Source organism: Cervus canadensis, chromosome 11, assembly GCF_019320065.1.
Source record: "Cervus canadensis isolate Bull #8, Minnesota chromosome 11, ASM1932006v1, whole genome shotgun sequence".
Taxonomy (NCBI): domain Eukaryota; kingdom Metazoa; phylum Chordata; class Mammalia; order Artiodactyla; family Cervidae; genus Cervus; species Cervus canadensis.
Genome location: NC_057396.1, coordinates 76,288,578 through 76,360,423, shown reverse-complemented (window position 1 = coordinate 76,360,423; position 71,846 = coordinate 76,288,578). Strand labels below are relative to the sequence as shown.

Sequence of the window (71,846 nt, the reverse complement as noted above, 5' to 3'; positions counted from 1 at the left end):
CACAGCAGACACCTAGATCATCACATGTGCCATAGAGAAGTGGAGTGTTTTTTCTTGCAATAATATATATTACAAAGGGAGGAGGCCTTTACTAGAGATAAGGAGTGCCCCTGCATTATGATGAGGGAATCAATGCACCAAGAAGATACAAGAAAGCCTGAAATGTATACACCCAGCAACAGAGGCTCACAGTACATGAGACCAAAACTGATAAAACTGAAAGAAGAAATAGGGAAGCACACAGGGATAAAGAGTCCAGCACTTCTCCCGCAGTAATCTGTAGGATAGGCAGATAACCTATAAATACATATATGAACTTACTGTGTATGAAATGAACCAACTTGAATAAATCGACATTTATAGAATACTTCCCACAGCCATGGCGGGGAACTTAATATTTTCAAGTGCATATAGAATGTTTAGCAAAATAGACCATATTTTTAAAATTTTTAGAAGAATTGAAATATAGCAAGTATGTTCTTGAACAATATAGACTTAAACTCAAAAAAAAAAAAAAAAAACCCCAAAAACCCTGAAAGGTATCTGGAAAATACCTGAATTTCTAAAAGTATAAAACACACTTCTAAATAAGTCATGCTTTAAATTGCAAGGAAAATTAGAAAGCATTTTAGTTGAATGAAAATAAAAATACAATGTATGAAAAGCTTTGGGATGCAACTAAAGCAGTTGATAACAGAGAAGCAGATAGCATTAAGTGCTTAAACTAAAAAGGATAACAGTCTAGGGGCTTCTCTGGCAGTCCAGTGGTTAAGACTAGGCACTTCCAGTGAAAACAATGTTCAATACTATGAACTTTTTGAAGTCCATTAATTTCACATTGTATATTCTGTGAAAAGCATGACTCACCAAAGGTCACTGAAGAAGAAATATGCAACCTAAATTGCCCTGTATCTATTGGAGAAATTGATTTTGTAGTTTGAAACCTTCCAACAAAGAAAATTCCATGCTCAGATATTGTCAGTGGCAATTTCTACCTCACACAAAAGGAAGAAATAATATCACTTCCACAAAAACCCTTGCAGAATGGAGCAGAGGAGAAAACACTTCCCAAATCATTCTATGAGTCCAGAATTAACCTGATACCAAAAAGAAAACTACAGAACAATATTCTTTGTGGACAGAGATATCCATTAACAAAATAATATCAAGACAAATCCGTCAACATATCAAAAGGATAATACATCACAACCAAGGTAAGTTCATCTTGGAAAGGCAAGGCAGATTCAGCATTCAGAAGTCAATCAGTGCAATTCAATGTTATCAACAGACTGACGAAAAGCCGTAGATCTTCTCTCAATAGATGCAGAAAAATGTTTGACAGAATGTAATATTTCTGATAAAAATAAAACTATCAGCAGACTAGAAATAGGAGGGAATTTCTTCAACCTGATAAAAAGTGTACTGGAATAATCTATACCTAAGATTATACTAAATAGTGAAAGACTTAATGTTCCTCCTACGGTCAGTAGCAAGGCAAAGATATTCATTCCCACCACTCCTGGTGGGAATGGTACTAGATATTCTAACCAACACAGTAAGATAAGAAAAAGAAATAAGAAAAATATATATTGGAAAAAAATAAAATAGTGCTTATTCACAGATGGTATAATTGTCTAATGAGAAAAACCTTAAGGAATCTACCAAAAGGAAACACAGATTCCCAAAGCTCCTAGATGTATAACTAAGTTTAGCAAAGGCTTTAGGGTGAATATACGAAATACAAAAATTGTTTTTCTGTGTACTAGCAATGGACAATTTGAATTAAAAACCAATACAATTTATACGATACACAAAAACAATAGACAACAACAACAAAAGGCTTAAGTATAAGCTCTGTTAGCATACAGGGCTTGTCTCTAAAATAAATGCTTTTTCTTTTATTGATGAATCACAGCTTCAGACTTCTCAGAGCAGCATGAATATGACGTATAATTTAGTAGAGTTGATTATACTGATCATGCTGATGGGAAACACGGAAGGGATAGCATCATACTACATCCTTTTTTGGCCAGGGTGGGTGAGGTTGGGGGTGGGGGCTTCCGCTGTGACTCAGCTGGTAGAGAATCCGCCTGCAATGCGGGAGACCTGGGTTCAGTCCCTGGGTTGGGAAGATGCCCTGGAGGAGGGAACAGCCACCAACTCCGGTATCCTGGCCTGGAGAATCCCATGGACTCTATAGTCCAAGAGTCACAAAGAGTCGGACACGACGTTTTCCCTGGTGCCCCGACATGTTGGTCAGGGTCTTGTGTAGACTGAGCCACAGGCGCCTGGTGTAGCCCAGGGCACACCACACCGAGGTGGAGGGCGGGGAGCTGTTGAGAGGACCACAGTCAGAGTCAGGCGGCTTTGATCCCACAGACTCATTGTTTTCTGCGTAACACTGCACGAACCTCAGTGGTCTTGCGTGTACAATGAGTAAAACGAGGAAGTAAATACTCTTGGTAGACAGTCCTCAGCCTTAAACGGGGTTGTGTGTGTGTTAGTGACCCAGTCCTGTCTGACTCTTTGAGACCGTGTGGACTGTAGCCTGCCAGTCTCCGCTGTCCATGGGATTCTGCAGGCGAGAATAACGGAGTGGGTTGCCATTTCCTTCTCCAAGGAATCTTCCCAACCCAGGGATCAAACCCAGGTCTCCCACATTGCAGGCAGATGTTTCACCATCTGAAAGACCAGGGAAGTCCTAAGCAGGGCTATCATTACCTTGCAGAGATGTTTGGAGGATTAAATAAGATATGATAAAGTTAATAGCCAATACTTCTTGAACACTTACTGAATATCAGGAATTACACCACGTATTCAACATAACCTCAGAAGTATTTTATCAGGAGGAGGAGGGGGGGGCACTAAATCAGTTAGGTGCCTGAGTTATTTCTATCTTAAGTGCCTGCTTTGAAAAATTTTCCAAGTTAGATTGTTTTCTTTTATGCTCTGTGTCTGGGGTTTGAATTGTTATTTACTTCGTGTGTTAAGAGGATCCCAACTTTTTGGAGATAATTCTTGGCACTACTAATCTTAGCCCAACTCTACTGTAAGGCAAAATAACTCAATATGAGATCCTCAGTTTTAATGAGGTTCTTTTCCTCTCTACTCACCTGGTTCTTTGATGACATAGCTTTTTTCCCACAAGCAGAATTCCAGGATATTTGTAAAATTTATTCTTGTTACAAATGTATGACCTAAAACTCATTGACTACTTGCTAATAAGTCTCAGATGAGAGAAAAATTTGTGTATTGCAGCCTGAAGGACTGCCCATCTATTTCCCAAGCAGAGGAAACCGAGTAGATTCACCTCACATGTTAATTTCAACTCCTTCACTATGTAGTGGCTACCTGAGTCACTAGGTTCTGGTTAAATGACACTATCATGCACACAGAAATGTGTATATAAATGCCACTGGTTCCAAACGTCACGTTGAAAAACATGTATTTTGTTTTCCTTAAAACTGCATTTAATTTCTATGTTGTGCACCTGCTGATGGCAGAAACCTAATTTATAAAAACTCAGTTGAGTCAAAGTTTGAAAATCAAAGTCAGAGTTTGCCCCCTCCTCTCTCCCCTTAGTCTGACATTGACATTTCATGGCAAGAGTACGGAAGCACAGGGTGAGAGGTGGTCCTTTGTCATTCAAATAGTCACCTTTCCTTTGGGCACTGGTCTTTGGCATTCTTCCGTGCCATCTGCTAAGGCATCTTGTTTCAATGCATCTAGGTCCTACGGTCCACCCTTGTATGGATTGCTGTTTTTCCTCTCCCCAACCACGTGGCTCATTCCAGTTTGGACAATCTCTTTCTCAGCCTCTTCAATGTTGTGAGGGCACCAATGTTTGAACAAGTGGTTGCAAAGATTTAAAAAATTGCCCAATAGGCAATGCCCTTGGACCTTGGCCACCAAAGCTTGTGTTGTTAACACAATGCTCTGTCTCTACTTTTTACATAGATGGGAATTCATTGAACCTTTATGGAGGGTAATTCGGAGGCATGTGCAAGAAAAATAAAATATTTAAACAACAGTTGATGTTTGACCCAGAAATTCCCCTTGTAGAATTTGAAATATCAGACATATTTACCAAGATTTATGCAGAAGCAATGTTCATTGAAAAATAAACTGTTGAAAATTAGGAAACACTGAAATGACCAGCAATAAGGCAGAGTAAACTTGAAGTAGTCCTTCTATATAATGGATATTATGCAACCATTAAAAATGATTATATAGATTTGTGTTTATTGATGCAGAAACATGCTCATGGTATAGTGTGTATGTGTATGTGGCGGTGGGGGGAACAGATGTTAAATTAATATGCATTAGGTAATTAATTTCATGTTTAAAAACTGTGTGTATGTATTAGTCACTCAGTCGTGGTCCGACTCTTTGTGACATCATGGACTGTAGCCCATCAGGCTTCTCTATCCATGGAATTTTCTGGGCAAGAATACTGGAGTGGGTTGCCATTCCCTTCTCCAGGGGCTCTTCCTGACCCAGGGATCAAACCCGGGTCTCTTGCATTGCAGGCAGTTTCTTTACTGACTGAGTCATCAGGGAACCCTGAAGACTATGTGTGTGTGTAAATAAATGGAATAAAATGGAAAGATATGACACTAAATTCTACAATGTGTTAACAGATGATTTTAACTTATTCATTTTATATATCTGGATTTTAAAATATAACAATAAAACATTTGATCTTCCCTGGTGGCTCAGATAGTAAAGAATACGCCTTCAAGGCAGGAGACCTGGGTTCGATTCCTGGGTTGGGAAGATCCCCCAGAGAAGGAAATGGCAACCCACTCCAGTATTCTTGCCTGGAGAACTCCACAGACAGAGGAGCCTGGCGGGCTACAGTCTATGAGGTCAGAAACAGCTGGACATGGCTGAGCAACTAACACACACACACAACATAATATTCTCACTGTTTGACCCAAAGTCTATTTCCATTTGGAATAATAAGGTAGAACCTGAAGACCCTTAAGACCAAAATAAAGGCCCTTTTGGGTACTTAACCTGATTTCATAGAAATGAACCTTGTCCTGACCAAACAAGGTGCTTCACCACCCCTTCCTGATAAGCTGACCCTCTCACTTTCTCGGGACACTGCAGGTTTATGCGACAGTCTTCCACATGAACCAGGGAAACCCCTTTGGTCTAAAGGCCCTGGTGGACAAGTGGCCCGATTTTAAGACAGTGGTTATCCGCCCTCAGGAGCAGGTAAGGGGCCAGGGGTAGAATGAATGTGCATCTGTGTTTGTATTGGCTATGTGCCTGGCAATGTCGTAGACCCTGAGGATACAGAAACGAACAGGGCCCTGTGCTCAAGAACTTAGAGTCTGGAGGGAAACAGACAAGCAAAACAAATACAACAAGGTGTGAAAATATACTGTGAATATTTGAGATACAGGAGTAGCACTGGCCAAGAGATAGACGATTGATGTCAGGACGCAGGGCAAGGACCAGAGAGCTTTCATGGAAGACATTTTGCCAAAAGTGAATTTTGAAGAATAATAGTTTTTGACAGGTTGACAAGAACAGAGGCTGTGTTCTAAGCTGAGAAAGGAACATCCCAACATGTGTGAAGGTAAATATAATAACGTTGTGTGAGAAGCCGCTTCAGTCAAGTCATGTCCAACTCTTTTCGACCCCACGGACTGCAGCCCACCAGGCTCCTCTGGCCATAGGATTCTCCAGGCAAGAACACTGGAGTGGGTTGCCATTTCCTTCTCCGATGATAATGTTAAGGAAATAAAAAGAACAAATTATGATGCTTGTATTTGGGAATATATTTTCAGTACTAGACTTTTAAAAATCACTAAAACTAAGTTGCTAATCTGTTTCAAATATAAATATGTTGTAAGCATATTGAAAATAAAGTATAAAAATTCCCACATGCAAAAATATGTAACTGTATAGTATCGTTTGATGAATTATTTGGAAGTAAAATTTAAATGTGTAGTGATTTTTTTTAAAAAGTACCAAATTAAACAGAATACATAAGTAAAGATACTTTAATTATTGAAATCGAAAAAGAATAACATTCACTTTTTTATGTAATCTTTAGAAAACAAATTGCTGGTGCTATGAATGGGGAGAGCATTTCTGGTCAACGATTTCCAGCTATTCTGTCCTTGTTGGGTAGATTTCTCTGGTTTCTTCTCTCAGCTTCAAAATAGTCTCATTTTTCATTTGTTAATTTTGAGACAATCTTTTTGGGCAAATTTTGTGTTTCAGCTTTGTTGGAAATATGAATTATTTTTTAAACAGTGCATTGCAGTTTACATTTTAAAGGCATCCTGGGTCTTCATTCTGTACAGCTTTATGACATGTGAGAATTCTAATGCAAGGTTACCTGTGTCTATTTCAATATGGTCCTCATAATGCATTTGTTCCAAGGCTTTGAAACAGAGTAACTTTTACTCTTGCAACAGAAGCTTGTCTTTAACAAAAATTCATTCTTTCTCCTGAGGATTGTAGAATCACTGAAGAATGCACTCTAAACTGGTAAGTGTTTGGTTGATTTGAAATTGTCATGCAACATAAAAATACCTTCATCAAGTTTTCCTTACTTGTAAGTGGAAGCATTCATTAAATCCCTGACTTAGTTGTGTGGTGAAAATGATTCAGGAATGATGATAGCACACCAAGAAGAAGAGCGATATTTAGTTTGTAAAATAGCACTGTATAATGAAATACCAAACAAGTATTCCAGTCACTGGATATGAACAATTTGATTTATTTATATTACCCAAACAGGAGATGGCAGATGACTTTGATCACTACACCAACACCTACCAAATCTTTTCTAAGGATCTCAAGAACTGTCAGGAGTCCCTTACCACATCAGATGTCATCAACTGGAAACAACATTTGCAGATCCAAAGTACGTAAGGGGTCTGGGATCTGTCCACTGCAAGGACTGCTCATAGCTATACCTGGAGCGTCACTTTATCCTGAGTACAATCCCCTACGGTCAGTATTTCCTACTAGACCCCAGACACTCAGCTTGATGGTCACTCCCTGTGTCGGCTGACACCATCTCTTCAGTGGAGTTGAATTCAAGGGGATCCTCCCGACCCAGGGATCAAACCTGAGGCTCTTGTGTCTCCTGCATTGGCAGGTGGACTCTTTGCCACTGAGCCACAATCGGAATGATAAGTTCTTGTGCCATAGACCACGTCCCCAGTCACAGGAACATCTGTCACTGTTGGAATCAGACTCCCTTGGGTGACATCCCTGTTCTGCCTATTGCTTGCTTTGTGATCTTGAGCAAGTAGTATAACGTATCTATTATTCAGTTCCCTCACATATAAAAAAAATGAAGATAATAGAAGTACCTAAAATTGTGGCTGGGCTTCCCAGGGGGCACAGTGGTAAAGCATCCGCCTGCCCAAGCAGGGGATGTGGGTTCGATCCCTGGGTTGGGGAGAGCCCCTGGAGGAGGAAATGGCAACCCACTCCAGTATTCTTGCCTGGAGAATCCCATGGACAGAGGAGGCTGGCGGGCTGTGGTCCGTGTGGTTGCAAAGAGTTGGACATGACTGAGCATGCGTGCAATACATATGGGTAATGTAAGGATTAGATGCGGCATTAGACCAATAGGGCATGTCATCCGTACACAAGCAAGGCTGGCCACTATTTTTTGATTTATTTTGCTGCGCTGGGTCTTTGCTGCTGTGGGCCCATCTCTCGCTGCAGCAAGTAGGGGCTGCTGTCCGTTGCACTGTGCACGCTTCTCATTGCAGTGGCTCCTCTTGTGGGCCACAAGCTCTAAGAGAGCGGGCTTTGTTGCTCCGAGGCACATGGGATCTGCCCGGATCAGGGATCGAACCCATGTCCTCTGCAGTGGCAGGCGAATTCTTAACCACTGGACGACCAAGGAAGCCCAAGTTTGGCTACGATTTTTTTAAATACCACGTGTCCTTGATTCCACAGTATTTCTAGTCTTATCTCTGTATTGGGTAAGAGCAAACAGCTTTAGGCAGTGATGTGGCCACGGTCTCACGGTCACTTGCAACACCAGAAGCAAAGTTGCTGACTTTAAATCCTGGACTTGTCTGTTGGGAAGCTTCCTGAAGCATCTACAAGGGCAGTTACTCCTCTCCTAACTTTACCCCTCTCTAGGTTCACAGTCCAGCCTGAATGAGGTGATACAGAATCTTGCAGCCGCTAAATTTGTTAAGGTCGAGCACACACAGTGCATTCTCTACGTGATGCCTGAGACAGCGAGGAAACTGCTTCCTTCCCTGCCAGAGACAAAGAACTTACCTGTTGGATATGGTGCACCCAAAGCCATGTGAGTTTGCTGCAATCCATTTCCAGAGCAATGCTTTCAGCGTGTAATGTGGATTACGTCCATTCACCTGCTGGAAAGCCACTGAGGTGGCTCAGCTTGCTGTTCTTGTTCAGTCCCTAAGTCGTGTCTGACTTCTCGACACTCCACAGACTACAGCACGCCAGGCTTCCCTGCCCTTCACCATCTCCAGGAGTTTGCTCAAACTCATGTCCATTGAGTTGGTGATGCTATCCAACCATTTCATCTTCTGTCGTCCCCTTCTCCTCCTGCCCTCAATCTTTCCCAGCATCAGAGTCTTTTCAAATGACTCAGTTCTTCGCATCGGGAGGCCAAAGTACTGGAGTTTCAGCTTCAGCATCAGTCCTTCCAATGAACACCAGGACTGATCTCTTTTAGGATGGACTGGTTGGATCTCCTTGCAGTCTTAGGGACTCTCAAGAGTCTTTTCCAACATCACAGTTCAAAAGCATCAATTCTTCGGCACTCAGCTTTCATTATAGTCCAACTCTCACATCCATACATGACCACTGGAAAAACCATAGCCTTGACTAGATGGACCTTTGTGAGGAAAGTGGTATCTCTGTTTTTTAATATACTGTTTGGGTTTGTCATAGCTTTTCCTCCAATGAGAAAGAATTTTTTTTTTTTTTTTTTGGTGACTGCAGTTACCATCTATAGTGATTTTGGAGCCCAAGAAAATAAAATCAAAGTCAAAGTCCTTTATGGACTTCCAAGGTCCAAAAGACCTGGAACGCATCACCTCCTGGACTTTATCCTGTCACTCTTGCTTACTCCTACCAGCAGCTCTGACCCTTTTTATGCAACTTGATCTCACACACCCACACATGGCTTTGGGCCATTGCATTTTCCCTTTGTCTTCCCACAATGTCCTTCCCTCTGATCCTCATATACTTGTCTCTTTAATGTCATTCATACTCTCAAATGCTGTTTCTTCAGAGATGCCCAGTCGTGTGGCCCTCTGTGTGTTAAAATGACTGGAAAAGCTTCACTCGCAGTATCATACATTACTTCCCATGGAGTTCTCCAGGCAAGAATACTGGGGCGGGCTGCCGTGTCCTTCTCTAGTGGATCCTATTTTGTCAGACCTCTTCACTATGACCTGTCCGTTTTGGCTGGCTCTGCACAGCATGGCTCGTAGGTTCATTGGGTTACATAAGCCCCTTCGCCACAACAAGGCTGTGATTCATGACGGGGTGTGGTGGCGGCAGAGGATGATGGTTAGACAGCATCGCTGACTTAATGGGCATGAATTTGAGCGAAATCCACAAGACAGTGGAGGACGGAGGAGCCTGGGGTGCTCCAGTCCATGGAGGCACTAAGGCATGTACGTGACTTAGCGACTGGGCAGCAATCCCGTTACACCTGGACACACCTCCACATCCACAGTCTCACTGGATTCTGCTGTCACCCCGAGGTAGACGAGATAGGAGATCTTATCCTTATTTTCCTGACAGAAACAGGCTCGGATGATGACATAGCTTGTTCGGGTCACATGGATAGTTAAGGGTGTGATGGGATGAGTACAGATCCCCTCGTTCCCCATCAGGAGACCCCTCCCAAACCCCTTTACAGCCTGAAGAGGCTTCAGGTTCAGTGTTCTGTGCCTCGGGGGCTGTCTGCACTCCACACCACTTCCCCTCTCTGGACTCCCGCCCCCACAGTGGCCAGGGCCCTCTGACACCAGCGGTCTATGATTCCATGGTCCCTAAGCTCCGGTTTTACCCGGGTGCTGGCATGTGCTTTCGGGCACTTGTCTTTTCCGTTTGCCTATTTTCCTTATCGCTAAAATGGGGTGTTATCAATTCCCTCTTTAAATGCTGAGTCACTGCTTTGCCGACAGCAACCATACTTAACTTTTAGGTACTTCTTACTGCAGGTAGGCACAAGTCCTGGGTTCTTATGGTGTAATTGCTCTTATATCAGTTTTTGAGGAAAGTGCAATTAATAGGCTCACTTTATAAAGGAAGGAGGCAGAGAGACATTATGTTGCAGGGTTAAAGTCACACGCTTTTGAATTATGAATCTGGGCAGCCTCGCTGCAGAATCTGTGCCTTTGCCTGCGCTCTCAAATGCATCATCTGAAGACAATATGGGGGCAAAAGAATATATAATACTTCACAGTATGTGTGACTTATGAGGGTTTTTTTTTCCTCTTCTCAATAGTAACGAGGAGATGTTTAAGCTCTCATCCATGGATCCTACACATGCCGCTTTGGTGAATAAATTCTGGCATTTTGGTGGCAATAAGAGGAGCCAGAGATTCATCGAGCGCTGTATCCGGGCCTTCCCCACCTTCTGCCTGCTGGGGCCCGAGGGGACCCCTGCGTCCTGGTCCCTGATGGACCAGACGGGAGAGATCCGGATGGGGGCCACCCTGCCCGAGTACCGGGGCCACGGGCTCATCTCCCACACGCTGGCTGTCCACACCCGGGCTCTGGACCAGCTCGACGTCCCTGCGTATAACCACACAGACAAAACCAACAAAATCATACGGAGAATCAGTGACAACCTGCGTCACATCGCCATCCCCCGTGGTTGGAACCAGTGGAACTGCGTGCCCCTGTGAAGCGGGCCCCCACCCGAGACTGCGCTGGGTGGGCTGGACACGTGGCCAGAGAGGCAGAGGGCTGCGTGGGAAGGAAGACAGACTCGTCATCAGCGGGGAGGCAGCGTGGGCTGTTTGGGGCTGGGCAAGCGGTGAGCGACCCGCAGAACCCCAGAGTCCCTGCTCCCTGCTCACCCGCGGACTTCCCTTCGGGTCCCGCAGACCTTCCTGTTTCCCCCACATTCCAACCCTGGCAACCTCCACTCTACTCTGTGCTTCTATGCATTCAACTTTTTTTCTTTTTAAGACCCCATGTAGTAAGAGGGAGGCGACCTGTGTATAATTATGGCTGATTTGTGCTATTGTATGGCAGAAACCAACACAACGTTGTAAGGCAATTTTCCTCCAATTAAGAAATAAATTTAAAAAATAAAGTTAATGCTTTGAAGAAACGTTAAAAAAACGTCTAAGTGATGTCATCTGGCAGTATTCCTGTTTCTGTCTGGCTTATTTTACAGGCTCATAAGTCTCTTGTAACACATATGGCTGGTAGGAAAGTACCCACAATCAATACAGGATGAACGCAGCTCCCTATTCTAGCGGTGCCCTATTGCTTCCAGCACTGTCGTATTTATCTCTGTTTAGGGTCTATACGGGGCTTCCCCGGTGGCTCAGTGGTAAAGAACCAGCCTGCCAATCCCTGGGTCGGGAAGATCCCCTGGAGAGAAAAGGGCAACCCACTCCAGGATTCTTGCCTGGAGAATTCCATGGACAGAGGAGCCTGGCGGGCTATAACCCATAGGGTCGCAAAGAGCCAGACACGACTGAGTGACTATGCACAGCACAGCACAAAACTTTAAAACAACAAACACATCTCTAGTGAATCAGTGTAACACAGATACGATTATCGGAGAAGAAAGATACTGGGGATGTATCAGTGGTAGAAAAAAAAAAATTCTCCAGGCCGATACATCGAGGAAGAAGTACTTCCTCATTTCAGGAAGATGAACTGAAACTCTGCTGATCTACGACAGGATTTCTTTATCACATCTGTGATCATCATGGCATCACTGGAATTTTCTGAGTACCGAAGACATAAAACAGCGCAGATTCCAGTAACAAATTACATTAACTGCTTATTTTGAAGGATATTTTCACTGAATGTAGAATTTTTTCAGTGTTTCTCCTGAAGCCTTTTTTATGTTGTCAATCCAGTGCTTTCTTTTGTAGTGATAAGAAGCCAACTGCAATCCTTGTTGTTCCCTCAATGAAATATGTCTTTTGTGTCTCTGACTGCTTTGTCCCCCTACTTTTAAATTTTATGTATTTATTTTACTGTGGTTGAAAAATAATATGAGATCTTAACAAATATTTCAGTGTATGGGGCAGCATTGTTGTCTGTGAACACAGTATTGTAGAGCAGACCTCTAGAACTTTTTCATCTTACACAGTGGATGCTCTATACTCAGTGGTAAGCAGCTCATCCTGTTTCCCTCTGCTCTTAACTACCACTCCACTTCTTGTTTCTATGAGCAGCAGGACTTGAGATCCCTCATATAAGTGGAGGCATGCAGTATTTGTCCTGCTGTGACTAGCTTACTTCACTCAGCAGAAAGTCCTCAAGTTTCATCCACATTGTCATATATTGCTGCATTTCCTCCTTCTTTAAGGCTGAGTCATATTCCATTGTAGGTATATGCCACATTGTCTTTATGCATCGTCCTGACATTTAGGTTGCTTCTGTGTCTTGGCTATTGTGAATAATGTTGTAACGAGCATGGGAGCAAAGACAGCCATTCCAGATCTTGGGTCCAGCTCTTTCGTCTGTAGACTCAGAAGCAGGACTGCTGGCTCGTGTGATAGCTCTAGTTTTACGTTTCTGGGAAACTGCTGTATTGCTTTTCATGGCGTCTGCTCTATTTTGCCTTCCTGCCAACAGCGCACAGGTGGTTGGATCTCTACGTCCTTGGGAAGACTTCTTAGTGTTTGCTTCTGAGCAAAGCTGGAATTTGGGGTTTGGGGTGCCTGCTTGGCGTTAAACTGTGGGGCGGCCCAGTGCACTAGCGGGAGTGGTGTGGTGGGCCAGTGAGTGTGCACTGGCTCCAGCCAGCGCCTCGTTCTCAGGGTTCCGAACATGGGGCTCTTTCCTCTCGATACTCAGACTCAGGCAAGCTGCAAAGAGAAGTCCCTCCGACTGCTGCTGAGAAGTCGGACCCCTGGCTCTGTGGTCCGGCCGTCTCCTCTCCCCAGGACAGGCGGGGAGCCGGGTCTTCCCCCAGCCCGGGGTGCTGGGCCGCCCGGTGGGGAGGCGATGGCGAGAAGGTGCCGCGTGTCTCTCTGTTGGCCTCAGCGTGCTGGTCTCCCCTCCCCTGGGGCGCGGGACCCTGTCGACTGCTCTCTGCGTTCCTCACAGGGGAATCGGGCTGTTCTTAGCTTCGAGTTGGTGTGTCTACGGTTGGGAGAGTACTTTATAAATAACTGCATTTGTATTGTATCATCTTTATTAGATTCCACGTATAAGCAATATCATATTGTGCTTGTCTTTCTCTGGCTGGCTGACTTCACTAACTGTGATAATCTGCAGGTCCATCCATGGTGCTGCAAATGGTATTATTCCATTCCTCTTATGGCTGAGTAGTACTCATATATATGTATTCCCCATTATATGTATGTGTGTGTGTATATACATATATACTCTACATTATATGTATGCATGTATGTGTGTATATATATATACTCCAGATTATATGTATGTATGTGTGTATATATATACATATATACTCCACATTATATGCATGTATGTGTGTGTGTGTATATATATATACTCCACATTATATGTATGTATGTGTGTGTATATATATACACCACATTATATGCATGTATGTATATGTGTGTATGTAAATACTCCACATTATATGTATGTATGTGTATGTGTGTGTATATGTATATACTCCACATTATATGTATGTGTGTGTGTATATATATACATATATACTCCACATTATATGTATGCATGTATGTGTGTATATATATATACTCCACATAATATGTATGTATGTGTATATATATGCACTCCACATTATATGTATGTATGTGTGTGTGTGTGTGTATATATACACCACATTATATGCATGTATGTATATGTGTGTATGTAAATACTCCACATTATATGTATGTGTGTGTATGTGTGTGTATATGTATATACTCCACATTATATGTATGTATGTGTGTATGTGTATATATATACACTCCACATTATATGCATGTATGTATGTGTGTGTGTATCTATATACTCCACATTATATGTATGTATGTGTGTGTGTATATATATATATACTCCACATTATATGCATGTATGTATGTGCATGTATATGTATATACTCCAGATTATATGTATGTATGTGTGTGTATGTGTGTATATACATACTCCACATTATATGCATGTATGTATGTGTGTGTATGTGTATACTTCACATTATATGTATGTGTATATATATATACTCCACATTATATGCATGTATGTGTGTGTATATATATATATATACACTCCACATTATATGTATGTATGTATGTGTGTGTGTATGTATATGCTCCACATTATATGTATGTATGTATGTGTGTATATATATATACTCCACATTATATGCATGTATGTGTGTGTATATATATATATATACACTCCACATTATATGTATGTATGTATGTGTGTGTGTATGTATATACTCCACATTATATGTATGTATGTGTGTGTATATATATACACCACATTATATGCATGTATGTATATGTGAGTATGTAAATACTCCACATTATATGTATGTATGTGTATGTGTGTGTATATGTATATACTCCACATTATATGTATGTGTGTGTGTATGTGTATATATATATACTCCACATTATATGCATGTATGTGTGTGTGTATATATATACACTCCACATTATATGCATGTATGTATGTGTGTGTGTGTATGCATATATACTCCAGATTATATGTATGTATGTGTGTATATATATACATATATACTCCACATTATATGCATGTATGTGTGTGTATATATATACTCCACATTATATGTATGTATGTGTGTGTGTGTATATATATACTCCACATTATATGTTTGCATGCATGTATGTATGTATAGATATACTCATTATATGCATGTATGTGTATATATATACTCCACATTATATGTTTGCATGCATGTATGTATGTATAGATATACTCCACATTATATGCATGTATGTGTGTGTATATATATATATATATATACACTCCACATTATATGCATGTATGTATGTGTGTGTATATATATACTCCACATTATATGCATGTATGTATGTGTGTGTATATACGTATATATATACTCCACATTATATGCATGTATGTATGTGTGTGTATATATGTATATATATACTCCACATTATATGTATGTATGTATGAGTGTGTATATACATACTCTACATTATATGTTTCCATGCATGTATGTATGTATAGATATACTCCACATTATATGCATGTATGTATGTGTATGTGTGTATATACATACTCCACATTATATGCATGTATGTATGTGTGTGTGTGTATATATATATATATACACACTCCACATTATATGCATGTATGTATGTGTGTGTATATGTATATACTCTAGAGTGTATGTATGTATGTATGTGTATGTGTATATATATATATACTCCACATTATATGCATGTATGTATGTGTGTGTATATGTGTATACTTCACATTATATGTGTGTGTATATATATATACTCCACATCTTCTTCATTTCATCTGTCAATGGACATTTAGTTTGACTCTGTGTCCTGGATACTGTAAATAGTGCTGCCATGAACACTGAGGTGAACGTAGCCTTCTGAAGTAGAGTTTTTGTCTTGTCCGTGTATATGACCACGATGGGATTGCAGGATCATATGGTGGCGCCATTAGTTTTTTTAAGGAACCTCCATACCATCCTCCATGGTGTCTGCATCAATTTACATTCCCACCAAAGTGTAGGACGGCTCCTGTTTCTCCACATTCTCTCCAACGTTTATTTGTAGACATTTTGATGATGGCCATTCTGAGACAAAAGAGCTTCAGTGGCCTTCAACCTTGGAGGAAGGGTAACGAATAATTTAGTAAACTTCAACCCCAGGAGACAAGATGGAGCAATAATATTCTAGGAAGGCAGAGGTAACCATGTGTAAACTTGTGCTGTGCTGGTCTATGGACTGAAGGAGTGTACAAGCTTTTCCGACTTCCTAGACATTAATCACCCTTGTCCTTGCTCCTCTGATCAGAGCGACTCTTTCCTTCCATAAAGAAAGTGTCCATGAACCCATAAACAAGGATAAGAGTGATGAGGACAAGGACCCAGACAATGTCAAACGTCCTTCCCTGGTTGTTTCAGCCAGGGGACTCTCTTTTCTATGAACCCTGCTTTCCTTCCTGAGGATGGTAGGACACGTGTTCAGGTGGGATCCAGGGCACTGTGGAGGGAAAGGCTCTGGACTCACATTCCATCTCACTCAGCCACGCTGAGCCTTCGTGTCATTTTCTATGAAAGGGAAACTCAGGCCCGAGTTGAACCATTGTGGGGATGTTCAAGTGTAGCCTCAGCATGGAGGGGGAAGAGAACACAGCTCATCCTAGGAAAAGGATCCTAACGGCTTTAGGATTCTTGCAAATGATCTTCTGCTCTGCATATATGTAAAGAGAGAGACCAAATTATGCAAATCCCACTGGAGCCCTGTCTTTCCTAACATCTTACTCACTGCAGGTACTTCAGAGTGGGAAGGGCTTCCCTGGTGGTTCAGGGGTAAAGAATGCACCTGCCGATGCGGGAGACGCAGGTTCGATCCCTGGGTGGGGAAGATCCCCTGACGAAGGGAATGGCGACCCACTCCAGCTTCTTGCCTGGACAGAAGAGCCTGGCGGGCTGCAGTCCATGGGGTTGCAGAAGGGTCGGACACGAGTTAGCAACTGAACAACAGCCACAGCAGAGCCCGGGAAGGGGAGGAGGGAGGTGCTGTCTCCTGAGTGTGACCCGGGATCTGGCCTATTGGCTTCATGCAGCTTGGATTTCAGAGTAACTGCAGGGCCTGAGGGCAAAGAGCAGCATGGTGTTTCAGAAAGAGGAGCTCACATGCACATTCAGAACCCCTTCCTGCAACAGGAGACCCAGAGAGCAAGGGCTGGGTTTCATGAGCACTACACCTAACTGTTTGCCTCAGTGCCAGGTCCACATCGCAAGCCTCCGCTCAGCAAGTTCTGGAGAAAACATCCCTAAAGGCACTCAGCAAGACACCGCTGAACTGACTGCATCAAAGAGAAATTTCATCGGCTAGAGAGTGCTCCTCTTCAGTTGTTCCTGCAAAGCTTGGTGTGAAGACAGCTTTCCAGGTAAGTACCCGTTCCAAAAACAAAAAGGATAATCATTGCTTTGTGACATCTTCTCCACTTACATGAGTAAGACAAATCAAAGTGCTCATATTGTATTATGCTCAGAATATGATGATAACTATAGGAAAAGGAATAATTTCAACTTAAGAAAAGTGTATCCGGCACCTATTCTGTAAAACGCAACTTGTTAGGTACCATGAAAAAAATCTTGCATTTTCCAGATCTGAACTAATAAAGGAATGAGGAAAGATCTGGGCATTTCCCGGAGGTGTGTGGGTAAAAGGAGCACTTAATATCTGAAGACGCTCTAAACATTACCCTGTTTAATCCTTCTGGTCATATTTTAAGATAAGCAGCTTTTTGTCTCCTTGAATGATATGAAAGTTATTGTGCTTCATGTCAGAGAGGAAGTGAGCAGATGAGAAAGGACAAAGAGTGCAGGACTGATCTGCTGCTCATTTCAACCGTGGAATAAACTTGCTCTAAAGAATTCACTTACTTTGCTACTACCAGAGTCCATCTTTTTGTGTTCTCTTTTGAATTTATGCCTATGTATGTGGCATATGAACTGCTTTATGTCCTACATTTTCTCATTTTAACTGTTTCTCAGCTGTCCCTAAGTATGAAGAATGAGGTGACTCTCATGGAGTTGTATCATAGTTTATATTTCCTTTCTCTGTGGCTGGACACTGGGCTTTTGTTCAGTCTTTGCTTATGTTCATGTAGCTTTATCAGTTTCTGCTGAGAGCTTTTTCTTCCTTTTGGATTGTTTTCTTTGGGTTAATTTCTTCTTCTGGGAGTAACTAAGTCAGAGGTTCGGATTTCACTCCCCAGGACGTCGCCTGTTACCCAGTTCTGCCAGCTCACAGTGAGCTTTGCCAAAGCCCTATAGGGTGTCCAGATCCCTGTTTCGGCTGTTTTCAGCCTACTTGATTTATGAATCTCAGGCTCAGTTCTTTTCAGTACCCCCCAGTTTGGTTGTTGGTTCCCGTGTGCATTCTTGAAGGATGGTTCTAAACCCTATGCTTTCCAGGTAATATGTAATATTACATCCCACAGATTTTTTAAAAACTTTATTGAAGTATAGTTGATTTACGAAGTTGTTTTAATTTCTGGCGTACAGCGAAATTATCCAGTTATACATATTGAATACATATATATTTTTGTATATTCCTTTTCGCATTCCTTTCCACTATAGTTTATCACAGGACGAGGATAGGGCCCTGTGCGGTATGGTAGGGCTTTGCTTTTTACCCTGACATCCTGTATGTGAGCGCTCACCTCTGCTAATCCCGCACTCCCAATCCTGCCCTTCCCGGCCGCCACCGCCCCGACGAACACAGGTCAGTTCTCGACGTCTGTGGGTCAGCTTCTGGTTCATACCTATGTTCCCTCGCGTCACACTTTAGATTTCACTTCCGGGTGATATCACACGGCGGTTATCTTTCTCTTTCTGACTTCCTTTACTTAGTATGATAATTTCTAGACCCGTCCATGTTGCTGCGATGGTATTATTTCATTCTGTTTTATGACTGAATAATGTTCCACTGTATATATATGTGTGTGTGTGTGTGTACATATATCATATCGTATCTTCCTTATCCATTCACCTCTTGATGGACGTTCAGGTTATTTTCACGTCTTTGCTATTGTAAATAGCGCTGTTATGAACATAAGGGTACCTGTATCTTCCTGAATTATAATTTTGTCTGAATATATGCCCACGAGTGGGATTGCTGGATCAAAGAGCAGCCCTGTTTTTAGTTTTTTGAGGAACCTCCATACTGCTTTCCATAGTGGCTGCATCCATTTACATTCCCACCAACAGTAGAGGGGGGCTCGCTTTTCTCCATACCCTCTCCAGCATTTATTATTCATAGACTTTTTAATGATGCCTATTCTGACCTCACCCCACCGGGGTCATCTTATACTCGGGTAACTTCCTTGTGAGTTGCCTCGAGATAAAAGGTAAGATTAGCCTTCAGGAATGCTTCCTTTTTACAGTCCGAAGATCTCCAAATAGGGCTTCTCCGGTGGCTCAGTGGTAAGATTCTGCGCGCCAATGCAGGCGACACGGGTGTTACCCCTGTTCCCGGAAGACCCCACCTGCCATGGGGCAACTAAGCCCGTCACCTCTGCTACTGAGTCTGTGCTCTGGAGCCCGGGCCACAACTACTGAGCCCATGCGCCCTAGAAACCATGCCCTGCACCAGAGAAGCCACTTCAGGGAGAAGCCCGCGCGCTGCAACTTGAGAACAGCCCCGGCTCGCTGCAACTAGAGGAAAGCCTGAAGAGCAGCGAAGACCCAGTACAACCAAAAGTAAATAAATAAAATAAATAAATAAAAATCCTACCATACATGACAAGAGTCTGGACTTTTCTGCAAGACATAACTTAGTACAAAGCAACTGGAAACCTTTCCCACATCCAGCATATATTATGTACTCAATACATATATGTTGATTGGATTAATCAATCTATCTATGTCTCTGGAAGGTGGAGTTACTAAACAGGTAAATACAGCATCTCTTGCATCAAATCATCCTCATCACCCACTTACTGAGAGCATATTATGTGCCAGATGACAGAGGATGAGATGGTTGGATGGCATCACCGACTCAATGGACATGAGTTTGAGTAAACTCCAGGAGTCAGTGATGGACAGGGAGGCCTGGCGTGCTGCAGTCCATGGGGTCGCAAAGAGTCGGATACGACTGAGCGACTGAACTGAGCTGAGTGCGATAAAGGTAACAGATAGGATAATAAATAAGATGAGGTTCCTGCCCCAGAGGAGAACACAGTCTGTAAAAGCAAACTCTAGCCCAGAGTAACAAGTTTTGTAATGCAGGTATGCAAAAGCATTTACAAGAGCAGAGAAGAGGGAGGGATTGTTCTGTCTGAACTAAGAAATAAACAGGGATCATCCTCCAGTAGAAAGCATCACAACATTGTCAATCAGCGATACGCCCACAAAAATTGTTAAAAAGAAACACAATGTGAATGAATGAGCCAGTTCTTGGACACATGGATCAAAACAGACATTTCATTTTTAGGTGTTGAAAATGGGACTATGTATTTGTGTGGTTTCTCTATATCAATATGTATATATTGGTTTATAACTAGAGATGATTAGACTAACGCTGTACACGCGTGAGAAATCAGAGAGAGACGCTGAAGAGGGCGCTGGCCATCAGCACAGAACCTGCTGCTCTTGCTCCTCAGTCTCCTCCAGCCCCTCTCACTCACGGCTGTTTCCCAGTTGTCTCTCTAGGCTCAGGTGTCTGCACGATGTTCCCATTGCAAGGCGCCCAGATGCTGCAGATGCTGGAGAAATCCTTGAGGAAGAGCCTTCCTACGTCCTTAAAGGTGAGAATGGCAAATTCTTGGGGAGCTTTCCCCTTGGGGAGTGAGGACTAGGAAGTTCCTGCGAGCGAAGAAGAGAGTCTAGCGTTTGCTGACGGCCTGCTCTGTGCCAGGCCTTAGAGCATGTTTCCTCGGGTTTAATGTGCATAACCTCTCTGCAAGATGATCGCTGTTATGCCCACATCACTGATGTGAGGATGAAGGCTTGGTGAAGTGATTTTGCCCGGTACCCACAGATAGTGAGCTGCAGTGCTATGGTATGAACATTGCTTTTTTCTCCAAGCTGAATCAACAAGTATTCCCTTGCTCCTTTTCAAGAAACATTCCATAACAGCACTGGGAACTTGCCCAGAGCTCTCTAACAAAATTAGCTAAGACTGCATGTTAATTTTTAACTTTTTCTCCCTGAAAGAACAGTTGCCAGATCAAGAGCCTCCTTTGAAATTACCAATTGATCAATTTCTATTTGACTTAAATTTCCCAATTTCTCTGAACATACTGCACATCAGACTATTTTGATAGTCAGGCTGGCACTGAGGATCTCTGTTCACCTAGTACAATTGATCAGAAACGTTAGGATTGAATAGGGCATACTCATAAACGCCCCCATCCAGAGCTGTTCCATAGCAGCTCTGCTGATTGGCCGAGGTCCTCGCCTGTGTTTTTTTTTTAGCAATGAAAGGGATGGTGTCCATTCCAGTGGAATTTAGATGCAACCACGGGTCTGTGTGGACAGGAGTTTGAGCAAACTCTGGGCCATCGAAAAGGACAGGGAGGTCTGGAGTCCTGCAGACCACGGGGTTGCAAAGAGTCAGACACAACTGAATGACTGAACAACAGCGTGTGTGTGTGTGTGTGTGTGTGTGTGTGAACAATCGTTTTTCCCTGAAATATTTTTTGTTTCTCTGGTCATATTAGAGACTAGATTTCTACTGTTTCATAAGACACTCCCACAAGATACATCCATTTGAGATTAGATAAATGCATTTTTCACCCCCCTCACTCTCTAATAGATTTTTCTGCTCCTTCTTTCAGTATAAAGGTGGAAAATGTTAGCAGTATTTTATTTGTAGAATATATGGCTTCATTTATTAGAAATAGACTAATGAGGGAAGTCCCTGATGGCCCGGTGGTTCAGACACCACACTCCAAGGCGGGGGGCCCAGTCCCTGGCCGGGGGACTGGATCCCATGTGCCCAGCTAAGGGGCACAGGCAGCAACTGAGATGCACACGCTGCAACTCAGACCTGGGGCAGCCACGCAAATCAGTATCAATAAAAGAGAAAGAGACTAATGGAACAAGGCACCCTGTCTTTAAATCACTGCCTGAAAATGACTCCAGATCAACTAATTTAAAACTAAAAGCCACCCACTTCAGGGGATCCCACTAAATACAGAATCTCTGTTACCTAGTTTTAGTAACTTCTTTCACTTGAGAAATCCTTAAGATCTGGGCAACCTCTCAGAGAAACGGTCAATTTTTCTTGGCGGTAACATCAGTTATACATCTTAAGAACACTTGCCTAAGATATTTTTTATGGTGAGTAGCTATTTTTGAACATGCTTCAGCCTAAAACTTTCTCCTCAAGTTAAGTGGACCCCAAACATTTTGAGAAAACTGTTGGTGGGTCCTAAGGGCCCTTATTTGGAGCATCTCTGTGTTAAGAAAAGGTGGTCCTCTTAGGTCCCCAGCTTTCATGAAGAAATAGCATTGGTTGTGTATTAGAGATGCACATTTTACCCTAGCTCAAATCTACAGTAGTTGCTTGCCGGGTACTTTTAATGGAACCGTAACCGAGAACTCAATACTTGAGTCTCAGTTCAGAAAATGTCCATCTGTCCTTCTAAGTGTTGGATATTCAGTACATTTTATTGCGTGTGTCAACTCCAGCTGAGTCAATTTAGAGTAGTTGCCTGACTCACTGTGTTCCGTGTTCAATAGAAAAAAGGTTTTAATTAATTCAGCCAGAGGAATAAGAAACAGTAACAGTTACACATATTTTCAGACCTTGTAATGAGAAATATATTAACATAAAACGGTTTTACAGACTTCCCAGGTGGAGCTAGTGGTAAAAAAATCCTGCTGCTAATGCAGGAGACGCAAGAGATGCAGGTTTGATCCCTGGGTCGGGAAGATCCCCTGGAGGAGGAAATGGCAGCTCACTCCAGTATTCTTGCCTGGAGAATCCCATGGACAGAGGACTACAGTCCACGGGGCTGCAGTCAGACATGACTGAGCGACTAAACACAATCACATAACATAGTTTTACAGCCCCAAATGCCGACGTGTAAAAACACCTATATTTTGCCAGACTCCACTGAATTTTAATTTCAAGCCTCCATTCATGGCTGAAAACAATAAATTCAGGTAAGATCAGTCAACACAGATTTTTCTCCTCTTTCTCCATGATCTGACATCAATAGTTCACATGAGGTGGAGAGTAGGGAAAGATGTTGAAAAGTCTGTGGTCATCATTAACCATGGTAGAAGTCGCTCAACTGGATAACTTGGTTTTTTTTCCACCTTTGGTCTCTGGCAGTTTCCATGCTGGTATCTGCAGAGGTTTCATGTCCACAAGAGTCACGAGGCCCATGGTAGAATTTATTCACTGCTGCATTCCCCAACCCATGATCCACGGGTGCCCACATAGATTCTCTTCCTGCTTTCCCAATTTGGAACAAGTCTGTTGTTCCATGTCTAGTTCTAACTGTTGCTTCTTGACCTGCATACAGGTTTCTCAGGAGGCAGGTAAGGTGGTCTGGTATTCCCATCTCTTGAAGAATTTTCCACAGCATATTGTGATCCACATAGTCAAAGGCTTTAGTGTAATCAATGAGGCAGAATTAGATGTTTTCCTGGAATTCTCTTGCTTTTTCTATGATCCAATAGATGTTGGCTATTTTATTTATATTATATGGGAAGAAAAATTTCTCCTTTCAGGTGAAAAAAAAAAAAAAGGTTTCACATGGAGATTTTTGACATAGATGCCCTATTTGTCTTTTTTCCACTATAAAATTTCATGATTTCATAGAAATAAGCCTTGTCCTGATCAAAGAAGGTACTTTGCCATCCCTTCCTGATAAGCTGACCCTCTCACTTTCTCGGACACTGCAGGTTTATGGGACCGTCACGCACATGAACCATGGAAATCCATTCAATCTAAAGGCCCTGGTGGACAAGTGGCCTGATTTTAATACAGTGGTTATCCGCCCCCAGGAGCAGGTAAGGAGCCAGGTGTGGAATGAATGTGCCATGTTTATATTTGCTGTGTGCTTAGCATGTGCCTGGCAATGTGGTAGACACTGGAGGTGTGGAGATGAAATGCAGTGATAGTGAACAGGTCCCTGTGCTCAAGAACCTCAGAGTCTGGAGGGAAATGTAGATAGATAAACAAATTATAGTTTAGCATAAAGCGTGCAAGAACAGAAAATGTACAGCATACAAAGAAATGAAAACTGATGCACCATGGAGGTTGCAGACGAAAGTTACAGAATCAGGTGAGAGAGAGGTCTCAATGGATGTTCCATCGGGACTGGGTTTTGTTGATAAATACGTCTTTGTTAGGCCGGAAAAGAACGGAGGACATTCTAACCAGAGAAAGTAGCAAGGACAAAAATAGGAAGGTATAAAACAAGACAGTTAGCTAAGGTGATTATAAAAGCAAACTTATATTAGAATTTCTGTACGCATTTTGGAAAAATATTAAAAAGTAGTAAAACTAAAAAGTTAATATTTTAAGACAAAGCATTCTAGGTTCATTTTTAAAATATATAGTAAAATTATAACTTTATAGAAATATACTTTTCCTGAAAATAATATTATTTAAAAACTGGAAACAAAAATATATATTTAATGAATACATTTATATTGATAATAAAAACTGAATTGAAATAAAATTATTTGATCTTTTATCTTCAATGGGATATTAAGAAACAAAATTTGTTAGTGGTATCATTGCTGAGTTGTGAATTTATTTTTATGAAACATATTCCAAACATTTTTAAAATTCTATAATTCTGCACTAGCTGTGGTTATGTTTTTCTGTGACTTTTTCTTCCAAATAATCTCACCCCCTTTTTAATAATTTGACAGGATTTTTCTACATAAGTGATTTCATTGTTTTTCTGTAATTACAGCTTGTTCAGCTAGTGTATTATGTGAGTAAGCATTTCCAATAGATTTTCCTCTTCTTTATCCTGATTAAATACAGATAGAAATTTCAACCCAGAATTATCAATATCTAAATTTAATACTGTCATCCTCTAGTTGGAACATTTAACAAGTATTTGAAATATGAAACATTTATTCTTGCAACAGAAACTTTTCCTTGTCAATTGCTTTGATCGCTGTTGAGGAAAAGAAAATATAGAAAAGTGCTTTCTAGATGGCTGTGACTTTGTTTGAGCTGAAATTTTGACACAATGTATAATATTCTTCAGTTTTTCATCATAATTTGAATACCTGAATCTCTTATTTTGATCTCATAACTTAAATGATTCAGAAAAATTTGTAATGCGCAAATACAGACAGCAATATTTTAGTGCTTAAAAATCCAGTTTAGTTGATTTTAGGAAAAAAAGTATTACAATTATGAAAAATGTGAAATTAATTTTGTCCCCCATTTCTTTATGATAACAGGACATGAACGATGACCTTGATCACTACACCAATACTTACCATGTCTACTCTGAAGATCTTAAGAATTGTCAGGAACTCCTTGACTTACCAGAAGTCATCAACTGGAAACAACATCTGCAGATCCAAAGTAGGTGAAAGGGATGGAATCCGTGCTGACTCACGTCTCCATCCTAGCGACTTCTTCTTGTCATGGACATCTTCTCTTCAAGCGCCAGACCCTCAGCCTGCTCTCAACTGTGCTGTTGTTCAACCACACCCGTACCTGTGCTGGGGAGAGACACCCTCCAAGCGTGTCTGGGCTTCGTAGAGAGGACTGTACATAATCCCCGGATAGCCGAGCCTCTGTGCCACACTTTGCAGACCCAAGCGGGATGTCTTAGGATGGTTGGGTATCAGAGCAGATTTCCCCAGGGACTTTCCTGTGGCTCAGCCAGTAAAGAATCTGCCTGCAATGTGGGAGACCTGGGTTTGACCCCTGGGTTGGGAAGATCCCCTGGAGAAGGGAACGGCTACCCACTCCATTATTCTGGCCTGGAGAGTCCCATGGACTGTATAGCCCACAGGGTCGCAAATAGTCAGACACGACTGAGCGACTTTCACTTCACTTGCAGACATAACCAAGGTGGCTTAGGGTGGTTAGGGTATCAGAGCAGAGCTTGTCCCAGGGACTTCCAGTCTCAGATCACCTCTCAGGTCACAGAGAGCAGCTGTCATGGTTATGAGCATTCCCTCCAGAGTCAGACCACCTAAGATGGCATTTGCCTGTGACTTTGTTACGTGATCATAGCCAGAGACCATGACCCGAGATCATGATTTATGTATATAGAAATGAGGACAATCAGTTCAGTGCCATTCAGTCGCTCAGTCATGTCCGACTCTTTGCAACCCCATGGACTGCAGCGTGCCAGGCCTCCCTGTCCATCACCAACTCCCGGGGTTCACCCAAACCCATGTCCATCGAGTAGGTGATGCCATCCAACCATCTCATCCTCTGTCATCCCCTTCTCCTCCTGCCCTCAATCTTTCCCAGCATCAGGGTCTTTTCAAACGAGACAGTCCTTTGCATCAGGTGGCCAAAGTATTGGAGTTTCAGCTTCAACATCAGTCCTTCCAATGAAGGACCCAAAACACAGCAGTGTTGAAAAGATTCAATGAAATCTTGAGCAGGAAGTGCCAAGTACAACGCCTGGATGTTTCAGTTCATTTCACTGCCCATAATTCTGTGAACTGACAGATGGGCTGGGCTTGGCAAGGCAGTTGCTCTCTTGGTCTCCTCTGGGTTTACATACGCATCTGCAGTCAGCTGATGGGTGGGCCGCGGGCTGGTTTCTCTAGCATGGCCTCACTTATTATGTCTGACTGATGGTCTGACTGTCGGCTGGCTCCTGGCTGTGGCCATGTCACGGTAGGAGCACACGTCCTCAGCAAGCTAGCCCAGGCTTATTCATGTGGTGTTGATCTCAGGGTAACAGACATGCATAGACATGGTGAGCCCCAATGTGCAGACATTTTTAAGCCTCTCCCTGCATCAGTATACTCTCCCCCATTGATAAAACCAGTCGCATGGTCAAGGTCAGATGCACGGCAGGAGGGGACTATCCCAGGGAATGGATACAAGGACGTGTGGGCAAACTGAGGACCATTCCTGCAATCATCTCTGCAGTCATCTACCACACTGGAAACGCAGTAAGTTCTCCATAGACGGTGGCGACGATACTGATGATGACTTATCTTCTCTGATCATCAGAACCACATGGTTCTGTAGCTCAGGAAACTTAGGTCTTGGCATGACTGTGACTGAATGAATTCCTAGACATGTTTTCAATTTTGTAAAAGCAGAAAAACTGCACGAATCCTGACTACATAACCCCAGACACGCAGCAGCCACACCGCAGTGTGAGCGGTCCAGACCTGCCCAACTCTCTGTGACCCCAGGGACTGTAGATGTCCAGGCTCCTCTGTCAGTGGAATTCTCTAGGCGAGAGCACTGAAGTGGGTGCCATTCCTTTCTCCAGGGGACCTTCCCAACCCCGGGATCGAATCTGGGTCTCCTGCATTGCAGGCAGATTCTTTACTGGCTGAGCCAGCAGGGAAGCCGCCCCAAGCCCATCCCCAAAGTTCTCCGTCTATAACCCCTCAGAACTTCCTACTCCACTGGAGAGCTTTTCCCTAGAATGGACTTAAACCATGGCATGCCTCCTTATAATCCCATCCAGGTACGCAGTCCAGCCTGAATGAAGTAATACAAAATCTCGCAGCCACGAAATCCTTCAAAGTCAAGCGATCAAAAAACATTCTCTATATGGCATTTGAGACAATCAAGGAACTGACTCCGTCCCTGCTGGATGTAAAGAACTTACCAGTCGGCGATGGCAAACCCAAGGACATGTGAGTTTGATAAAAGCTGCTCTGCACCACTTAGACCACTCATTGCGCAAGTAGCCTCCAGCCTTCTCTGCCTGCTTTTACCCTGGCTCCCCACAATCCATCTTCTTCAAAGCAGCCAGAACAAGCTTTTTTTAAAAATGTAATTCAAGCCGTGTTTCTCCCCTGCTTAAAATACGCCACCAGGCCCTCTCCTCCGGAGCGTATCAGGCCTCTGCCGCCCTCTCTGCCCTGTCTGGCCCTTCTAGCTCACTCAGTCCAGCAGCATGGCCTCTCTCTAGTCCTCATCCTGACAAGCTCAGCCACAGTCCGGGACGCTGTGCCCCCTCTCTCCTCCGCCTTCCCTGTCTCTCAGGCTAATAGAGGTGGGGACAGGTGCAAACCGCTAAACTCACAGACTGCTTTTCTCTTGGAACACCCACAGCGACCCAGAGATGTTTAAGCTCGCATCTGCGGAGCCTAGCCACGCGGCTTTGGTGAACAGGTTCTGGCTTTTTGGCGGCAATGAGAGGAGCCGGAGGTTCATCGAGCGCTGCATCCGGAACTTCCCCACCTTCTGCTTGCTGGGGCCCGAGGGGACCCCTGTGTCCTGGTCCCTGATGGACCAGACAGGAGAGATGCGGATGGGAGGCACCCTGCCCGAGTACCGGGCCAAGGGGCTTGTCACCTACGTCATCTACCAGCAGGTCCAGTGTCTGCTCGAGCGGGGCTTCCCCGTGTATTCTCATGTGGACCCCAAGAACCAGATCATGCAGAAGATGAGTCAGAGCCTCAATCACATGCCCATGCCCTGCGACTGGAACCAGTGGAACTGTGAGCCTCTGTGACTGGCCCTGAGCGCCAGCCAGGGCGGGGGGGCCTGAGGGTGTGACGGGGGGCAGAGCACAGTGGAGGGAAGAATAAATTGTGTCTGTGATCGCCGTGAAGGCGTGTGTTTGTGATCACCATGAAGGCGTGTGACTGCGATCACTGTGAAGGCGTGTGTCTGCGATCTCTGGGAAGGCGTGTGTCTGTGATCACTGTGAAGGCGTGTGTCTGTGATCTCTGTGAAGGCGTGTGACTGCGATCTCTGGGAAGGCGTGTGTCTGTGATCACTGTGAAGGCGTGTGACTGCGATCTCTGGGAAGGCGTGTGTCTGTGATCACTGTGAAGGCGTGTGACTGCGATCTCTGGGAAGGCGTGTGTCTGTGATCACCGTGAAGGCGTGTGTCTGCGATCACTGGGAAGGCGTGTGTCTGTGATCACCGTGAAGGCGTGTGGCTGCGATCACTGTGAAGGCGTGTGTCTGTGATCACTGTGAAGGCGTGTGTCTATGATCACTGGGAAGGCGTGTGTCTGTGATCACGGTGAAGGTGTGTGTCTGTGATCACTGGGAAGGCGTGTGTCTGTGATCATCGTGAAGGCGTGTGGCTGCGATCACTGTGAAGGCGTGTGTCTGTGATCACTGTGAAGGCGTGTGTCTGTGATCACTGGGAAGGCGTGTGTCTGTGATCACTGGGAAGGCGTGTGTCTGTGATCACTGGGAAGGCGTGTGTCTGTGATCACTGGGAAGGCGTGTGTCTGTGATCACCATGAAGGCGTGTGTCTGTGATCACCATGAAGGCGTGTGTCTGTGATCACCATGAATGCGTGTGACTGCGATCACCGTGAATGCGTGTGACTGCGATCACTGTGAATGCGTGTGACTGCGATCACTGTGAAGGCGTATGTCTGTGATCACTGTGAAGGTGTGTGGCTGCGATCTCTGTGAAGGCATGTGACTGCGATCTCTGTGAAGGCGTGTGTCTGTGATCACCGTGAATGCGTGTGACTGCGATCACCGTGAATGCGTGTGACTGCGATCACTGTGAAGGCGTGTGTCTGCGATCACTGGGAAGGCGTGTGACTGAGATCACTGGGAAGGCGTGTGTCTGTGATCACTGTGAAGGCGTGTGTCTGCGATCACCGTGAAGGCGTGTGTCTGTGATCACCATGAAGGCGTGTGTCTGTGATCACCATGAAGGCATGTGTCTGTGATCACCGTGAAGGCATGTATCTGCGACCTCTGTGAAGGTGTGTGTCTGTGATCACTGTGAAGGTGTGTGGCTGCGATCTCTGTGAAGGCGTGTGTCTGTGATCACCGTGAATGCGTGTGACTGCGATCACCGTGAATGCGTGTGACTGCGATCACTGTGAATGCGTGTGACTGCGATCACTGTGAAGGCGTATGTCTGTGATCACTGGGAAGGCGTGTGTCTGTGATCACTGTGAAGGCGTGTGCCTGTGATCACTGGGAAGGCGTGTGGCTGCGATCACTGGGAAGGCGTGTGGCTGCGATCACTGTGAAGGCGTGTGCCTGTGATCACTGGGAAGGCGTGTGGCTGCAATCACTGGGAAGGCGTGTGGCTGTGATCACTGTGAAGGCATGTGACTGCGATCACTGTGAAGGAGTATGTCTGTGATCACTGTGAAGACGTGTGTCTGTGATCACTGGAAAGGTGTGTGGCTGCGATCACTGGGAAGGTGTGTGGCTGCGATCACTGTGAAGGTGTGTGTCTGTGATCACCGTGAAGGCGTGTGTCTGCGATCTCTGTGAAGGCGTGGGTGCTTGGGGCCCCGGGGAGGCCATGTGAATGGCCGGCAGGCCTGCTCCTGCCCCTGCACTCAGGGCGCGATGCGCCTGCCTCAGAGGTCTCCGCATGAGCAGCGGCTGGTCCTTCTGCCACGGGTGCACACATTCTGTTCCCCACTCTCCTGGGATCCCTGCCAACACTTCCTCATCAGCCACGTGTTGCCCCGAACAGATTCCCCTGGGACTTTTAGGGCAGGGGGTGGGGAGAGCCTTTGCACTTTTTCCAGGGAAGGGTATTACCTCCTGGCCTTTATGACCTAGTCGTGACTTTCTGTGGCTTTTCCCTTAGTGAAGAGCAAGTAGACTCTACTCGTTAGGTCTGTAGAAGTTACCTCTCTTATTGCTGCTTCACAGGTACATTAAATATGTTACATACAAAGATAGGCCTTCCCAGGTGGCGCTAGTGATAAAGAAACCTCCTGCCAATGCAGGAGACATGAGAGACGTGGGTTCAATCCCTGGGTCTGGAAGGTCTCCTGGAGGAGGAATTGGCAACCCACTCCAGTGTTCTGGCCTGGAAAATTCCACAGACAGAGGTGTGTGGCCGGCTACGCTCCACGGGGTTGCAAGGAGTCTGACACCACCCAACTGAGCACACGCCTGCCCGGATGTGAGAGACTGTGAGACAGCGTGCGTGATAGAGCAGGGAGAGTTAGCAAGGAAAAGCTAACGTGCAGAGTGTTCAATCCCCACTCTCACTCCGGAGAAAATAATTCACTATCGTTTCTAAAAGCGGAGCCTCTTAAGCCACCAGAAGCCCTCAGACAGTAAAGAGGTGCTGTGTTTAACGTACAAGCTGAAGCTCGGTGGTGCATGATGGGGACAGCATGGTGAGTCTGGGGAGAGGACAGTGGGCACACCCAGACCCCGCGAGGCGGGGACTCACTGAGAATGAAGTGGAGGGCGAGGGTGGCCCAGCGTGCGTTTCTGCTGCTCCTCCTGACCTTGGCACCTCACTGCGGGATGCCCAGGTCTGTGCGGGTCAGACCGTTGTCTCAGGGGAGAGTCTGGCTGCTGGTGCGCGGAGCTGCTCCTCCTGGTCGGGAGAGGTTAGGTGGAGAGGTTCCTGCCCCAGCCCTGCCCCAGCCTGAGCACCAGAGCCGGCAGCAAACACCGCCTGCGCGAAGGTGATCCCCTGGGTCAAGAACCTGTTTCCGTTGGTCCATCTAAGCTTGGAATTCAGCTCAGCAATTGGAGGTTAAGGCCTCCACTCACACACACACACACACACACACACACACACACACACACACGCACGATTGAGGTTTAATTTCTTGAGTAGTCAAGAGAGCTTCCTTTTTGTATTGGGTGGCTTTTTATATGAGAGTTGGTCTTTTATATTGGGTGAGGGCAGAGTTGTGTCCAGGGTTTGGGCAGGAGGAGTAGCTTAGGTGGTCTTGGCCACCCATTTGGTTTTGTTGTATGCAGGGGGCATGCTCAGTACCCTGCTTTGCCTTCCCAAACCCTGTTTTGTTTTGTTTTTTCACCCTCTGCTCTGTCAGTAAAGAACCTGCCTGCCAATACAGGAGACATAAGAGACATGGGTTTGATCCCTTGGGCAGGGAAGATCCCCTGGAGGTGGGCACGGCAACCCTCTCCAGTGTTCTTTCCTGGAGAATCTCAAGGACAGGGGAACCTGGTGGGCTGTGGTCCATAGGGACGCAACGAGTCGGACACGACAGAACTGACTTAGAAGATAGCACACTTCAGAAGTAGCAACTGGATATTTTTGGTCTTTTCATACCTTTTTGTCCATGTTGCTATTTAGTTGCTCAGTCATGACCGACTCTTTGCAACCCCATGGACCACAGCATGCCAGGCTTCCCTGTCCTTCACCATCTCCTGAAGTTTCAGTCCATGATTTGTCTCAATTGCACATGCACACAGTTATTTTTAGTCCCTTAAAATCTGGTCCCCAAAATAACACCATTGGCATTACTTGAGAATTCTTAGGCTCCACACAAGACTGCTTTTTTAAACAATATTTATTTTATTTATTTATTTTTGGCTATGTCAGGCTTCAATTGTGGCTCTTGGACTCCTTGTCCACGCACAGGCACCTCTCTAGCTGCTGTGGCCCCTTGGCATGTGGGATCTTATTTCCCTGACCAGGGATCGAACTCTTTTCCGCTGTATGGAAGGCAGATTTGCAAACACTGGACCAGCAGGGAAGTCTCAAAGAGCTGCTTGGAACCCCAGAACAAGTACCTTCAGAATTCGTGGTTTGGGCTGAAAGAGCTATTATAACAGAATAATCTCTACAACAGTGTTGTGGTGTGGGGAGGAGCCAATTCTGACTCTATGTTGGGTCTGTTTCTTTGGCTTTAATCTTTGCTTGTCATTGCTCTTGTTATTATAATCACACTTAATAGCCTACCTTGGGGAACCTGCCCCTGCACCTGACTATTAAACTGAAGTGCCTTTGTTCAGCTCACAGAAAGACTCTCAAGAGAGACTCAAGAGACAGACTCAGGGTGACCTAGCTTACCTTGAGAAAAGAAGAAATTAACACATCCCCCACCCCTGATTTGGCAAGATTAATGACCTTTTTAGTTTACTTTCTCCCTCCCCTCCCTCTCTGTCCTATAAAAGAACCTGGCATCCAGACCCCTTAAGATGGTTATTTTGAGACATTAGTCTGCCATCTTCTTGGTCTGCTGGCTTTCTGAATAAACTCACACTCCCTGCCTCAACATCTCATCTCCGATGTTGTCGGCGTGTTCTGTGAACACAGAGTGAGCTTGGGCTCAGTAAAGACAGCAGCCGGTTCCTCCTCCCCTCTCCTGCACTCTATGGACCCTTTTCAAATGAGCATCATTGGCACTCTTTTCGGACCCCTTCATCTGAAGTCAGCTGACTGATAAACGTAAAGCCAACCTTTCTCTCCACAGATAGCAATCCCCCTACAGCCTGAGGAGCACGATGCTTAGCTTCCCTCTCTCTCCTTGTCTGGTATCATGAGGTCTTTTCTTCTTTACTGAGTGTCGTGACGTCTCCTCTCCCTACTGCAGGGTCCCCGAGCCCCTCTTCCCTTGCTGACTTCAGGGCCTTTCTGGGGGTGATGCTTTAGCTGGTGCTCAACTATAGAAAGCGGAGCTCTTATTCTGATGTGTTAAGAAAGCTGTGGTGTGCTGCTAAGGACCGTGGTGGTCCCAACTCTTAAACTGGTATCATTCTATTTCCTCTGTTTTCCTTCAAGCAGGCCCTCTTCCTCTGGCAGTGTTGGGACAGTCTTCCCAGAGAGACTCGGAGATGAATCATCTGGTGGCCTCACCAGTGAGACTCTCACGAGACCCTTAGTCACGTTACAGAGGGCTCAAATATCTTGCAATAATGTGCTGCTGTCAAGTGAGACCCCAGTCTCCTCCCTACACAGAGCCTCCCCGACTCTGTCCCTGGTAGTCCAAGCTCCTCTCTCTGGTCCAAGTGCACACAGCCCCTCCTCTCCCCATGCTGCTTCCATGGACCATGTAGATTAAGCTTCCACAACCAAACAAAGAATCTCTTGGTTATATGTGGACTGGAGGACGGGGATTAAGAAAGCTCAGCTTTCAAAAATCTCAACTAAAAACTGTCACTTGCTATCTGGTTCTAAAGGATGGTCATTAGCCATCGTAGTTGCTGACCTTCAACACATCCCTTGAAAAAATTTCAGGGTGGAGATCAAGAATGAGGCACTTATACTCTGGGAAAGTGGGCAGAACAGGTCTTCAGAGAGTTAGACGTTTTCAGGGGAAACTTTCATGAATCCTAATTCTTGCATCTTTCCATACTGAGAAAAGCACTAAAGTCATTCACCGCGGTATCTGTCCATCATGCCTAACAGTGATCTACCAAGAAGTGTGCTTGCTCGCAAGTACCCCTGCTCTAAAATCACATACATGCTGACCTTCCCCTTTAGCTTTTCATTTTTTAAAACTTTTTATTTTGGTTTGGAGTATAATTGATTGGACTGCAAGGAGATCAAACCAGTCAATCTTAAAGGAAATCAGTCCTGCATATTCATTGGAAGGACTGATGCTGAAGCTGAAACTCCAATACTTTGGCCACCTGATGTGAAGAACTGTCTCACTAGAAAAGATCCTGATGCTGGGAAAGATTGAAGGCAGGAGGAGAAGGGGACGACAGAGGATGAGATGGTTGGATGGCATCACTGACTCAATGGACATGAGTTCGAGTAAACTCCAGAAGGTGGTGATGGACAGGGAGGCCTGGTGTGCTGCAGTCCATGGGGTTGCAAAGAGTCAGACACAACTGAGCGACTGAACTGAACTGATTATGTTAGTTTCAGTTGTACAACAAAATGATCCAGTTATGCATACACATGTATCTATTCTTTATCGAATTCTTTTCCCAGTTAGAGTGTTACATAACATTAAGCAGAGTTCCCTGTGCCATACAGTAGGTCCTTGTTGGTTATCCATTTTAAATATAGCAGTGTGTACCTGTCAGTCCCAAATTCCCTAGCTATCCCTCTCCCCTCCCCTCCCCACAGTAATCATAAACTCTTTCTCTAAGCCTGTGAGTCTGTTTCTGCTTTATGAACAAGCTCATCTGTATCATTTCACCCACCCCAATCTCCTTACCTCTTTGGAGGAATTCCTCAGAGTTATCTGAAGGGCTGTCTCACAGGCTAGTCCTCAGCAAACCCCACAATAAATCTGAAACCCACAGCTTTCACCTTGTGCATTTTTATTGATATTTCAGTCAACAGGAACAATTTTTTCTTGGCTGAGTTGGGTCTCCTTCGTAATGTGTGGGCTCTTCCTGATGTCTGGACTCTTCGTTGGGGACATACAGGCTTTCTCTAGCTGTGGCATGAAGGCTTAGCTGCCTCTTAGCAGGTGGGATTATAGTTCCCTGACCAGGCATCAAACCCATGGCCCCTGCATTGGAAGGCAGACTCTTAATCACATGACCACCAGGAAAGTCTTGACAGAAACAAGGTTAGTATCTCTTTCCTGGGACAGTGTTGCTGAAACTCAGCTTCTGTTCCCTAGTGCCGAACAGAAACGTGCAGAGTTCTGAGTGAAGAAGAAAAGAGCAGCTTTCACTGCTTGACCAGACAAAGGAGACCAGAGTGAGCTAATGCCTTGAAGACCATGTGGCCCATGCTGGACAGGGTATAGAAGGGTTTTATCGTGTTCAGGGAGCAGGGTGTGATGAGCGTGGACAGTTTTTGGATTAGTTGGCATCAAAGTGAAGTTTCAAGCATCATCAACCTTCTGGTTTCAACCAGTCTAGGATCTTTGTTCCTGTGGTCAGCAGTTGTCATTTGGAGAGGGTCTTCTTCCTGTAAAAACTGCTTAGGGATGTGGGTCAGGCCTTTATCTATACCTTTCAGAGAACTGTGAGCTCAGTGATTCTGTTATGTGGCAGAATTTTATTCTAAATTGTTACCCATTCCCTAACCCAACAGCTATTCTTGGTTTCTTCATCTTCACATTTTCCAATCATTAACTCTTGAGTCGGCATTTTACTTCAAAAGACAAGGACACAGGGGTTGGCATAGTTCCAGTAGGTGTTGCAAAAAAGAATACTGATACCAGTTAGTCTCTCTCTTTTAATTTTCTATGCTGCATTATGTGTGTGTGTGTCTGTGTGTGTGTGTGTGTATGTGTCTGTGTGTGTGTCTGTGTGTGTCTGTGTGTGTGTGTCTGCATGTGTGTGTGTCTGTGTGTGTGTCTCTGTGTGTGTCTCTGTGTGTGTGTCTGTGTGTGTGTGTTTCTGTGTGTCTGTGTGTGTGTGTGTCTGTGTGTGTGTGTCTGTGTGTGTGAGTGTGTCTGTGTGTCTGTGTGTGTGTGTCTGTGTGTGTATGTCTTTGTGTCTGTGTGTGTGTGTCTGTGTGTGTGTGTGTCTGTGTGTCTGTGTGTGTGTGTCTTTGTGTCTGTGTGTGTGTGTCTGTCTGTGTGTGTGTGTCTTTGTGTCTGTGTGTGTGTGTCTGTCTGTGTGTGTGTGTGTCTGTCTGTGTGTGTGTGTGTCTGTGTGTCTGTGTGTGTGTGTCTGTGTGTCTGCGTGTGAATGGCTTCTCTGGTGGTTCAGTGGTAAGGAATCTGCTTTCAATGCAGGAGCCTCAGGTTTGATCCCTGGGTTGGGAAGATCCCCTGGAGAAGGAAATAGTGACCCAGTCCAGTATCCTTGTTGGGAAATCCCATGAACAGAGCTACCTGGAGGGCTACAGTCCATGGGGTCACAAAAGAGTCAGATATGACTTAGTGACTAAACAATAACAACACCTTTGTAGACAGATAGAGAAATGTATAGTGTATTTGTATAATATATTTCATGTGATTATAATATAAGGCTTAAGAAATGACCTGAGAGAGCAGGATCTTCAAAGATTTACTTAACGGACAGGTCACTCTCCAGTCAATTAAAAAGTCATAGAAAGCCAGAGGGGAAAAAATCATCATAAAACCCACAGACTACTACAACACTTCTGGCAAACTAGAAAGAGCTAATGAGCTAGGAGTTCCAGGAAGACCAATGTAGAAAAGCATGCAACTAAGTGTAAATCATGACAAGGATGCTGAAAGTATCCAGGTACCCAGACAGTTGGGGACTTGGGCTGTTTCCTACTGAGGAAACTAAGGAAATTCTGGGAAGTATTTGCGCACAGGGACTGAGTCTGTCCTGTTCACCACACATCACTGCTTCCTCAGAGCTCAGGCCATTTCGTTGCCCTTCATCACACTGCACTCTTTCTCTCCGCTGGCTTCTCCAGCCACATTCTGCACCCGCTCAATGCTCTCTTGCGTTCAGGTCCGCTTTCCAGAGGCACGAAGTTCCACTGGTTCCAGCCGCAGGGCACAAAGATACTCTGCATGTTGGAGCATACTCTTTGCATGATGTGATTGGCCTTGTCGACGTGGGAATACAAGGGGAACCCAAGTTTGTCCAGAGTCTGGACATGGACACAGGCGACGTAGGAGATGAGCCCCTTGGCCCGGTACTCAGGCAGGGTGCCTGCCATCCGCTGCTCTCCCGTCTGGTCCGTTAGCATCCAGGCCACAGGGGTCCCCTCGGGCCCCAGCAGGCATGAGCTGGGGAAGGTCTGGATACAGCGCTCGATGAACCTCTGGCTCCTCTCATTGCCACCAAAATACCAGAGCTTATTCACCAAGACAGCATGGGCAGGATCCAGGGTTGAGAGTGTCAACATCTTTTGGTGGCTATTGGGATTGAAAGGAAAGAATAGCCCATAACATTGAAGCCCTTGTGTCCCTGTCCTTTGAAGTCAAAGGCTTTTGCTGTAGCTTCCCAGGCTTCCCCTGAGTCTCAAAAGACTATCTCAAGGGTTCAAGATCAGAGGGCTTCCCTGGTGGCTCAGTGGTAAAGAATCCACCTACCAATGCAGGAGATATGGGTTTCAGTCCCTGGCCTGGAAGAGCCTGCATACATGGAACAGTTAAGGTTATGTGCCACAAATATTGAACCCACACTCTAGAGCTCATGGGCAACTACTGAGTCCACACACCCTAGAGCCACGCTCTGCACTAAGAGAAGCCACTGCAGTGAGGAGTCCATGAGCTGTAACGACAGAGTAGCCTCCGGGACCGCACTTAGAGAAAACCCGCACGGCAACCATGACCCAGCACAGCCAAAAATAAATGATTAATACAGTCTTTTTTTTAAGAGTTAATGGAAAGATCAAATCACGATGGAGGAATAGAAGGACATGTGCTCATCTCCTCCTGCAAGAGTACCAAAATTGCAACTAACTTTTGAACACCATTGACAGGAGGACACTGAAACCCACCAAAAACAGGTTGCCCATGCTGAAGAAGCTGAAGCTGAACAGTTCTATGAAGACCGACAAGACCTTCTAGAATTAACACCCAAAAAAAGATGTCCTTTTTCATTATAGGGGACTGGAATGCAAAAGTAGGAAGTCAAGAGATACCTGGAGTAACAGGCAAATTTGGCCTTGGAGTACAGAATGAAGCAGGGCAAAGGCTAAGAGTTTTGCCAAGAGAATGCACTGGTCATAGCAAACACCCTCTTCCAACAACACAAGAGATGACTCTACACATGGACATCACCAGATGGCCAATACTGAAATCAGATTGATTATATTCCTTGCAGCCAAAGATGGAGAAGCTCTATACAGTCAGCAAAAGCAAGACGGGGAGCTGACTGTGGCTCTGATCATGAACTCCTTATTGCCAAATTCAGACTTAAATTGAAGAAAGTGGGGAAGACCAGTAGCCCATTCAGGTATGACCTAAATCAAATCACTTATGATTATACAGTGGAAGTGAGAAGTAGATTCAAGGGATTAGATCTGATAGACAGAGAGCCTGAAGAACTATGGATGGAGGTTCGTGACACTGTACAGAAGGTGGTGATCAAAACCATCCCCAAGAAAGAGAAATGCAAAAAACCAAAATGGCTGTCTGAGGAGGCCTTACAAATAGCTGAGAAAAGAAGAGAAGCAAAATGCAAAAGAGAAAAGGAAAAATATACCCACCTGAATGCACAGTTCCAAAGAATAGCAAGGAGAGACTAGAAAACATTCCTCAGTGATCAATGCAAAGAAATAGAGGAAAATAATAGAATTGGAAAGACTATATATCGCTTCAATAAAATTGGGGATACAAAGGGAATATTTCAAGCAAAGATGGGCACAATAAAGTACAGAAACAGCAAGAACCTAACAGAAGCAGAAGAGATTAACAAAAGTTGGCAAGAATACACAGAACTATACAAAAAAGGTCTTCATGACCCAGGTAACCACAAATGTGTGATTGCTCACCTAGAGCCAGACATCCTGGAGTATAAAGTCAAGTGGGCCTTAGGAAGCATTACTATGAACAAAGCAAGCGGAGGTGATGGAATTCCAGCTGAGTTATTTAATATCCTAAAAGATGATGCTGTGAAAGTGCTGCACTCAATATGACAGCAAATCTGGAAAACTCAGCAGTGGCCACAGGACTAGAAAAGGTCAGTTTTCATTCCAATCCCAAAGAAAGGCAATGCCAAAGAATGTTCAAACTACCGCACAATTGCACTCATCTCACAAGCTAGCAAGGTAATGCTCAAAATCCTTCAAGCTAGGCTCCAACAGTACATGAACCGAGAACTTCCAGATGTACAATCTGGATTTAGAAAGGTGAAGAAACCAGAAATCAAATTGTCAACATCTGTTAGATCATAGAAAAAGCAAGAGAATTCCAGAAAAACACTACATCTGCTTCATTGACAACACTAAAGCCTTTGACTGTGTGGATCACAACAAATTGGAAAATTCTTAAAGAGGTCTGAATACCAGACCACCTTACCTGCCTCCTGAGAAATCTGTATGCAGGTCAAGAAGGAACAGTTAGAACCAAACATGGAACAACAGACTGGTTCAAAGTTGGGAAAGGAGTATGTCAAGATTGTATATTCACCCTGCATATTTAACTTACATGCAGAGTACATCATGTGGAATGCCAGGCTGGATGAAGCACAAGCTGGAATCAAGAGTGACAGGAGAAATATCAACAACTTCAGATATACAGATGACACCCCTTAATGGCAGAAAGTGAAGAGAAACTAAAGAGCCTCTTGATGAACGTGACAGAGGAGAGTAAAAACTGGGTTAAAACTCAACTTTAAAAAAACTAAGATTATGGCATCTGGCCCCATCACTTCATGGCAAACAGATGGGGGAAAAGTAGAAAGTGACTGAATTCATTTTCTTGGGCTCCAAAATCACTGCAGATGGTGACTGCAGCCGTGAAATTAAAAGATGTTTGCTTCTTGGAAGAAAAGTTATGATCAGCCTAGCATATTAAAAAGCAAATTATCAGCATATTAAAAAGCAAAGACATCACTTTGCCAACAAAGATCCATATAATCAAAGCTATGGTTTTTCCAGTAGTCATGTACACATGTGAGAATTAGACCATAAAGAAGGCTGAGTGTTGAAGAATTGATGCTTTTGAACTGGGTGCTGGAAATGACTCTTGATAGTCCCCTGGACAACAAGGAGATCAAAACGGTCAATTCTAAAGGACATCAGTCCTGACTATTTACTGGAAGGACTGACGCTGAAGCTGAAGCTCCAATACTTTGGCCATTTGATGTTAAGAGCCAACTCATTGGAAAATACCCTGATGCTGGGAAAGATTGAGGGCAGGAGTTGAAGGCGCCGACAGAGGATGAGATATTTGGATGGCATCACTTGGACATGAATTTAACCAAACTCTGGGAGACAGTGAAGAATGGGGAGTCTGGGGTGCTGTAGTCCATGGGGTGGCAAAGAGTTGGACACCTCTTAGTGGCTGAACAGCAACAGGAGCCTGTAGACTCCAGGACTGGCTCACCCCAGGCTAAACAACTAATAGGGAGGAAGCACAGCCCCACCCATCAGCTGATAGTCAGACCGAAGTTTTATTGAGAGCCAGAAGATCTAGTTTTTTCTACCACCAGTCACTCCCATCAGCCTTATCCACCAGAGGGCATGTAGAAGAAGTGATAAGTCAGTCCTGCAGCCTCCAGAACAAAACCACAGTCACAGAAAGTCAATCAGAATGAAAAGGGAGAGGATTATCTCTCAGATGAAAGAACAAAATAAAACCCCAGGAAAATAACTAAATGAAGTGGAGATAGGCAGCCTTGCAGAAAAATAATTCAAAATAATGATAGTGCAGATGACCCAGGTTCTTGGGAAAGGGATGGGAAGTGTTTACAAAAGACCTAGAAGAACTAAAGCACAAACAGAGATGAACAGTACACTGGGAGGAATCAATAGCAGAATAACTGAGGCAAGAGAACAGGTAAGTGACTTGGCAGACAGAATGGTGGAAGTCGTTGCTGTAAAATAGAATACAGAAAAAGAATGAAAAAAAAATAAGATAGACTGAGTCCTCTGGGACAACATTAAACACACCAACATTTGCATTATAGAGATCCTAGAAGGAGAAGAGAGAGAGAGATAAAGGACCTGAGAAAATATTTGAAGAGATAATAGCTGAAAACTCCTCTAATATGGGAAAAGGAACAGTCAGCCAAGTCCAGGAAGCACAGAGTCCCAGGTAGGCTAAACCGAAGGAGGAACACGCTGACACACACAGTAATCAAACTGACAAAAATTACAGACAAAGATAAAATATTAAAAGCAACAAGGGGAAAAAATGGCCAATAACATACAAGGGAACTCCCATAAAGTTATCAGCTGATTTCTCAACAGACACTCTGTAAGCCAGAAGGGAATGGCATGATACATTTAAATTGATGAATAGGAATAACCTACAACAGAGAATATGCTACCCAACAAGACTCCCATTCAGATTTGACAGAGAAATCAAAAGCTTTCCAGACAAGCAAACGTTAAGAGAATTCAGCACCACCAAAGGACTACCTTCACAGCAAATGCTGTGAAGACTTATCACTTCTCTAGGCAGGAAGCCCAAGAGAAGGAAGAGACCTAAACAATTACAAGAATGACAATAGGATCCTACACATCAATAATCACCTTAAATGTAAATGGATTAAATGCAACAACAAAAAGACAGACTGGCTGGATGGATGCAAACATGTGCATGTATTCACTTCCACTTACCACATCACTCTATGTAACCCCCCAAATTGTATGTAATTATTTTATATTGGTAGCTTAATCATGCTTCCATTATGGCTTGCAATTGTAATTATCTTTTTAGTCTGGTTATTACTTGTGAAAACTGATAAACATCTTTTACTACTGTGATTATGTAGCTGGTATTCATTTTAATACCATTGCATCATGATTGGTCAACAGAAAATAACAGATTTCTATATCACTAAAACTACCACTTAATAGAAAAACTTGTAATCACTTTTTAAAATCCAGATGCATATTAGAATTATCTTGAATTTTCTTGGACAACACAAATCTGCCCAAAGTTCCAGATGTGATCTTAATGAGCAGCCATGTTTAAAAACAACTGGACTATATGATGTTTTACTTTTATCTAGTTTGTTTCACTTTTTTCTATTTCATGTTCAGGGCTCCCATTTCATTTAGCTTGTTTTCCAATTTCTCCATCTCTTTTTTTGTTGTTCTTTCTCTAGCCTTTACCAAGTGCAGTAGAAAAGCTTTCATATACTATATATATACATATATATATTGAGTATAATATATATTTTTTTAGAAAACATGAAATTTTGCTTAGCTAAATATTTGACATTTTTGGTTCCTTTTGTTTGACTAAGTATGAAGAGACTGTTAGATTTCTAATTTATATACACTCAAAACTTTGATATAGTTTCATATATTCTGGCATCTAGTATTATTGCAAAAAATCTAGAAAGCTTATTATTTTGTGACATTAAAAAAAATTGAATGAGGCTTGAAACTTCTAATCCAATTCTGAAAATATAAATAGGTATTATGTTGTAAAAAAACAATAGGAGATTAACATGTTCAGTTCAGTTCAGTGGCTCAGCCGTGTCTGACTCTTTGTGACCGCATGGACTGCAGCATGCCAGGCCTCCCTATCCATCACCAACTCCCGGAGTTTACTCAAATTCATGTCCATTCAGTCGGTGGTGCCATCCAACCAGCTCATCCTCTGTCGTCCCCTTCTCCTCTCACCTTCAGTGTTTCCCAGCATCAGGGTCTCTTCCAATCAGTCAGCTGTTCGCATGAGGTGGCCAAAGTACTGGAGTTTCAGCTTCAACATCAGTCCTTCCAATGAACACCCAGGACTGATCTCCTTTAGGATGGACTGGTGGGATCTCCTTGCAGTCCAAGGGACTCTCAAGAGTCTTCTCCAACACCACAGTTCAAAAGCATCAATTCTTCTTTGATTTCTTCTATGATTTGTTGGTTATTCAGAAGCATGTGATTTAGCCTCCATATGTTTGAATTTTTAATAATTTTTTTCCTGTAATTGAGATCTAATCTTACTGCACTGTGGTCAGAAAAGATGACTGGAATGATTTCAGTTTTTTTTAATTTACCAAGGCTAGATTTATGGCCCAGGATGTGATCTATTCTGGAGAAGTTTCCGTGTGCACTTGAGAAAAAGGTGAAGTTGATTGTTTTGGGATGAAATGTCCTATAGATATCAATTAGGTCTAGCTGGTCCATTGTGTCATTTAAGGTTTGTGTTTCCTTGTTAATTTTCTGTTTAGTTGATCTATCCATAGTTGTGAGTGGGGTATTAAAGTCTCCCACTATTATTATGTTACTGTTAATTTCCTCTTTCATACTCGTTAGCGTTTGCCTTACACATTGCGGTGCTCCTATGTTGGGTGCATATATATTTATAACTGTTATATCTTCTTCTTGTATTGACCCTTTGATCATTATGTAGTGTCCTTCTTTGTCTCTTTTCACAGCCTTTATTTGAATCTATTTTATCTGATATGAGTATTGCGACTGCTGCTTTCTTTTGTTCTCCGTTTGCGTGAAATATTTTTTTCCTGCCCTTCACTTTTAGTCTGTATGTGTCCCTTGTTTTGAGGTGGGTCCCTTGTAGACAGCATATATAGGGGTCTTGTTTTGTATCCATTAAGCCAGTCTATGTCTTTTGGTTGGGGCATTCAACCCATTTACATTTAAGGTAATTATTGATAGGTGTGGTCCCGTTGCCATTTACTTTGTTGTTTTGGGTTCACGTTCATACAACCTTTCTCTGTTTCCTGTCTAGAGAAGATCCTTTAGCATTTGTTGAAGAGCTGGTTTGGTGGTGCTGAATTCTCTCAGCTTTTGCTTGTCTGTAAAGCTTTTGAATTCTCCTTCATATCTGAATGAGATCCTTGCTGGGTACAGTAATCTAGGTTGTAGGTTATTCTCTTTCATTACTTGAAGTATGTCCTGCCATTCCCTACTGGCCTGAAGAGTTTCTATTGATAGATCAGCTGTTATCCTTTTGGGAATCCCTTTGTGTGTTATTTGTTGTTTCTCCCTTGCTGCTTTTAATATTTGTTCTTTGTGTTTGATCTTTGTTAATTTGATTAATATGTGTCTTGGGGTGTTTTGTATTGGGTTTATTCTGTTTGGGGCTCTCTGGTAATCTTGAGAAAGAAGAATGGAACTGGAGGAATCAACCTGCCTGACTTCAGGCTATACTACAAAGCCACAGCCATCAAGACAGTATGGTACTGGCACAAAGCCGGAAATATAGATCAATGGAACAGAATAGAAAGCCCAGAGATAAATCCACGCACCTATGGACACCTTATCTTCGACAAAGGAGGCAAGAATACACAATGGAAAAAAGACAACCTCTTTAACAAGTGGTGCTGAGAAAACTGGTCAACCACTTGTAAAAGAATGAAACTAGAACACTTTCTAACACCATACACAAAAAGAAACTCAAAATGGATTAAAGATCTAAATGTAAGACCAGAAACTATAAAACTCCTAGAGGAGAACATAGGCAAAACACTCTCCGACATAAATCACAGCAGGATCCTCTATGACCCACCTCCCAGAATATTGGAAATAAAAGCAAAAATAAACAAATGGGACCTAATGAAACTTAAAAGCTTTTGCACAACAAAGGAAACGATAAGCAAGGTGAAAAGACAGCCCTCAGAATGGGAGAAAATAATAGCAAACGAAGCAACAGACAAAGGATTAATCTCAAAAATATACAAGCAACTCCTGAAGCTCAATTCCAGAAAAATAAATGACCCAATCAAAAAATGGGGCCAAAGAACTAAACAGACATTTCTCCAAAGAAGACATACAGATGGCTAACAAACACATGAAAAGATGCTCAACATCACTCATTATCAGAGAAATGCAAATCAAAATCACAATGAGGTACTATTATACGCCAGTCAGGATGGCTGCTATCCAAAAGTCTACAAGCAATAAATGCTGGAGAGAGTGTGGAGAAAAGGGAACCCTCTTACACTGCTGGTGGGAATGCAAACTAGTACAGCCACTATGGAGAACAGTGTGGAGGTTCCTTAAAAAACTGGAAATAGAACTGCCATATGACCCAGCAATCCCACTTCCGGGCATACACACCGAGGAAACCAGATCTGAAAGAGACGCATGCACCCCAGTGTTCATCGAAGCACTGTTTATAATAGCCAGGACATGGAAGCAACCTAGATGCCCATCAGCAGACGAATGGATAAGGAAGCTGTGGTACATATACACCATGGAATATTACTCAGCCATTAAAAAGAATTCATTTGAATCAGTTCTAATGAGATGGATGAAACTGGAGCCCATTATACAGAGTGGGTAAGCCAGAAAGATAAAGACCATTACAGTATACTAACACATATATATGGAATTTAGAAAGATGGTAATGATAACCCTATATGCAAAACAGAAAAAGAGACATAGAAGTACAGAACAGACTTTTGGACTCTGTGGGAGAAGGCGAGGGTGGGATGTTTTGAGAGAACAGTATCAAAACACGTATATTATCTAGGGTGAAACAGATCACCAGCCCAGGTTGGATGCATGAGACAAGTGCTCGGGCCTGGTGCACTGGGAAGACCCAGAGGGATCGGGTGGAGAGGGAGGTTGGAGGGGGGATAGGGATGGGGAATACATGTAAATCCATGTGTAAATCCATGGCTGATTCATGTCAATGTATGACAAAAACCACTACAATATTGTAAAGTAATCAGCCTCCAACTAATAAAAATAAATGGAAAAAAACAAAAAAACAAAAACAAAAGCATCAATTCTTCGGCGCTCAGCTTTCTTTATGGTCCAACTCTCACATCCATACATGACCACTGGAAAAACCACAGCCTTGACTAGACAGACCTTTGTTGGCAAAGTAATATCTCTGCTTTTTAATATACTGTCTGGGTTGGTCATAACATTCCTTCCAAGGAGTAAGCATCTTTTAATTTCATGGCTGCAATCACCATCTGCAGTGATTTTAGAGCCCCAAAAAATAAAGTCTGACACTGTTTCTACTGTTTCCCCATCTATTTCCCATGAAGTGATTATTAAAGTATAGATTTTATTCAAATTTCACAAAATTTTATGCTAGTGTCTATTATTTGTTTTCATACCTTATTCAAGATTCCACATTATGTTTAGTTGCACTGAGTAGCTTCAGCTGCATGCAATGAATTCTGATAAATTCCCTTTTTATTCTTTTACTAATATTTTCTAATTTTCCTTGTCATTTTATATGATGAGTGTTTCTTAGATACACTCATCATATAAAAGTGGACATTTAATTTCTAAATACATGGGTTTTTTAACTATCCTCGATATTAATTTCTTATATTGATATTAATTTCTCATTTAAATGCTTTCTTCTTGGCAATCACCTTCTGTGTTTTTTCAGCCTTTTAACCTTCTTGAGGCTTTCAATGGCTAAGTCAAAGATCTCTCTGGGTAAATGTCCCACGGCATTTGAAAACATGTGGGTTATTTTCAAATTTCTTTCGATATTGATTTTGAACATAATTCCGCAGTGAGAAGAGAACAGACCCCTGTGATTTCAGTACCTTTAGACCATGAGACTTCCTCACCTTGTTGTGTGTCCCTGGATATGTCCCACTGTCTCCTCGTTTATAGTCTATGGGAACTTGGATAAAATCTGTACCCTGCTGCTGTGTGAAAACTGTATAAATCTTAATTATGTTGGATTGGTTTATAGTGATTTTCAGGTGTACCATACCCTTCTAATTTTGTGTCTATTCATTCTATTAATTTTTGAGAGTTTGATGTTGAAACTCCAACTAAAAATGTTAGTTTGTCTACTTAAAAAAAAAAATGCTTGTAATATATAGTGGAACTATAGGTAACTTGGTTCTGTACTTTCCAAGTACCCTGTAAATGTGTCATCATACTGTCATAATTTTAAAAATAAAAAAAATTAAAAAGAGTTAATGATTAGGATCTGTGCAGCTATAGAAACAGAACAGCTGTTGACTTAGAAACTGTTAAGAGTTTAGACTACAGACTGGCCACATGGCCGGATCAGGGAAGTGACATAGAGATAAAGGCCTGACACACATTCCTAAGCTGTTTTTACAGGCAACAGACCGCCTCCAGATGAACACTTCTGACCGCAAGAACATAGACCCCAGACTGGTCAAAGCCAGAAGGTCGATTTTGCTTGTGACTTCACCTGACGGCCGCAGAGAACTGCGCACACGGGTGATCAGCCCTCGGGCTCAGTCTGCCTGAAGCCCTTCCCTGAGAACCACTGAGGGGTTGATCGTGGGCCCTGCAGCCCTCGGGCTCACTCTGCCTGAAGCCCTTCCCTGAGAACCACTGAGGGGTCCCGTCTTTTGAGCTTGAGCTGCCCATCTGACCCCGGACACACTGCTACCCTCATCCCGGTATAAGGAACCGGCTCCCCACCCTCAGCAAGCAAGCAAGCAAGGGAAACCCTTGCTTGTCTTCACCCCCGCCTGCTGCAGCAGGGGCATCAGTGAAGCTTTGCCTGAATTTCTTGCTGGGCTTCTAATCAGTGTCTGTTGCTTGGAGAAGGCCAAGCACCCTGGTCAGTATCAAAGTCACAAGTCAAGGTATGGCAAAAACCACTACAATATTGTAAAGTAATTAGCCTCCTACTAATAATAATAAATGAAAAAAAAAGAGCATGAAAAAAAAAAGCCACAAGTCAAAGGAATCTGCAGAGCCACCAGAATGTGGAAGAAGCAAGGCCGGATTCTCTCCTAGGGCCTTTGGAGGGAACATAGGTTTGCCAACTCCTGACCTCCACAACTGGGATAATACATTTCTGCTGTTTAAATCCACTCCAGTCTGTTGTGTCTTTTTGTGACTGTCCTAGGAGACTAATGCACTGGCTACTTCAGTGGCGACAGATATGACGTTTTTGGTTTGGTTTTGTTTTATCCTGCCAGTGGCTTGTGGGTGAGGTCTTAATTAGTTCTCAGACCAGAAGGATTAAACATCAGCAAGTGGTGAAAATGCAGTCCTAACCACTGGACCGCCTGGGAATTCCCCAGAGCAGATTCTATCAGACTTACCTGGATTTGTGTTTATCACCAAAGACTGATAATTTTTTTTCCTCCAGCAGAGAAGTAGCCAATTTCTTTCCTGCCTCAGAGGCCATATAGAGAAAGCATTGTGTTTGCTTGACCTTGCCCAATTTGATAGCTGCAAGATTTTTTATCACATCATCCAAGCTGGACTGTGAACCTAGATGGAGGAGATGAAGAATCATATGAGATATCATTATTCATTTAAACGTCAGGAAAAAGCCGTCCGATGACTGCAAAGTTTGTGGGTTTCGAATGATTAAAACTCGTGTTCCATCATGAAAAGACCTCTGTGGGATAATAGTAAATCACTCTCACATTTAAAAGAAATTCATTTGCAAAGCTGAAATAGAGACACAGACATAGAGAACAAACATACAGATTCCAAAGGGTCAAAGTGGAGGACGGGGTTGGGAGACTGGGATTGCCATTTTATATGATGTATATGATAGATGACTATCGAGAGCCTCCTAGAGAGCCCGGGAAAGTACTCAGTGCTCCGTGGTGATCTACACAGAAAGGAAATCCAACACAGGGGCGATACGTGTGCGTGCACGTGGCCGATTCGCTTTGCTGTGCCGCAGAGCCTGACACCGCCGTGTAACCAGCTAAACTCCAGCTTAAAACATCAACATCGGGACAACGGCGCGATTCCTGCACACAGCATGGGACAGGTATGCTCATCAAAGGAGATGTGGTGAAGATGATAACCAATATTCACTGAATTTATTTAACATTCTGTGCTATAGGTTGTTGCTATAATGGTCCCGGTTTTTTCTTCTTCACTATCCGGACTTTTTTCTCCTGAACTGCCTTCCGGGATTGACCATGAAACTTGCTTTGACCAATGCAGCAATAGCAAATGTGAGTGAGTAAGAAGCTTGAAAAGTGACTATGTATGAAGTTTGCCTTCTGTCTCTGCTCTTAAGAACCTTGGGTGACATCTGTATATCGCCCAAGCCGCTTCATCGGCACAGCCAGTAGCCAGAACAGACGAAGGCAGCGTTGACAGCCAGCCTCTAGATGGTGGCTAGCTTAGTCCTGCCAGTTCATGGACAACCCCCAGCTCACTGAAGTCACATGGGTGAATCCAGGGGAGACCAGCGGAAGAATCACCCAGCTGAGTCTCGTGCAAAGTGCTGACCCACAAAATTGGAGCTAATAAGCGATTGTGTTTTGCAGTCACTATTTTGGGGTGGTTTCAAAATCTGACTGATAAAACCAGGCATAGGGCCAAGCATTTCTCATTCAAGGTCTCACTTAATCTTTAAATAGCCTAATGTTTTGGGTACTATTATAATTGCTATTTTTACTCATCAGAAGGCTGATCCACAGAGCTCTTATTCCTCGTCTTAGACCACACAACTACTAACAGGCCTAACAAGGTCACAACTTCAGGTAGTCTGACTTCAGAGAACACACTTTTTTTTTTTTTTTGGATACACTGTAAGGCTTGTGGGATCTTAATTCCCTCACCAGGGATCGAACCTGGGTCCCTGGCAGTGAGGGCATAGAGTCCTAACCACTGACTGCCAGGGAATTCCCAAGCATATTTGTAATCACTAAATTCCTCCTCTGTAAGTATGATATATTGACACCATGGAGGTGAGGCAGAATGGAAGCTCTGCTCCCATGTCATCGATCCTGGAATAAACCATGAATTTTTGTTGTTGTTCAGTCGCTAAGTCATGTCTGCCTCTTTACGACCCATGGACTGCAGCACGCCAGGCTCCTCTGTCCTCCACCATCTCCCAGAGTTTACTCAAATCCATGTCCATTGAGTTGCTGGTGCTTTGTAACCATCTCATCCTCTGCCACTGTTTTCTCCTTTTGCCTTCAATCTTTCCCAGCATCAGGTCTTAATTCCAATGAGTCAAATCAGGTAGCTGTGAATTTTAACTATTAAGTAACTCTATTGCTCATGGTTCTCTGTGTAAACCCTGTACATGGCAGTCTTTAAGTCTTAATTCACTATTGTTGAAGGCGGTCATCAAAAACACATGTTGCCGTTGACTCGGGAGGCAACTGGAGGCTTCCCCCTCCCTCTCCTGTCCTTGAAACAAGTGTTCCACTTACCTTCCAGAAGCTGCTCCAAGGACACAGCCTTGAGATAGGAATGTGGTGTTCACACATCTGGATTGGGTATGTGACTAAACCTAGATAAGATCACTGTATACATTTTTAAGATTTTGGCAGGCAGGTGCGGGGATTCCTTCGTCCTGCAGTCTCCCAAGGCAAGCCTGGAAGGAAGTTCTCCTGCTTATTAAACTTGCCACCCAGCAGTCTGGAGTGGCCTGCCCCTTTCTCAGCCTCTCCCTGCCGTGCGTTCATAGGGGGGTGGCTTTCAGACTCCACCTGGGAAGCTCCCCAGGAGCCTTATGAACTGGCAGCTCTGGAGGTGCTGATGGCAGCTGAGAGAGAATGGACAGCTGGCTGAGTGTCTGGGATTGCAATAGAGATCTAGAAAGGGCATGTGTGTGTGTGTGTGTGTGTGTGTGTGTTAATCACTCAGTCATGTCAGACTTTGGCGACCCCATGGACTGTAGCCCACCAGACTCCTCTGTCCCTGGAATTGTCCAGGAAGAACACTGGAGTGGGTTGCCATTCCCTTCTCCAGGGGATCTTCCCAAGCCAGGGATCAAACCCAGGTCTCCTGCATTGCAAGCAGATTCTTTACCTTCTGAACCACCCAGGAAGCCTGTTATAGAGGATAAAGGGGTGTTATTCCAGATGTAAAGGGACCCTGCAGATCCGACATGGAGAGTCTGGCAGCCAGCCCACGTCCTGGCCCCTTACTTTGAATCTGCAGATGTTGCTTCCAGTTGATGACTTCTGGTGAGCCAAGGAATTCCTGACACTTCTTAGGGTCCTTGGAGTAGACTTGATAAGTATTGGTGTAGTGATCAAGGTCATCTGTCATCTCCTGTTTGGGTCAGGAAAGGAGAATCAACCAAAATGCATCTATTTAGTGATTGCCATGCTAGTTCTCAGTGTTATGTTGTATTATGATATTTTAAAAATACTAAAATATTGGCATTTTTTGTTGTATTGATTTTATTGAAGGACTATTTACATTATGAGATCAAGTCAAGGACTCCCTTATTCAAATAATGAAAAATGTCTTGAACAAAACTACTTCCAACTCAGTTATTGCTTTAAATTTTCAAAAGTAACAAAAACAATCTATTTAAAATTACTTTCCACCCCTCCAAGAAACACATGAAGAAGCTTGAAAAGTGACTGAGCACTGAATCTTGCTGTCTCCCGCTGCTCTTGAGAACCCTGAAGCTTCCGTGTGTTGCCCAGTCCACTTGCGTTAAGTGTGGTTGATAAACAGCAAAAACCAAGCTAGCACCTATGGCCAGACTTGGGACTGCGACCTACCTAGTCCTACCAGCTCAGTAAAATGACAATTGAGAAGTGAAATATTCGGCCAAAAGAATAAATCCTGCTTTAGGGCAAAGATGTTTAGATTATGTGGACGATGAACATGTCTTGATTGAAACAGATGTAGGCATCAGGTCAGACGATTCTTCTATACATTGTGAAACCAAGAAAAAGATGATGAAATCGATTTGTTTTCTTTAAAAAATACTCAAGGGCTTCTCTGGTGGTCTGGTGAAGACTCCATGCTTCCACTGCAGGAGGCATGGGCTGGATGGGGGGTATGTGTTCCATCCCTGGTTGCGGAACTAAGATCCCACGTGCTGCACAGAACAGCCAAAAAACAAAAATCATGCTATTGTTAAACCAACAACAATCCCGTCAGTAAACAAGCATACTCATTTAAGTATAACTAGTGAAATTATTAAAACTGACACAGGAGGATAAAGGAATAGATAAGATTCTGCACCTAGTGCAGAATCAGAAAGCTTTTTTCCCTATAACTGGAAAATATGCAACACAACTGCACTTCCTATTCAGCAAGGGTTACTTCTGATCAAACTTTAAGAGTAACGCCACCAAAAATGTCAATATAGGAGACTCCAGCCTCTGTCCCTCAAAATGATCAATAATTAGATAGATCAATAACTAGATCAATTGTGCCTGCTACCCACACACACACCAAAAAAAAAGCTATGAGAGAGCCCTGGAGTCCAGCAACACAGGAGAATTTAAAAAAAAAAAATTGAGACTAGCTGCCCCTAAAGAGAATAAAACAGTCCGATTTCACCTGCATCACCCCATTCACCAAGCCAGCATTGCTCAGCGCCAAGAGGGAACTCCCCAGCTAGAAAGCTCTCTCCCTCACCAAGAGAGGAAGCACGGGGTGAAGGAGCAGCTTCCCAAGCCTTCCAGGGCACACGCCAAGGTCCCAGTCTGGTTTCATCCCACCCACACTGGCAAAACTGAGACATACAGAGGTGGTTAGAAACAAGGAGGAAACACAGGGGCTACCAGCAGCAGCCTTGTAATGGGGTGATTCACAGCTCACCCTGACCTGCTCTGCAGGAACACCCAGCAGTTTTGGCCCCTGCAGAAATCAACAGTCAGCGCTGGACCACCCGCAGATATCATCAAGTTTAGCCCCACCAGGATTCACGTGCTCTGTGCCAGCCACCCACGCCCTCCCCGACCAGCTCCCACCGGAACCAGATCGCTGAGCCCGCGGTCAGCGCTGCAGCTGCGTGAGGACAAGCCGACACCCGCCACGGAGCACGCGTGAGCTGGCCCCCAGCTGCGCACTTGCGCGCCGCTCCACGGGGGACTGCCAGCGGCCGGCACTGCCGTCTGCCCAGTGAGAGCCAGACCGCGCAGTCACGAGAGAGCCCACCCATAGCCGGGTCCCCACAGCTGTCTGTGGGCCTGGATCGGGCCTGCACCCCGGCCCTGACCTGCCGCCGACCCCCAGCTGCCCGCCGGCACGCCCCAGCCGAGCCCCCGTCCCCGGTCTCCAACTGCTGCGCCCTCAAGGCAAGGCCCAGTAAACGCTGCGCTGAGCGCCAACAGCGAGGCCCCAGGGCGCCCGCGCGCCTGCAGTGGGTCCTGGCCCCGCTGCCTGCCGGGCCCCACCTCGTGCGCCTGTTTGCACACGGCCAGCCGCCACACAGGAGTCTGCAGCTGGCCCCCACAGCTGTGTCTGCACACGCCGCCGACTGCAGCCTCTACTTCTGCCTGCCCTGGCCCCTGGCCACTGGGCCTGGAGGCGTCACTGAGGACCCCAAAAGCCTTGAAGCCACTGTCGACCCCGGCCCCCCCCCCCCCCGAAATGCTCACCAAGGATCACACAGTTGTCAGTGTGGATCCCGGTAGCCTGGGTGGAAAACACATCACCCCCTAGATGACCACCCACCTGAAGACCAGTGCCACCATGAACCCCTACACTCCGCGTCCTACACCACTAGACCTGGGGTCACAGCACGTCCTGGAGAGCCCCAGAAAGTCACTCAGTCATGCCTGACTCTTTGTGAGTCTGTGGACTGCAGCCAAAGCTCTCTGTCCACGAGATTTCCCAGGCAAGAATACTGGACTGGGTAGCCATTCCCTTCTCCGAGGGATGGAACTCGAGTCTCCCACATTGCAGGCAGACTCTTTACCATCTGAGCCACCGGGGAAGCCCTTATGCCTTGAATACACCTAAATCAGTCTCATGAAACCCCTTATCTTTGGGAAACATCAAAAGAACCAATGTGTGAATTTATTAAATTTCCAGAAGTAGAAGAGAGGGAAAGGGGGAAGAAAGTTTATTTAAAGAAATAATGGCTAAGAACTTCCCAGTTCTTGGAAGAAATTCGGATATACAAGTTTAAGAAGCTAATAGGTCACCAAACAACTTAAAGAGGACCTCGCTTAGATACATTAGAATAATATTGTTGAAAACCCCGTAAGGCGGTTATCAGTAGATTTCTCAGAGACCTTGCAAGCCAGGAGAAAATAGGGCAATATATTTAAAGTGTGGAAAGAAAGAAACTGTCAACCAAAAATACTTTAAACCAGTCAAATTTGTTCTTCAGAGACAAGACAGACTTTCACTAACAAATAAAAACTAAAGAAATTCATCACTAAAAGGCTTGCCTTATAAGAAATATCAAAACGGGAACAGTTCTCAGAACAGTTGCAAATAATCCTCTTAAAATAGGCAGAGGAATTGAATAGACATTTTTCCAAAGAAGATATACAAATGACCAACAGATAAATGAAAAAGTGCTTTATATCACTAATTATCAGGTAAATGCAAATCAAGACCACATACATAGCAGAATGGTTATCATCAGAAAGACAAGAGATAACAAGCATGGGGGGAGGTTTGGAGATAAAGGAACATTTGTGCGCTGTTGGTGGGAATGTAAGCTGGTATAGCCACTATAGAAGTGGTATGGTGGTTTTCCCCCAAATTTAAAACAGAACTGTCATAGGAATTGGGAATCCCATTCTGGGTGTACACCCAAAGGCAATGAAAACAGGATCTGGAAAAGATACCTGTGCTCCATGTTCAACGCAACGTTATTCACAACAGCCAAGACGTGGAAACAACAAATGGATGGACAGAGGAAATGTGGCATGTCTGTGCAATGGAATATCAGTCATTCTGGAGAAAGAAGCAAACCCTGCCATTTGTGACACGTGGGTAGACCGTGTATGCATTGTGCTAAAGGAAGTAAGGCAGACAGAGAGAGACAAGTGCTGTATGATGTCTTTTACGTGTGGGATTTTAAAACACTGAATCACAGAGACGGAGTTGAATGGCAGTTCCTAGATACTGGGGGTGCCCGGGAGGGGGCAGTGGGGAGATGTTGGTCAAAGGGCACAAACTTCAGTTATAAGATAAATAAGTTCTGAGGACCAAAGGCACAGAATGAGGACTATATTAGTGCTGTTTTATATGCAGTTGAGCATTGTACAATGCAGGAGTCAGGGACCCCAACTCTCCCCACAGCTGAAAATCTGCATATAACTTTACAGCCACCCTTTGTATCTGCTATTCTGCATCCACAGAGTCAAACATTGTCAGATGGTGGAGTACTGTAGCATGTAATTATTGGGGAAAAAAATATTTAAGTGGACTTGCGCAGTTCCAACCCATGTTGTTCAAGGGTTAACTGTACTTGAACAACTGTACTTGTTGCTGAGAGAGCAGATTTTGAATGTTTTCACTAAAAAATAGAATGGTAATTATGAGACAGGATGGAAGGTTAGCTAAAGTTATGGAGGGAATCTTTGTACTGTACATGTATATCAAATCCGCAATGTTGTAGATCTGACACAATCTTATATGTCAATGATCGCTCTTCAAGTTAGAAAAGTGTTATTTTTAAGACTGTATTTTTGAAAGTAGCTCAGATTTCTATCAGTAATTAAAAGTCTTCATTTTAAATTGTCATTTAATTTGGTTTTCTTGAATATTTCTTACCCATTTCACTTCTATATAAGTTATATTAAATGATAATATATTTATATTAAAAATTTACTTGATATTTAAAAATATAATTATACTTTTTATTTTTGAATAAACTTAACTATTAAATAACTGTAACTATTCAGTTTCACTAATTAAAAAATTAGCATACAATATGTAACCAACAGTTCCAACTATGTAATTTACTCCTTAATTTTCCTTAATTCACTCTCTTGTTTCAGACTTTATCTCTTGCAACTGCTTTGAATGAAGTCCTGCTCTGCCACCATGTAAAAACTCCTATTTACATTCGACACCCAGTTTTGGTAAAATTTCTACTAAGAATCATTCTTCTCCCAGCAGCCTCTGCCACATGCTTATTTTCCCCTGCCTGGTTTTATTTGCTTAATTGATGACCGTAGGTTATAACATGGGCAGCATCTCAGCGGGAAGAGACCATCACAATGAGACATTTTGAGTTAGCATGACTGAGTTGGTGTGGTTTCAAAATGTGTGTTTTTACAAGGTATGAGATACTTTTCCCCTTAGGTTAAGAGTTTAAAATGGGCTTGATTTATTCCATGTAGAAATCCAGCCTGGGAAATGCTCCTTTGACGCCTTTCACAAAAGATGAAGCCCTTGTCTAAGCCATCAATGTAACCCTACATTAGCACAGCCTCCCACTGGTCACCTCTATTCCCACAAACTGGATTCGAGAAATGACCAAGCGTTTGGCCGTAAGCGGCACAGGAGGCTGTTTGTGTTTTGATTCTGCCCATTCCGCACCATGGGGCCCTAGTGGCTCAGACAGTAAAGAATCCGCCTGCAATGCAGGAGACATGGGTTCGATCCCTGGGTTGGGAAGATCCCCTGGAGAAGGGAATGTCAGCCCACTCGAGTATTCTTGCCTGGAGAATTCCATAGACAGAGAAGCCTGGCGGGCTACAGTCCACGAGGTTGCAAAGAGTCAGACACAACTGAGCAACTAACCATTTCACACCATGCTGTCATTTACCTTTGGATTTACCCATAATCTCCTCCAGGCTGTGGACTTTTTGAAGATAAGGACATGTTGACTATATCACCTTGATTTATTTCTATATTCCCAGGGTCTACCATATTGCCAAGTGCATAGTAAGTACATAGCAAATATGAACACAAATACATATTCATTCCACATCTGGCCACTTACCTGCTCCTGAGGGCGGATAACCACAGTATTAAAATCAGGCCACTTGTCCACCAGAGCCTTTAGCTTGAAAGGGTTTCCCTGGTTTATGTGGAAGGTGGTCCCATAAACCTGCAGTATTACAAGAAAGTGAGAGGATGATCTTATTAGGAAGAGATGGCAAAGTGCCGTGTTTGCATAGGGCAAGGTTTATTTTTATGAAATAATGGAATTTTTTCACTGGAAGGTACCTAGTGAGAACTTCAGCAGACCATTGGTGAGATTCTAAGTTTTCCCCCAATAAGTATATCTTCTAAAAATATTCACATAAAAGATATTCAAACCAACAAAACTTATGAACAAAAATCATGAACTCTCCCATTACAGAATTTAATAAGATCTTTCACAGATCTTCATCTGTTCATGTACATGTGTAGGTGCTAAGTCCCTTCGGTCATGTCTGACTCTTGTGAGCCCGTGAACTGTAGCCCACCAGGTTCCTCTGTCCATGGGATTCTCCAGGCACACACAACAAATTTCCCAAAACTGGAGAATGTCAGATACACTCCACTCCAGGTGTTTCCAACTTTTTGATGTAAAAAAGTACTCTTCAGAGAGTATCTTTTTGCTGAAATCTTTGCATTTGTACCTGATATTTGCTTAGGGAAGGTTTTTAGAAGGGAGATTGCTGGGTTTAAAGTTATCTACATGTTTAAGGTTTTTTAACACATATTTTCAAATTAACCTCTGGTAAAGGTAACTATTTCCTACAAATAAGTGGAGGCTATAGTAGCTAAAGGTCATGGAGAATTGTCTCTTTGGTCCCTTTACAGTAAATATAAACAAAACCAGTTAGGCTACCTATAGAAGAATGCTTACCCCAGAGTAAAAGGATGGTTTACAAATGGTTAAGACTGAGGAAGGTGAAGATATTCAACTCATCCCAAATTATGCCAAGTCTTTCAAAGTATCAGCCTCAAATGAGATAAACCAATGCAGCCACACTTCTCCCCACTGTAAATTTATGGTCTGATCTGCACCCACAGTGGCTAATATTGGCATATCTTCTCTGTGTGCAAGGCACAGTTCTGCCTGTTCCCCAGAAAGTCTTCTCATCTGACAACAACCCCGAGAGGCTGGAGGTCCCGTTACTCCCCCTCCTCTTTTATTGTGGCCACGCAGCCTGTGGGATCTTCGCTTCAACATCAGGCATCCACGGTTCGAACCCGGGCCCTAGGCAATGACAGTACCAAGTCCTAACCCCTGGGGCCACCAGGAAATGCCCTCATGGCTGTGAGGAAACCAAGGCCTGTAAGTTAAGTGACGTGGCGGGGAGACAGCTTGTTGGTGGAAGGGGCGGGTACGGATGCAGGCAGGCTGTCCTTTCAGCCGTAGAACCAAGGAGAAGTCACTGTCATCAAGGTAACTCCCGTGGTGGGATGAGGGTGCATATTCTATACAAAACTGTAAGATAGAAACTGAAATGTATATTTTATTGACCAAAGTCCAAGGCGCTGTGCTAAGCAGATGAGCATAACAGTTAGGACTTGGCTTCAGGTGTTCACTTGCCCAGAGTAAAATCCTGGCTGCTTACCGTGTAAACTTGGTGAAGCCCAGAGACCTGCTGGACTTTAGGAACAACATCGCAGCAGCAGGGTTCTGACACTGATAGAGTCCGGATGCAGAACACTTCCCTCATCATGAGGATGGCTCCTGAGGCTCTTTTACGGTCACACCCACGACCTTCCCATTGCCCACCTCCTCTTTCACCTCCAGCAAACATCAGTGTGTTCTGTTTCTGTATTTGGTTATTCCAAAGATTTTATATAAATGGACTTAAATTGTGTGGAACCCTTAGGGTCTGGCTTTTTTCACTCAGCATAATTTTCTGGGGATTCATCCAAATCGTTGCAGGTATCCCTAGGTCATTTCTTCTTTATCATTTAGTGGTATCCCATAGTATGGATGTACCACAGTTCATTTGCCACTCAACTATGGGAGGACATGTGAGTTGTTTCCAGCTTTTGACTTACAAATGGCTTTTTAAGAGGGGCTGTACCATCTCACATTCCCAGCAGTGATTTATGAGAGATCCAGTTCACTCTCTTAACAGGATCTGAAGTTGAGGGGCTGTTTTGTTCAAAACACACAGGTAGGCTCTGGAGAGTTGAAACAGAATAAATGGATTATATTTCTGGCCCCAGGAGTAACCAGGTGGGCGACTTACTAAGTTTTCCTGGCCTCAGATGCATCTTCCACAACATAGGGAGAACAGTGACCCCTCCTCAGGTGGGAGTTTTGAGGCTGACACGCGGCCACAGATCAAGTGCAGCAGCTGAGGTGACGTGAAGGCTGCAAGCGCTTTCCGGCGCCGCTGACGGCCACGCTGCCATTGTTTTGCCTGGAGGCCCTGCTGGCGCTGGCCGCGGTTCTGTGATTAAGCGTCTATCTTTAGATGTGAAAGGAGCTTTTAAAAGCAGTTCAGGGAATTCCCTGGTGGTCCATAGTTAGAACTCACGCTTTCTCTGTGGAGGACCTGGATTCAATCCCTGGTCAGGGAACTGAGATCTGACAAGTCACGCAGACAAAAAAGAAAAAGCCAAAATGAAAGAAAAAGCATTTTCCTCCTTTCATCAATCCTCTGAATGTCAAAAATGAAGATATAAATAAATCTGCATAAATCCAGCCGTTCTGTAGTAAATATCATTGCCTGAAAGTAATGAATAGCAGATAATTCTCTAGATCTCTTCCATGCACACTTGGATTTCAAAGAAATTAAGATTTGATCTGTTAAATATTCCAAGAAGATACACACACGGTGGTTAACTTCACCTCAGGTGCAAATCTTTAAAAATTAGTATGTACTTAGACCAACCTTTTAAAGAGAAATCAAGGAAATGTTTTTTTGAGTCTTCAGAGGGTAGTGTTTTTGTAACTTAAAATTATTGGACAGCTGAGAACTCTTTCCTCTTCCGGGACATCAGTAGAATCTACTTCCCTTGCCAAGAGATGGTGTGACCTATGTGAGATGTGGTGTGAGTGAGTTCTTACCACAGAACAAGCACTCGGTAAGAGCTCATTCTCTTACTGACCTCTTTAGTTCCCTAAGAATGTAACCCTTTGCTTCCCTAAGAATGTCCCGTGCTCACCTTTAAGGATTCAGGGATGCTCTTCCTCAAGGATTTTTCTAGCATCTGCAGCATCTGTGGGCCTTGTAAGTGGAGCATCTTGGCAGGTACCTTAGCCTAGTGAGGACCAAGAAATAGCCAGGAATGAGAAGATGCTGAACCAATAGGAAAAGATTCACACAACTTTACCTGAGTTTCAGAAGGTAACAGGGAAGATCAATTTGCCTAGAATAACTGCCTTGGGAAAGGGAAAGATATTTAGATTGTTTCCATGTCTTGCTGTTCTACAATCATAAAAATTTCCTCTTATATTTTCTTTCAGAAGTCTTATAGGTTTAGTTCCTATATATGGGTCTACAGAAATTTCAAATTAACTTTTTGTAGGTGGTGTGATGTAAGAGTTGATATTCTTTTCCCCAGGGTAGATTTGATGTTGTTGATCAGTTGCTAAGTCATGTGCCAACTCTTTGCAAAGCTATGGACTGCAGCACACCAGGCTTCCCTGTCTTTTGCTATCTCCTGAAATAGAAAGCAGTTATTTAATTACTAGTTATTGAAAGGACTTTCCTTTCTCTGTTGAGTTGCTTTGATGTAATTGTTGAAAAGCAATTGAGTTTATATGTATGGGTGCAACTCTCAAGTCTCTATTAGTTTAATTGACCTATATATCTATTCTTATGATTTTTTTTTACTACTGTTTTTGAGTATAACGTGGCTTTATAGTAAGTCTTTTTTTTTTTTTTTAATAGTGTGAGTCCACCAACTTTTTAGATGCTTTTTGCTTAGGTTTTTTGCATTTCTATTTAAATTTTGTAATAATCTTGTGAATTTTTATTAAAAACTTTCTAACATTTATGTTGAGATTGCAGTGAATCTGTAGCTTAGTTGTATAAGAAGTAATATTTGAAAAATATTGAATATTTTAGTCTATGAATGTGATGTATCTCTCCATTATTTTAGGTCTTCTTTAAATTTTTTAGCAAAGTACTTTAGTTTTTGGCTATCTTCTGTTAAGCTTATCCCCATTCATTCCCTTCTTCAGATGTCATTATAAATAAATATGAGACTTCTCAGGTGGCACTAGTGATAAAGAACCCACCTGCCAATTCAGGAAAACCAAGAGACACCAGACAGATTCCTGGGTTGGGAAGATCCCCTGGAGGAGGAAATGGCAACTCACTCCAGCATTCTTGCCTGGGAAACCCCACGGTCAGAGAAGCTTGGCGAGCTATATGGGGTTGCAAAGAGTTGGACACAACTAAAGTGACTTAACACATAAATAAATATGTAACTGTAAATTATGTTATATTTTGAAGTTTTTAAAAATTTTGTTGCTTGTTTATAGAAGTGCAATTTTTCTATATTGCTTTTATGTAGTGAGACCTTATTGAGTTAACTGATTACTTTTAGTGTTGTTGTTCAGTTGCTAAGTCAAGTCCCACTCTTTGTTACCACATAGACTGCAGCACGCCAGGCTCCCCTGTCCTTCACTATCTCCCGGAGTTTACCGAAACCCATGTCCATTGAGTCGGTGATGCCATCTAACCATCTCATCCTGTCGTCCCCTCCTCCTCCTGCCCTCAATCTTTCCCAGCATTAGGGTCTTCTCCAGTGAGTCAGATCTTCCCATCAGGTGGCCAAAGTATTGGAGCTTTAGCTTTAGCATCAGTCCTTCCAATGAATATTCAGTGTTGATTTTCTTTAGGATTGACTAGTTTGATCTTGCAGTCTAAGGGACTCTCAAGAGTCTTTTTCAGCACCACAATTCAAAAGCATCAGTTCTTCAGTGCTCAGCCTTCTTTTATGGTCCAACTCTCACGTCCATACAGGACTACAGGAAAAGCCATAGCTATGATTGTATGGACCTTTGTTGGCAAAGAAATGTCTCTGCTTTTTTAACATGCTGTCTGAGTTTGTTATAGCTTTTCTTCTAAGGAGCAAGTGTCTTTTAATTTCATGGCTGTGGTCACCACCTGCAGTGATTTTGGAGCCCAAGAAAATAAAGTCTGTCAGTGCTTTTACTTTTTCCCCTTCTTCACGCCATGAAGTGATGGCACCAGATGCCATGATCTTCATTTTTTTAATTGAGTTTTAAGCCAGCTTTTTCACTCTCCTCTTTCACCCTCATCCAGCAGCTCTTTAGTTTCTCTTCGCTTTCTGCCATTAAATTGATATCATCTGCCTATCTGAGGTTATTGACATTTCTCCTAGAAATCTTGATTCCAGCTTGTGATTCATCCAGCCTGGCATTTTGCATGATCTACTGTGCACAGAAGTTAATTGAGCAAGATGACGATATACAGCCTTGACGTACCCCTTTTCCAATCCTGAACCAGTCAGTTGTTCCATTTCTAGTTCTAACTGTTGCTTCTTGACTCCCACACCGGTTTCTCAGGAGACAAGTAAGGTGGTTTGGTATTCCCATCTCTTTAAGTATTTTCCACAGTTTGTTTTGATCCACACAATCAAAGACTTTAGCATAATCAATGAAGCAGAAGTAGATGTTTTTCTGGAATTTCCTGGCTTTCTCTATGATTCTACCAATGTTGGCAATTTGATACTGATTCCTCTGCCTTTTCTAAGCCCAGCTTGTACATCTGGAAACTCTGGGTTCATGTACTGCTGAAGCCTAGCTTAAAGGATTTTGAGCATTACCTTCTAGCATGTGAAATGAGTGCAATTGTACAATCTTTGGCAGTTTGAGCATTCTTTGGCATTGCCCTTCTTTGGCATTGGAATGAAAACTAATCTTTCCCACAATTACCTTTAGTAGTTGTGTATTTTTGCAATTAAAATTTTCTATATATGTGATCAAAATTTTTTTTTTGCAAATGAAAATAATTTTGTGTCTTCCATCTATATGTGTTTTATTCCTTTTCTTGTCTTATTGTACCACTTAGAACTTGCAGGAAAATATTTTATAGGAGGTGCTATATGAGCATTCTTCTTGGTATTAGGGAAAAGTATTTATTTTCTTACTTAAGCTTAGCTGTTAATTTTTCATCGATCACCTTTGTCATGTTGAAAAAGTTGCTTGTTAAGAGGTTTTTTAAAAATCATAAATTAATGTTGATATTTGTCAGCCAGTTTTAATACATCTATTGGGATAATTATATGATTTTTTTCTTGTTGACATGTTGAATTTTAATTATTTATTTTTGAATGCCAAATGAATAGTATATTTTCAGGATAAACCCCAGTTATTCATAAGGTATTATTTTTATATATTGTTGGATGAATTTTCTATTATTTTAAAGGATTTTTTGCACCTATGTTTGCAAATGATTGATGCATATTGATCTACATTCTTATTTTCTAGTAAAGTTTTCATCCATTTTGATATAATATTTATGTTCAGAAAATACAAATTGGGAAAGAGTTTCCTCCTCCCCTGTTTTCTTAAGAGAATTGATGTTTCTTCATCAAGTATTTGTTGATTTCATCAGTGAAGCCGTCTGGGACTCGGAAATATTTTTACTTGCAATTAAGTTCCTCTGTGGAAATGTTTTAACTACAAATTCAGTTTCCTTTGTAAATATATGGCTTTTCTGATCTTGGGGATCACTTTTATTTATTTAATTGGGTCTTCTTTGGTGGCTCAGACAGTAAAGAATCTGCTTGCGATGCAGGAGACCCAGGTTTGATCCCTGGGTTGGGAAGATCCCCTGGAGAAGGGAATGGCAACCCACTCCAGTATCCTTGCCTGGAGAATTCCATGGACAGAGAAGCCTGGCAGGTTACAGTCCATGCAGTTGCAGAGTCAGACATATCTGGCTATTTATTTAGGTCATTAGAGGGATTTTTTTTTTCCATTTCATCTAAGCTGTAGAATTTATTGCACAAAGTCATCTATATTTTCCCATCCTTTAAATGTCTGTGGGACTTATAGTAGTGTTCCCTCACTCATCACTGACAGTACTGGCAATTCATGTTCTTTTTCAAAATTTCTTAATCAGTTTAGAGTTGGGTTCCCTAAATTTAGCACCATTTATATTTCAGTCCAGATAAGTCTTTGTTGGGGGAGGCAATTCTATGCATCATAGAACATATAATAACATCACTGGACTCTACCAACTAGCTCTCAATAGTAACACTTCCACTCTCAGTTGTGAGAAACAAAAATGTCTCTAGGCATTTATTTCATCTTCCTGAGAGCCTCAGGATTTGTTGTTGTTCAGTCACTAGGTCGTGTCCAACCCTTTTCGATCCCATGGACCGCAGCACACCAGGCTCCTCTGTCCTTCACCATCTCCTAGAGTTCACTCAGATTCATCTCCATCGAGTCAGTGATTCTATCTAACCATCTTATCCTCTGCCCCCTTCTCCTTTTGCCTTCAATCCTTCCCAGCATCAAGTAGAAGTCCAGCATTCCGGGAGGCAAATGTGACCTTTTGTCCGAAAGCCTCCTGTGAGAGGCAAAATGAGTTTGATGCCAAATTTCTAGGGTTGTAGCATTGTTACAATACTGCAAGCCATTTAATAAGAGACTGTTCTGTTAGGCAGGCCCACATATACACAGTGAAAAGTACCGCCGTCCCCAGCAGCAACAGCAAAGCATGCTGCCCTGTTAATGAGTAGATTGAAAAGTGAAGAGGCCCTAGAATACTGCCCAGTCATCATGAGCTTTTAGCTTTGGCAAAAGGCAAAGTCCACACACACACACACACAAAATAAGAACTTCAGACCCAGCCGTCCTGAATGGAAGTATTTGCAAAATGGTGAACAATTTAAACAAAGAAAACAAGCTCTAAAGAACAATTTTATAAAACAGCACTATCAAATAGGAACACCAAGGTGCATCCCTGATGTCTAGCACTAGGATAAGATTGCATAAATGACGATCTCAGTATGCTACGATTCTAGGAGGCATTAATAACTATGACACGCACAGGAGAACACTAAAATCAAAGGAGAAAATGTAGAACACAAAACAGTACATAATCCTTGATTATAATATGTAAATCTCTGCTTACCCGTATTCAGTATGCAACATATATGAGAACTGTAAGGAGGTAGAAAGAGAAACTCAGAAGGGAAAACAAGATGTGAAAAGCCATGTAATGCAAATTTAGAGAGTGGCATTGACATGTGTGCACGGACATGTGCAAATGAGATGGCAGCTGGAAGCCTCTGTGTAACACGGGGAGCTCGGCTCAGGGCTCTGTGATGACTTACGGGGGGGATGGGGGGGCAGGGAGCCTCAGGAGAATGGGGACCTCAGGTGTGAGCGAGCGCTGCTCAGTGTCCGACTCTTTGCGACCCCACGGACTGCAGCCCACCAGGCTCCTCTGTCTACGGAATTCTCCAGGCAAGAACGCTGGAGTGGGTTGCCATTTCCTCCTCCAGGGCATCTTCCCAACCCAGGGACTGAATCCAGGACTCCTGCATTGTAGGCAGATTCTTTACGGTCTGAGCCACCCGCGAAGCCCAGGGGAGGGATATATGTATACAGATAGCTGGTTCACTTCACTGTACAGCAGGAATTAACACAATATTGTAAAGCAGTTATATTTCAACTAAAAAAAACTTTAAAAGCCATTTTATAGCCATAACAGTATTGATAAGATATTTTACATTAGCTTTCTTTTTCACGGGATCTGAATTAACCAACAGTTAACCTAGCGTGCATTCTAGTCCCCGTTCCTCTTCATTATTTCCTCTCTGACTTTGAACCAACTGCTTTGCTTTCTTGGTTAACCTTTACCTAAGGAACAAGCTACTTCCTTTAGAATTGTTCCTAAAGGGGTAAATAGAACAACGTTTGCCTCATGTCTCGGCACAATAGGTGTGTTAGGTAAATGTTACCTGGGTCAGCATCCTTCCTGCAAATGTTATTACCTCTCCACTCACCCACCAACTTCCAAACTCCTTCCATATTATTCATCTGCTCAGAATGGAAACCTGGCTTCATCCTTCCATGCACCTTTTTTTTCCCACAGTACATCTATCATATACACGGTAGAGGCAATGCATTATTTCTCAAATCAAATAGGCTCCCTCCCCTTTGGCATAAGCATTGATCAATAAGCTTGGCACGTCCCGTCTAAAACCGACAAGAGCGTTTGATTTTTCCTACCACTTGTGGGAAGACGAGGAGGTGAGTATCACAGAGCAGTGACTCTCTCCGCCGAGGTGAGTCCTCACCTGGAAAGTTGTCTCCACAAAGAACAGTCCCCAGGAGCCAAGGAGAAGCAGCAGACTTTTCCAGAATGTGAAATGCTCGTTGTCCTGACACGCCCAGCCAAGAACTGCAAAGTGTGCTTTGATAGTTTTTCTACAGAAACAGCTACGTTGGAGCTGTCAATGTGGACCTTTCCTCTTTAGAAAAGAAGGGAGAAGTTTCCAGGAGCTGGGGCAGCCTCTCCTGAACCTCTGGGCCCTCCTTCTGGGTCACATGTTCTGCTGTTCCTGCAAATCTGGGAGTCTGGCTGTAACTCAGGGTTTGTAATCCTACTGTTTACCAGTCCTGTGTCTATGACCTAGTCAGCTAACACCTCTTTGCCTCTGTTTCCTTATCTATAGGTGAGATCAATAACACTGCCTACACTTACTTACTAGGTTTCTGCTTTGTTAAGTTAAACAGGCTAACTTCTGTGAGCTGCTTAGGGAAGTACCTGACAAATACAAAATGTATATTAATGTCTCTTAAATGAAAGAAAGCAAAACAAAATTACCCACATATATGGTGTAAGCTGCCTAAGTAAATGTATCTTTCAAGATATTGAGTGAAAGCCTTTTTCCCCTGTGGTTATAGATCCAATCCCTTTTGATACTTTCATTCTAATGTGAGGCACTGAAGAGAAGAATGTCAGGAAGAGGTGATATGTTCTCCTACGACCCCGTCCTAAACAGTCCTGCACAGTGTGTTTTTCTTATAAACATCCCCACCAAGGTCCTCATTTATGTTGACTCAAGGTGGCTTTTCGTAACTAGCTCATTATATATAAGTGAAGATGCTCACGTATAGGGTTAGATAAGGTTTTGCCTTCACTTGGGGTTCCTGGTATTCAAGGAAAACAAATTCACATTTAAACATTATCAAGGGATTTCCCTTGGGGTCCAGAGGTTAAGAACCCATCTTGCAATGCAGGGGAAGCAGGTTCAATCCCCAGTTAGGGAACTAAGCCCAGACAGCTAGAGAGCCCGCGCGCTGCAACGAAGACGCTGACTAAGGCAGCCAAGGTCCCTCGTGTTGCAAGTGGACCCAATGGGGTCAAATAAGCAAATAAGTATTTAAAAAAAAAAAAAAACCAAAACCACATAAAGAAATTTTTAAAAATTATCAGCAGTCAGATAGCTTAACACACATAATATATCTTGGAAACAGAGATAAAAGCATGGAGGCAAATCACTTTTATCTTATCAGGGATAGGGCTTCCCTTGTGGCTCAGCTGGTAAAGAATCTGCCTGCGATGAACATTGGGGTGCACGTGTCTCTTTCAGATCTGGTTTCCTCAGTGTGTATGCCCAGAAGTGGTATTGCTGGGTCATATGGCAGTTCTATTTCCAGTTTTTTAAGGAATCTCCACACTGTTTTCCATAGTGGCTGTACTAGTTTGCATTCCCACCAACAGTGTAAGAGGGTTCCCTTTTCTCCACACCCTCTCCAGCATTTATTGCTTGTATTCATCGCAGCACTGTTTATAATAGCCAGGACATGGAAGCAACCTAGATGCCCATCAGCAGATGAATGGATAAGGAAGCTGTGGTACATATACACCATGGAATGTTACTCAGCCGTCAAAAAGAATTCATTTGAACCAGTCCTAATGAGATGGATGAAACTGGAGCCCCTTATACAGAGTGAAGTAAGCCAGAAAGATAAAGAACATTACAGCATACTAACACATATATATGGAATTTAGAAAGATGGTAACGATAACCCTATATGCAAAACAGAAAAAGAGACACAGAAATACAGAACAGACTTTTGAACTCTGTGGGAGAAGGTGAGGGTGGGATGTTCCAAAAGAACAGCATGTATACTATCTATGGTGAAACAGATCACCAGCCCAGGTGGGATGCATGAGACAAGTGCTCGGGCCTGGTGCACTGGGAAGACCCAGAGGAATCGGGTGGAGAGGGAGGTGGGAGGGGGGATCGGGATGGGGAATACGTGTAACTCTATGGCTGATTCATATCAATGTATGACAAAACCCACTGAAATGTTGTGAAGTAATTAGCCTCCAACTAATAAAAAAATTTAAAAAAAAAAAAAAAAAGAATCTGCCTGCAATGCAGGAGACCTGGGTTTGATCCCTGGGTTGGGAAAATCCCCTGGAGAAGGGAAAGGCAAACCCACTCCAGTGTTCTGGCCTGGAGAATTCCGTGGACAGTATAGTCCGTGGGGCTGCAAAGAGTCGGACACGACGGAGTGACTTTAACTTTCACTTATCAGTGACCTAACTCAGGAAAAGAAACGGTTTATTGTTGTAAAAGCATTGAGATCTGTGGACATTTTATTTATCTTACATATAGATGGCTCCAGCGCATTTTTGGTGTTAATCCTTTGTGTTTGCAATGGCACAGACTCTTACCAGTCAGTCAAATAAAATTCAAACTCTGGGCTAAAAAACATAAACTAATTTGACTGAAGTGTGTTCTTTATGACAACCTAAGGCTAGAGGTGCCCCATTAGCTAGCAGGCATAACTCCAGGTATACTTGACAAGTTCCAGACTCTTTGAAAAGACCTAGAGTCCACTGAGGCAGTTGGGGAAGAAATACACGGAAATGGTCTAAGATTCCCACAGTCCTGACTTAGAGAAGAACCTGATTCCTTCATAGGATAAGAACCCAGGAGCCTCTTACGAGGTGTGGTTAAAATGACTAATTCCATAGGTTCTCCATGTCTGGGTTATGTCACAAAAAACAGTTCCTGGTTCTCAGGAATAAGTCTATGTCTGTCTTCACAGCACAAGGATATTCGCTTTTTGCAGTATTATCCCCCCCAAAAAGTGTCATTATTGGTAAAATTAATGTAGCACAGTTTAGTACCATCCTTTTCTCTCCTATGCCTAAGAAATTTGAAATCCCATGGACAGAGGAGCCTGGTGGGCTACAGTCTATAGGGTCACAAAGAGTCGGACACGACTGAAGTGACTTAGCATGCACACACATTACTAGACAGGAAACACCTCTGAACACTGACAAAGGGCTAGTCTGGCTGAGGATGGGGTGATTGAAATGATTAGGTTGAAAGATAATATTTTTATAATCTTGAACAAATTTGACCCAGTCTTATCAACAAGACTTACCAAAAGTATTGTTCCAGGGACCTTCCTGGTGGCCCACTGGTTAAGACTTCGCTCTTCCAAATGCCAAGGGGCATGGATTCCGTCACTGGTTGGGGAGCTACGATGCCACATGCTGTGGGGTGCAGTCAAAAAAGTTGTTCCAGAAAATATTCTATGAATGTTTATTAACGGTGTCTTTCTAACATTCCTAAAATCTAGTTGTTGATCAGAATATCCTTGTTAAATTTAGTAGCATCAGTAGAATATACGTCCATTAATTATGGATTCTTTGTTTTTAGTAACTATCAAGTGCAGAAATTCTTTAAGTTGACTGAACCAGCAATGACTTGGAAAAAGTAATTTTTAGAGTCAGGATGGGATTGTCTTTAAAACCTAAACAAGTTGTTATTTGTAGTTAAGCGAAACCCACACATGGAGCTAGTGGTGAACTTGCCTGCCAATGCAGGGGACGTAAGAGATGTGGTTTGAACCCTGGGTCGGGAAGATCCCCTGGAGAAGGAAATGGCAACCCCACCCCAGTATTCTTGCCTGGAGAATCCTATGAGCAGAGAAGCCTGGTGGGCTGCAGTCCGTGGGGTCGCAAAGAGTTGGACACAACTTAAGCGACTTAGCACGCAGCAAGGGAAACATTTTGTGGAAAATTAGAATTGCATAACCTTAACCTAGAAAAAAGAATAATACAATCTAAACAACAAAGGACAAAATGATATAAACAGAATAGTACTATTAGTAGTTGGAGACATCTGGGAGAATTTGGTTCAATGGTCTTTGGTGGAAGCTGACTAATTTATGTAGATTTCTGGTTTGGGTTTTGTTTGTTCTGAGGCAATTTTGTGAACCATCTACTTTCAGAGGCTCCCTAAAAAGTGAATTTTAAGACTTTTGATGCTTTTCTAATTCTTATTATTTGAAGATCAGTCCATGGAGCCTTCCAGAGGAATTGGTCATCAGGAATACCCATGGAGTCCCTTCCAGAGAGGCTCCAAGGAAGTCATTCTCAGATTACTTTCCCAGAATCACCTGCTTTATAGCTCAGGCAGGGATTGGTCATGTGAGGAAATGTAGCCTGCTCCTATTGAAGACAGCTCTGATTGTACTATAGAAAGCCCCGGCTTTTCAACATTTACCTAGGTCAGATTGTAAAATATTGGGATTTAGTACTGATGGAGTAATTAACTGTGACATGGAGCTGCCAATGAAGGGATCAGACCCATATAAGATGGGACATTATTGAATAACAGCAATAAGATGAATGAAATATTGACACACACATCACAGATTAATAGCACATTTTAAGAGAGAGAATCTGTGTATTAAATATCTTAAGTTTTTGTATGTCCAACTATTTCTTTGTTCTTTTAATTAGAGCCTGTTTTCCCCATCTTTATGATGGTGGGTTTAAGACCTTTTCTGAGAATCTCCATGGTATCACTTCTCTGTTTACTAAGTATCTGGGGTTGTTAACGAGAAGTCTGAAGGCCGGGAGATTCTTATTCTTCTCATCATAAACAGGTTATCCCCTCTTGCTGAAACCTTGTAGGATCTTGTCTTCCCCTCTGGTGCTGAGAAATTTCACAGTAATATATCTGAGAGTTCTTTTCACACTCAGTTTGTTTCAAGTGAATTATTTCAGTCTTAAGCCATTTCTCATTTTTGGAAAATCTGCCATGTCTTCCGATGCTTCTGCCACCTCTTTCTCTTCTCCCTTTTACATTGTTTTCATAACACCACTCTCTGTTCTCATTTTTTGGAATGCCACTTAGACGAGTGTCCAAACTTGTCAATGTTGTTCAGTTTTCCTATATTTTCTTTCATACTTTCCATCCCGTCTCTGTTCTATGTGATGTTCTGACATATACCGTCTACCAGAACTTCTTAGCTTTCTAATTATCTATCAGCTGTGTCCACCTTGCTACTCAGAACATCTACTGAGATTTCTATTGAAAGTTCCAGTACTTAATTTCCAAAATTTCAGATTGACTAGAGGTTGATTCCTTTTTGAATATAATATAAATCAACAACTATACTTTCCTAAAATCTCCTACCTGCTCTGTGTCTGTTTCAACAGGTGTGAATTCACCCACAGGCTGACTTTCCTGCCTTTCTTTCCTTGTCAGTGCTTTGGTCATTGCTGGTTTTATTTTCATCTTTGAGTTTGAGAGTTCCTATTCACAATTTTAAAAGCACTGTTGTTCCACGCCCCTGGTGCTTTGGAGGATGGGACTGGAATATCACAGATTGTGGCAGTCACGTGCCCTCTTTATGTGAGGCGCCTGCCCCCCCTTGCAAAGGTCATAGCTCTCTGCTGCTTCCAGTCCGCAAATCCCCTCCTCTACCTACTTCGCCCCCCAAATGCCTTCTTTTTGAGTAACACTCACATTTGCAAACTACTCAGCAAAAAATCAGGATGGAACCAAAGGTCAACCAGCCAAGTTTACATAATCTAGCTCTGACCAATAACAAGCCTGAGTTAGGCTTATTCCAGTTTGCTGACTCGGGGCTGATTCTGCCCTGAATGCTCTTCTGGCTGACATTTCACACATGTGTTACAGGGGACAGTTTCTTAGACTTGTATTTCACCCTGGGCTTGTCCTTCTCCTTCTCCAGTTTACAGAAAATCCTCAACACATCTGGAGCGTCAACAGATTACTTTTTCTCTTACTCCAAGTATTGTTAGTTTAATCACATAATGAAGCTTAGGCAAATGATTACTGGCCTCCATCTAGAATCTTGAGCCAGTTCTCTAACTTGTATTTCCACAATCCTCTTC

At 43.2% G+C, this 71,846-nt stretch overlaps 3 protein-coding genes across 13 annotated transcripts in view; 2 read left to right on the top strand and 1 right to left on the bottom strand.

Moving 5' to 3' along the window:
• Positions 1-11,346, top strand: part of LOC122449921 (glycine N-phenylacetyltransferase) — a 17,147-nt gene extending 5,801 nt beyond the window's left edge. For 6 of the 10 annotated variants that reach the window (XM_043482028.1, XM_043482027.1, XM_043482026.1 and 3 more), the window contains exons 3-6: positions 5,116-5,223; positions 6,763-6,889; positions 8,131-8,302; positions 10,487-11,345. In XM_043482028.1, the coding sequence (XP_043337963.1) occupies positions 5,116-5,223; positions 6,763-6,889; positions 8,131-8,302; positions 10,487-10,889 (810 nt within the window). In that variant the 3' untranslated portion in view covers positions 10,890-11,345. Of the gene's footprint in view, positions 1-5,115; positions 5,224-6,762; positions 6,890-8,130; positions 8,303-10,486 lie in introns of all 10 variants that reach the window. The other 4 variants (XM_043482033.1, XM_043482035.1, XM_043482032.1 and 1 more) reach the window with 2 other exon arrangements.
• A 5,637-nt stretch (positions 11,347-16,983) lies between these two features.
• LOC122449923 (glycine N-acyltransferase) lies at positions 16,984-28,587 on the top strand. Of its 2 annotated transcripts, none has more exons than XM_043482037.1 (6): positions 16,984-17,274; positions 20,546-20,640; positions 23,753-23,860; positions 25,277-25,403; positions 27,493-27,664; positions 28,086-28,587. In XM_043482037.1, exons 2-6 carry the CDS (start codon positions 20,563-20,565, stop codon positions 28,486-28,488), a joined length of 888 nt encoding a protein of 295 aa, XP_043337972.1. In that variant the 5' UTR covers positions 16,984-17,274; positions 20,546-20,562; the 3' UTR covers positions 28,489-28,587. The 2 variants fall into 2 exon arrangements, with proteins under 2 accessions (XP_043337972.1, XP_043337971.1); XM_043482036.1 differs by having other exon boundaries at positions 16,986-17,274; positions 20,534-20,640.
• Positions 28,588-36,521: 7,934 nt separating this feature from the next.
• LOC122449920 (glycine N-acyltransferase-like) lies at positions 36,522-66,197 on the bottom strand. The gene is made up of 6 exons (XM_043482024.1): positions 65,965-66,197; positions 59,842-59,937; positions 56,717-56,824; positions 50,985-51,111; positions 48,177-48,348; positions 36,522-37,444 (listed from the first exon to the last, which is right to left on the bottom strand). Exons 2-6 carry the CDS (start codon positions 59,917-59,919, stop codon positions 36,961-36,963), a joined length of 969 nt encoding a protein of 322 aa, XP_043337959.1. The 5' UTR covers positions 59,920-59,937; positions 65,965-66,197; the 3' UTR covers positions 36,522-36,960.
• Positions 66,198-71,846: the final 5,649 nt, after the last annotated feature.

Coding starts and splice junctions, on each gene's coding strand:
- LOC122449920 (XM_043482024.1), bottom strand. CDS start 59,919: ATGCTCCACTTACAAGGCCCACAGATGCTGCAGATGCTAGAAAAATCC. Junction 56,825..59,841: donor GCATCCCTGAATCCTTAAAG/GTGAGCACGGGA, acceptor GTAATACTGCAG/GTTTATGGGACCACCTTCCA. Junction 37,445..48,176: donor GGTGATAAACACAAATCCAG/GTAAGTCTGATA, acceptor CAATCCCAATAG/CCACCAAAAGATGTTGACAC.
- LOC122449923 (XM_043482037.1), top strand. CDS start 20,563: ATGTTCCCATTGCAAGGCGCCCAGATGCTGCAGATGCTGGAGAAATCC. Junction 23,861..25,276: donor TTATCCGCCCCCAGGAGCAG/GTAAGGAGCCAG, acceptor TTATGATAACAG/GACATGAACGATGACCTTGA. Junction 25,404..27,492: donor ACAACATCTGCAGATCCAAA/GTAGGTGAAAGG, acceptor AATCCCATCCAG/GTACGCAGTCCAGCCTGAAT.